Source organism: Chenopodium album, chromosome 20 (genome assembly GCF_948465745.1).
Source record: "Chenopodium album chromosome 20, dcCheAlbu1.1, whole genome shotgun sequence".
Classification (NCBI taxonomy): Eukaryota; Viridiplantae; Streptophyta; class Magnoliopsida; order Caryophyllales; family Amaranthaceae; genus Chenopodium; species Chenopodium album.
Genome location: NC_137853.1, coordinates 31,468,759 through 31,540,847, shown reverse-complemented (window position 1 = coordinate 31,540,847; position 72,089 = coordinate 31,468,759). Strand labels below are relative to the sequence as shown.

General features: G+C 37.0%; 1 protein-coding gene and 1 non-coding gene across 2 annotated transcripts; one reads left to right on the top strand and one right to left on the bottom strand.

The window, feature by feature from the left end:
• The first annotated feature begins 34,297 nt into the window (after positions 1-34,297).
• Positions 34,298-34,403, top strand: LOC145599868 (small nucleolar RNA R71). The gene has a single exon (XR_014104123.1). It is a non-coding gene; the product is annotated as a small nucleolar RNA R71 (small nucleolar RNA).
• A 17,573-nt stretch (positions 34,404-51,976) lies between these two features.
• LOC145597026 (cytochrome P450 CYP72A616-like) lies at positions 51,977-57,408 on the bottom strand. The gene is made up of 8 exons (XM_081653206.1): positions 57,375-57,408; positions 57,195-57,256; positions 56,230-56,275; positions 54,260-54,508; positions 53,656-53,876; positions 53,097-53,341; positions 52,504-52,879; positions 51,977-52,405 (listed from the first exon to the last, which is right to left on the bottom strand). The coding sequence occupies exons 1-8, from the start codon at positions 57,406-57,408 to the stop codon at positions 51,977-51,979; spliced, it is 1,662 nt and encodes a 553-aa protein (XP_081509332.1).
• Positions 57,409-72,089: the final 14,681 nt, after the last annotated feature.

The window sequence follows — 72,089 nt, the reverse complement described above, 5'->3', positions numbered from 1 at the left end:
CATCTTCTTCATGAAATTTTTGCCGCGAGTCCCAAAGAATGTTACATGTGGTGAATAAAGGAACAACAAGAGATTGGCATAGACCAAATTGTCTGGCTACCATTTGAGGATTGTAGGCTTCATAACCAAAGTGTTCTGTCTCTCCTGTAGGTAAATCCTTGGAAGCTAAGATAGAACACCAAAATGGGGAATCCCTCTCAAAGTTCTTCCTCATGCCTACTCTTTTGAGTCATTCTGGGGTTGTATCAAAGACCCAAATACTATTAGGATCCCGGTTATATTTTCGGCTCATGATATACCAACTAACAAGTAGAGGGTCTAACTCCAGTAGACAATGCATAACAAGATTTGGTTTAGGAACTTTTTGGTGGTCAAAATAGTTAAAGCATATCTTTGCATATGAACAACAATCCACTCTCAAAGTTTTCTCCCTACAATCAAGTTTAGATGAGTACAAAGCTGTCTCATCTGCCATCTCTTTCTTGACTTCCTCCTCGGTTTTCTCCATACATAAAGTGGTATAGAGGTGACCCCAACAGGTGACCAACCACAATGGACCACCCACATTTTTTAAGCTTTGACCTTCGTTTAAAGCTTCCTTACATCTTAACAAACATATGTACAATTGTCCTAACAAGACTGGACCTAGCGCTACAAAAGATTTACTATGGGAAATGTTCACTGCAAGTGGTAATAACAGTGTAGAAATGCCTCCAGATTTGCACATCATTAAGCGAGCAAGAGCGAATAAAATAAATAGTATCTCTTCCTCCTGCGATACCCTAGCAGAATATGATGATGATGCAAAGTATGAGATATAGGCATTGAAGCTAACCTTGCTACTCTTGGACGTTGCCAATACATGCTTCAGATGGTTATGAATTCTATTGTATAAAGGTCCAGTGCCTTCAATCAAGCTGAACACTCTGACTTGTTGGCCTTCATCATCATAAGGTGATAGACCAGTAAGGAAGGCCATGTCAGCAAGAGTAACAGTCATTCAACCTTGGCGCAGGATGAAATAGTTTAACAAGGGGTCCCAGAGCGATATAAGAGCACATCTCAGCGATCCGTTGAATGAAATCTTACCATATTTCGCCAGTCTGAGGAAGCCAAAAATTCTCTTTTTTTCCCATAAGGAGTGGAATTTGGAAAGCCGCATAAACCACCCCTGGATGTCAGGTCTTGCACCCAACCTTTAATTGGATTCTGGCTTAAAACCCAATTCCCGTTTGGATGCAATTCATTGAATGCAGCAGGGTGGGGTGAACCTTTACCAAAGATACACTTGGTTAACTTAGACTGAATTTCCTTTCGAAAATCTTGCTGAACATCAGAAGATGAAAGATCAAAGTGAAACACTGGCCCTATTGAGGCTGTGCCTTTCAGGATGCCTTCTTTGGTGGTCGAAGAGGAAATATGTCAAAGGTAGTCAGATCTGACATATAACGATACAAATGGTTTGACAGAGTCTGTAAAAAAGAAATTGATTTTAAATTGGAATTGAGATGCACAACCTTAAACAAAGCGTTTTAGGGCTCGATTTGGCAATTGGGAATCAAGCGATGAAAGCAAGAAATTACTGAATTACCCTTCGACAAGGCCTATCAAATAACACTGTTGATAGCTTTTTATGAGGTAGTTGCTAGGTAATTTCCAAAAATCATATAATCTTTAAAGTGATCAGAACATTTATTTCAACTTATAAATATAGGTTGAGATCATTAATTACTTTTTACTGAAGATACACAAGGTGTATCTTTTCTCTCAACAAAAATCTTTTGTCTGAAAATCTACTTAAAAAATCTTCCTAAAAAAATCTTTCGTTCACCATAGCTATGGAGAGTCCAACTTCTAGCACAGCCGAGTCTCATCCCAAGGGGACAACAAAAGTTGATCTAGACATAGATGAACTATCTATGGAGTTCTCTGAGATAGAGAAGCTTTGTTCGGGAGATGAGGACAGCCAAGAGCTAAAGGTGTTAGCCTTAGAAAAATGTGATGAGATGGAGAAGGATGCTAAGAAGGCAGAGGATGCTGAATTTCATCGCCAAGCTAGATTTGGCAATGCATGTTTTGGCTTTAACCCTGATCTGGTTCTAAGAGATGAGACAGTAAAGAGGAAGAGAAGCCACAGGAGTCGGAGAGACGAAGGTGAACCTGCAAAGAAGAAGCGACAAAGAAAAGCAAAGAGGTCCCCACCAAGAAGCTTGGGGAGGATGGTGATAATAGAGCAAGGAGATAGCTCTAATTTATCCTCTGATATGTTCGAACCAGCACATAAAATCCCCAAAAGCCCCAATCACACTTGGGATTGATTAAAGGCTAGGGTTTACTTGGTTCGATTTCTTTTGTCTAATTAAACTAACTTTTGTTTAAGGAGTTAAGTGCTCAAACATGATGTGTTGCATGTTCTTAGTTCCCTTGAAACTAAGTACTTAAACATGTTTTTGATCATGTCTTTACTCTTTAAAGCTTAATTTCTATATTGTCTGATCTTGGGTTTGTCTAAATTATATATATGTTCAATGCAAGTTATGAATATTTCGTTCATCTGATCAAGCGATGCAATTGATTGATTATAATTGTACCCACACAAATATATTTTTGATTTTTCTAGAAATTAAAATACATGGGTAGTAATTATAATTATTTTCACGACTTACTAAGTGATAGACAACTATATTTATTGACATTTAATTGAAAAGACACTTCTAAATTCCTAATAAAATTAAATGATTAGTAATTTATTAACTTGAAAGTGGAAGTTACCATGTAATTTATGTGACGGTTTATTTCAAATTCATTCCCCTTAATATGATTTTTGGATAAACGACTTTCAAGAATATGGAGAGTTACGTGGTTTCACCACGAAGTATTGAAGTAACGGAGAATTTTAACCGTCAAAGGATGACGCATGAGTGATTATATATACGAATAGTCACTTCACTCAAAATTTTCCTTCTTCATTAAGCCAAATTTATTTATCTCTCTTACTTTCTCTCTCTAGAGGTCTAAACTGTCAGAGTTTGTTCCCTTTCTTGAAATACTCGCATAAAGTACTTCAATGGCGGAAGAAATGATTCCTGAAGAAGTTCTACAAGATAATGAAGAATTACAAAATGAAGATCAAGAGGATCAAAATCAAGCACAAGACGAAGCGATGGCACCATGGCCAGTTTTTGTGCCAAAAAATAGCGTCGAATACATGATGGAGGAATATAGTTCCTTGAAATACCCTGGTGTCTGCCCAAATCATCATTTTGTCGTCAATAGATATGCTAAATGGGTTAAAAATTACAGAAAGAGGAAGAGGGGAGTGCTCAACAGAAGAGCTAACAAGAGATGGGGAGATCGACCATTAATTCTAAGAGACCCTGTAGGCTCTGTTATCGCCAATGCTTTCACTGTTGGTTCAGATGCTGATCTTCTCAAAAATCACATCTTGCCTAAGCTCGTGGAAGACAATGGCAAGGCCAATGCTACATTAGTGTGCAAGGGTTGGGCACGAGAGGTGAGAGCTATTCATCCCCCTACATGTGACAGGTTGATCATGAAAAGGATGATAGCCCATTGTGGTAAACATTACAATGTCGAGGTGACTAGAGGGCCAAAAGGAGAAGCCCATGTACTTAGATATTGGTGTGCTTGCGAACGATGGGATAACTCAATCACCCATCGCAATGTGGTAGATTGGAGCCTGATGAGTCCTGTTGAGGATTGGGATTTCGAAGCTTATCTGAAAGACCCTATCATGAAAAGGGCACTAGCGATGATCCAAGATGACCTAGGATATTAGAGGAATCTCAATAAGTATATCGCTGTATATATTTAGGCTTAAATCCTTTAAAAGGGCATACACAATTCAAAACTTATAAGTTTTGAGATGCACTTCTTTTGTAATTATTTTATCTTTATAAATATTAAGTAATGTTTACATTCTATGTTCTTGATACTTACAGAGTTAGACATACACAATGCTTTATATCTATGCTTGAAATGTCATAATTTGGTTGGTTTCAAACACCGTCAACCACCCAAATCAGGGGGGCATTTGTTACACCCAAAAAAAATAGATTATAGAGTCAGTAAAAGGTCTTTGAGCTGAACTGGTTAAGAAATAAGAGCATCTGGGCCGATTTCACAAAAAGGCCCAATACATAAAGGCCGATTTAGGAGGCTAATGGATGTTTTTAATTTTTGAAGAAGTGTTGTCGCCAAGAAGCATAATCGTACAACAGTTATGGGAGTCAGCCATAACTGCTCCATTTTTCCTATAAATAGAAGTGCAAGGATCAAAGGAAGGACATCAGCAAATCAATCAACAAAAAGCATTTCATTTCTTTTAAGCTTTCTTCTTAGCTTTCGTAGTTTCCCTTGGCATAGTAGCCAAGCGATAGTGTAGTTTAGCACGTAGCATGTATTGAAGATCGTTCGTCTTTTCCAATTGTATGATCATGGAGTTAACCTCTCCTTTAACTTGTACAATTGTAGACCTGACTCTATCCTTTAATTAATGGAATGCATTTGTATCTTTTGTCATATGTTTATCTACTCGTTTCTTTGAGCAATCTAACTCGTTTTACTTCTTTCGGGAAAGCTTCCTTATTGTGTTGTTTTACGTTAGCAAGGTTATCAATCTTTGAAACCGGTAACTTGAGGGGCAGCCCCCTAACACGCTAGAAAAAGATAGAGTATTTAACTTGTTGGTAAATAGCAATATTTACCTCAACACTCGTCAAAGGAATAAGTTGGGGGTACACTTCCATTTTTCATTTTAAAATATTTCTTACCATCTCCTTTTCATTCTTTCTTTGAGTCAAGTATCGAATGATATGTTGAGTGAGCTTATTCTTTTCTTCAATACTTGGTTAAGAAGCAAGGGTATATTAGTTCGAAGAGGTCCTGCACCACCACTACATGAAGCGAGCTTAAACTTCAATATTTCATTTCTTTTTCTTTTTCTTTTGTTTTAACCCCTGACCCCTTAATAGGTCTAGCATAGGATCCCCTTTTGTCCTTTCATTATGTGTTTCTTTTACACTCGATTTCCTTTCACTCTCCATAATTTCATAATATGAGCATTTATTTTCTTGCATATGATCATTTTGTTTCGCAAAAAAAAAAAAAAAAAATTCAGTAAAAGAAAAAAAATTCAAAAAAAATAATAATTGTAGAGCTAAGTGCAAGGTATACTAATGATTTAAGGCAAACTTTGTAGCCCACATTATTTTCCTTAACCCTTCAAACACATATCATCTTTTTTCTTAGCAAATTTTAGCCTCTTCTAACGGTTGGCCTTTCATTTTTTCATCCCACATCTACCTAACCTTGGGATGGAAAGCTGTGCAATTTGTGTAATGTACAAAAAAGCAAGTAATAGTAATAGTAAAAATAAATAAAATAAAAAAAATGTAAAAGAGCAAGTGGTTTAATGTCTTTGATATGAACACGTCTCGAATTGCGTCTCTCATCGAATTCTTGGTACTGTAGACATAAAAAAATGTCTCCTAAAAACCAAACCCGATGATGAACAACCTTTCATCGCCATTATTGGTCGGGTCGAGTATTTAATCTCTGGAGTGCTTAAAATCCATAATTAACCTAACACAATTTACAAATCAGTCCATATTAAAGTCCAAGTATTTAGTCAAGGGTTAACCAATTCTCATTTCAGCCCAAACCATTTTAATCCATTTCATTTATTTATTAATTGAGCCCGATTAATAAATATTAACACTAAACCTAGAATGAGTCCGGAATAGCTGAAACGGCGCCCAATTGTCACGTGCTTTTAAAGAAAATAAGATAATATGAATTTAAAGAATTTTCAAGAAATACAATTGCCGCACCACGGAAGTTTCTGCCATGCCACGACAATTTCTTAAACTCGGTTTTATCTTTTTACGCGTTTTAACCTTCAGAAATGATAAAATTGACTGCCGAGCTACGATACAACTACCGTGCCACGGCAGAAATGCCGTACCAAGGCAGTTTATACCGTGCCACGGCAAATATGCCGTGCAACGACGCTTTATTCTAATGCGGCGCCTGAGTTCTAGGGTTCCGGACCTCACCCCTTGCATTTTCTCTATAAATACGAGGCTGATTTCACAGTTTCTAGGCACCAATAGACATTCTCATCTCTCTCTCTCACATTCTAATTCTTATACCTATTCTTCTAATTACACCAAATAATTCACTTTTTCTCTCTAATGCTCTAGCCTAAATACTTGTCTTCCCTATTCTCACAATTCATCCCCTAACTCCCCGGAGGCCGTACTTTACCCGAAGATCTATACTTAAACCAAGGCGTGAAAGGTAGAACCGATTGAGGGTTTTGACCAAATCAACTCTACTTCTATTTAATTTAATTTCAATTTGATTTATTATTCTTTGAAGTTACTAACACTTTATTCATAATGTAGCAATTTAAAGAAGCGCGGAACGTGAGTAATTCATTCAATTACTTACTCTTATTTTATATTGCTAGTATCATGTTAGGGTTTATTATTATGCTTTTGATGATTTGACTAACGATATTATGGTTAAAATGCTTCCAATGTTATTGTTATTCTATTGTTATTGTTGATCACCATATTGCATGTTAAAGGGAATATGTAATTGAATATAACGCCTAATAAGATAATTTGGACGACTGGTTTAGGATCCTTTTTAATCTTGTTGTTAATTGAAGTGATCACAATATTTAAAATTATATGTTGCATTAACATTCAACTAATTTAGCCTAATATTAGTTTGGAGCAAATTGAATCTTTGTTTACATGCCTATGAGATTGCAGGAAATACTTTTCACTATAAGAATCGAGTAGAGGCCAATACGAGCGAATGTGACTCCATGACTCACTTCGTACCATCATCCTCGATCCTCCTTTCGTAGTTCCGAACCATATGGAGTTAGTATTCTCATGGATTATGAATGGGGTGTAACCTTCACGGGTCAATCGTTGTTGCCTATCGTTGTCCCTTAATCGTGGTTGCCTTTTAATGATCCGTGAACGGTTTACTAGTTCCTTAAAAACTTGTTGGCGGCTCCCTATTTTATTTTTCCCTAATCGTTGTCCCTAATCGTGTATGTCAAATTCTACTTCCTACGAGTGCCAAGCATATTCATAGCATGCTTAGGTAGGCACGCTTCGAATGACGCCTACAGGTGCCTGAGAAACATGAATGCTAAGTGAGTGATGGACCGCATGATCCAGGATTACACACATTGATAAAATTGATATGAAAAAGAAAAATAAACAAAATTCAAAAAATGAGAAATAAATCTTGCAAAGTTCAAAAGCCAAAAGTTTAAAATTCAAAAAACACAATTGCACATCTCGGGGGGCTTATCATGGTCTTGAGACTTTTATCCTTTTTTATTTAACCTTTAGCTAACCATGTTATAACCCTCAAAAGACCTCTTTGAGGTGTACAAACACTTGTGCGGGGTTCGACTAGAGCTACGTCCGGCCTAATTCCTAACGGATACGTAGGCAACCTCACATCGAGGTACGGCCATAATTGTTATCACATTCATATTCATTGCATGCATGATCATATTCAAGGGATTTCAAATGCTCATCCTTTCCATTTAGAGCTACACTTGGGGGTTTAAACCCACATTATTAGCCTACCGAGCATAAAGTGTCATCTTCTTTTGACTCTTCTCAAATCCTTTATTCCATTGCCATTGCTCTTGCAACCTAGCCTTAGTGTCACTTTCACACACATCACAGTTACATACATAGCCAAATCGTCCTTCCTTTAGGAACCTTTTCATGAAATCGTGATTCAACATTGAGCATGCCTCATCATCTTTCAAATCATTATCAGCGAAGTCTTCATCCTAGCATGACGAGCAAGATGTACAATTCGATTCAACTCACTCAGCTCATTCATACTTGGCTCATGTCTTTTTCATTTTCTTTTCTTTTTGGGGAAGCTAAAACTTTTCCTTCTTTTTCATTTTATTTATAGGGAAGTCAAAAAATTTTCCCACTTTTTTTTTATCATCTTATCTTTTTGGAGAAATCCAAAACTTCTTCTACACTTCTTCTATTTTTTACATCTTTCTTTTTTGGGAGAGAGTCGGTATCCTCCACTTTTTACAAAAATAATGAATTTTTTTTGCATTTTCGTTTGTTTTTTGTTCTTGCTTGCACATACACTTTCACATAGCTCAAGTCATACACAGTCTAAGTACACGCTGCACACATAGTCAGTCATGTCAAATACAGTCGGGTTGAGTTGGTCAGTCGAGTCTTGAGTCAACCACAGTCCATTCGAGTCTCTCGGTAGAGCTCTCTTTTACGGCTCTCGGTACATCAATCATTGTCAATATAGTCAAACACACTTGACTTGAAGATATTGTCATCGTCATTCATCATCATTATCTTTGTCATCACTTTCTTCATCATCACCAATGCTTATAAAGTTAGACGCACATGACTTGAAGGTATTGAGCAACACCTATACAGTTAAATACACATGACTTGAAGGTGCCACCACCATTATCATCATCATCACCAATATATATACAGTCATACGCACTTGACATGAAGGTATCAAGCAACGCATATATCGTCAGATACACATGACTTGAAGGTGCCATCATCATCATCCACATCTTCTGTTCGGAGACAATCGAGCACTCTAGTAATGTCCTACTGGCGCAGTGAATTACAACTCATCTCCTGGCTATGTCCTACGGGCATAGTGAATTGTTAGTCGTCATTTCAAGCGATGTCCTATGGGCGTAGTGAATCGTCTTTGTTGCGAGCTTCTCGAGGCGTAGAGGTTCGTGATTGACCATGGCAATGTCCTGCAGGCGCAGTGAATTGTCAATTATTTCTTCGACAATGTCCTTACGGGCGTAATGAATAGTCAATCATCCAACGACGTCCTACGGGCGTAGTGAGTCTTCACTCTTTCTTTTCCGGCAACGTCTTACGGGCGTAATGAGTTGCCATTCATCAAGCGATGTCCTGTGGGCGCAGTGAATCGTTCATCATCTATTTCTTACAATGTCCTACGGGCGTAGTGAATTGTTAATCGTCGGGCGACGTCCTATGGGCGTAACGAGTTGCCCATCATTCATTCATCCGACAATGTCCTGCGGGCGCACTGCATTGTCAACCATCTTTCAACAACGTCCTACGGGCGTAGTGAGTTGTCAATCATTCATCCGACGATGTCCCACGGGCGTAGCGAATCGTCACTCTTCATCATTCGTTCTTCCACATTCAGTGAGTTGCTCGAGGCACAGGAGCTCAGGGTAGATTTCTCGAGGCACATAAAGCTACCAAATGTATTTTATGTCAATGCACTGGTGTCAGATACGCACTTCTATCCCTTTACTCTTTAATCTGTGGAACTAACACTTTTCTGCAGCTATCAGCATATATAGAGTGATATTAAATCGCAGAACATTTTAAATCATTCTCCGTCCCTATCGACTACTTTAACTTTCGTTGTCAACACTTGCGTCTCTACTAACTCAGTCAAAGTGGGGGCTTCTGTAGACTCCTAAAAATGTCTCTCCGACAAAAGCCCGATGATGAAACAACCTTCATTGCCTAGTTTAGTTCAGTTCGCGTAATGGTTTAAAGAATTACTTCAATAGTCGTTTTGTTCTAGCCCATTATCATTTCCTAACCCATTTTAGCCAGTTGAATAGCCTTAACCCTTTTTATTAGCCCAAAATCCATAAACCTTAGCCTAATTTTCTCTTTTCATGATTAAAACCAAAAACCGAGCAAATTTGACTTTCGTGCCTCATAGTTTTTATCCAAATCTTGGATGGTTGGATAGCCCTTGAAATAAGCTTTCCAATGATATGTTATAATCCCAATTCCAATTTGAAACGAAAAACATAGGATCAAAAATACTAAACTCTATGTAAAACAGACAATATTCCACTGTTTCGATCATATCTCAAATTCTACAAAAGATTTTAATCTGATTCCAATTGGGTTGGAAAGTAGACTTATATATCTTTCAAACGATATATTATTTATATTTTTCCAAGTTCTGAATCAAAAATTATGATAAAAATAAAAACCGCAAAACTGCTGTCCCGCGCAACCTGTTTTCTAAATTCTATCTTTACCCGATTTTAAGCCTACAAATATCACCCTAATTTCTAATTTTTAGGAGGCAGAATTTGACATCCCGAAAACTATTTTTTCAATCCCACACGATCCAAAAGGCTTAGACGTAAAGCTTCGACGTACAATTTCTATTGTTCTTAGCTTTATTTCTAATCCTATTTAAGTAATTCAAAGTCTAAAACCAGATCCGAAGGTTCTACCTCTTTAACTAAGGCGTGAAGGTATAATCCTGAGGGTGATATAAATTTCTTTAATTATTTAATTTAATTATTTTGAATTATTATTTTTATTGAAGTTACTAACGATTTATTCATGATATAGAATTCAAAGTTGCACATTCGGACTGAGTATTTAATTCTCTTGATTTTATTTACTCTAATTATTTTAATTCTTTGATTACTAGCATCATGTTTAGGATCGTTATTTTTAATTATTAGTATCATGTTTAGGCGTTATATTTATCTTGTTAGTATCATGCCTAGGTTTACAATTAATACATGCCTAATAATATAATTTGGACAACCAGTTTAGGTTCAAGTGATCACAATAATTAGTTTTATGTGAGCATTAAATATTCAACCGACTTAGATTAATTAATTTAGAACAAATATAATTTTGTTTGTATGTCTTTTAGGTTGCAATTAATACATGTCGCTATTAGAATAGAGTAGAGGCCAATACGGGCGGTATTAAGTTCATGACTTAATCTGTACCACCATCCCTGAATATCCAGTTATGGTTCAGGACCACTATGGAGTTAGTAATCTCATGGATTATGAATGGGGTGTAACCTTCATGGATCAAATCGTTGTTGCCTTCGGTTTTGTCCCTTTTCGTGGTTGCCTTTAATGATCCATGAACGGTTTACAAGTTCCTTAAAAACTTGTTGGTGGCTCCCTACTTTTTTGTCCCAATCGTTATATGTCAAATCCAACTTCCTATGATTGCCAAGCATATTCACCTATGCTCAAAGTAGGCGCACTACGTGCGACACCTACAATTTATCGACTTCACTAGGGAGGATTCTTAATTACTTATCGATTTGAGTGATCGGTATTTAATTGAGATGAATGGATGAGGCTCAAAAGATTCTTGACATGTATTTTTGGAACTTAATTGACATTGTCTCATATGCATTATCCGTATTAGGAGGCATCATTGGAATCGTTCGTGGTCCCCGAAATACGTCAATTTTAGGTTACCTTTTTGCCACACAAGTACGTGTTCTATGTATGTGGTTAGCCATGGGGATTTATGTTTTACCGACCTAAAAATGCTCAGGGCAATACGTGTTCTATCCATTTTTATTTTATCCTCTTCATTTCTCATTCATTCCAATTTTATCATCATCGTTTCTTATTCATTCTAATTTTATTATCTACATTTCATCACCATTTTAATTTTATCCTTCTTGTCTTGGTAGAACCATGAGTCAAAGTCAAATCTTCGTGTTGGGATTTTTAAAGTCCTAATCCCAATGAGTCAATCCCATTTATAAATAAGTGTCTTCTTTAATCCAAGTCCATGTCCACTCCCACGTTAGTTCATTTTTTGAGGCTTTTGAGTCATTTGGTTTCTATGTGTGTCCGTCCATACGTCGCGTCTAGATCTACAGTCATATCACGAGTCTAAATAATTCACTTAATCACTCACGAGTCCATTCAATTCGTCCACACACCTTGTTTGTGTCGATTCGTCCAGACACCGTGTTTGAGTCGAGTCGTCGCACACACTTTTCTTTGAGTCGAGTCCTGCACATTATCTTTTATGACCGTACTAGGATCATGCATGGTTGTCTTTCCGTCGTAAATGGAATAAGTTGGGGGTACACTTCCATTTTTCATTTCAAAATATTTCTTTCCATCTCCTTTTCATTATTTTTTTGTGTCGAGTATCGAATAATATGTTGAGTGAGCTTATTCTTTTCTACAATACTTGGTCAAGAAGCAAGGGTATATTAGTTCGAAGAGGTCCTGCACCACCACTACATGAAGCGAGCTTGTGCTTCAAGATTTCATTTCTCTTTCTTTCTTTTGTTTTAACCCCTTACCTCTTAATAAGTCTAGTATAGGATCCCCTTTTGTCCTTTCATTATGTGTTTCTTTTACACTCGGTTTCCTTTCACTCTCCATAATTCCATAATATGACCATTTATTTCCTTGCATATGATTATTTCATTTCGCAAAAAAAAAAAAAAAAAAAAAAAACAGTAATAGAAATAATAATAATAATAATAATAATAATAATAATAATAATAATAATAATCGTAGAACTAAGCTCAAGGTATACCAATGATTTTAAAAACTTCGCGAGGAAGCCTGTCGAGGCGCGAATTCAACGAGCTAAAACGTTTGGTTTGGAAGACAAAACAAAAACCGAGAAAATGGTCATTTTGACTGACCAGTATCCTCGCGCAACTTTGAGGGTTACACTGGGTGTCACGCAAAATATTAGAAGTTGCGCGCAGTTGTGTCTCGCAACTTTGTGAGTTGCGCGTAGAAGTTAAACAACGAACAATTCTGAAAGAAACATGATCCGCGGCTCGTGCTCTTCTTTGTCATTCTCCATTTTTGATCTCTTTCTCTAAAGCTCCATTTTCGCTGTCGTTTGAAGCTAAGGAAAGTAAATCTTGCTCCTTGTTTATTATACAAAATTTTGAATTGTGTCAACAAAATGGGAAAAATAGAAAGAAGAACCCTAATTTTTGAAATTGGGGGTATTCGATTCGACTTGTTTTCATGAATTTATTAGTTCTATGTTGTTGTGACATGTTTAAGGAATATATTGCAACAAATTTCATGTGAAGTGGTCAAGTTTTGAGTCATGTATGAGCATACACAAGCATATACGTTTTTTTCTTCATTTGATTTCCGAATTCGTGCTTGAACTTATTTCTTTTTTGTTCTTTGCTCACATGGACTATACTTGTCAATTTTAATGTAAATTGAAGTGTTAGAACAACAATTATGCACTAAAATTGGGATCGAAATTTTGAATTTGATAATGGCATGAAATTGCTCTTACGACTCATGTTATTTTTGCCATGCTTAAGTTGCAAAATTGGTTTTATTAATGATAACAATAATCGATAGTTATTATTATTCACTTATAAAATTATGATTTCAAGACTTGCATAAAACTAGTTAGTTTAGGAAATTCTTGAAGACATCATCGAACTGGTGTAATTTGGTTATATTTCGGGCTTTCGAGCCCCCATTTTATATTTTCGAGTGTCGTAGCCCCCAATATTGGGTGGCTTCGATGACTTGTTTGTTTTTAAGAATTAGACCCTTTCATGTTGCTTGAAATGGGTCTAGAAATCCCGTGTTTCGTCTTATTATGATAACAACTAGGATCTTGGAAATAATTAAACGAGTGTGTTTAAATCGTTTTCGACCATTTATAGTTTTAACAAAGGAAACTTGCTAAGTCTAGTAATATTGGTCGTTCGTTAGAACAAGTAAGAGGGAAAATGAAATTTTGTTCAACTTTTTCCTCTATTCTCGCTACTTTCGAATTCTTTCCTTTGAGCTCAAATTTTGTTACTGATTGAAGCTCGAGACAGTTGATATCATCCTCTTTGCAAAATTTTAATGTTTTCATTTTTTTCATTCGTGCAACAATGAAGACCCCTTAATTTTGAACTTAGGAGTCTTTTATTCACGTTTTAACTCATGAAATTGTTTGTCTTATGTTAATGAAGTGTTTCGATACAATTTTCATGATCAATGGTTGAGTATTAAACTTTCGTATGAGAAGGCATGTCGTATGCATTTGAGTTCTTCATTTTTTTTTGATACTCATGATTTTGTTTCTTTTACTCTATACTAGTCATACTCTTTAATCTTTAGAGTAAATTGAAGTATTGAAACCACAATTATGCACTAAGATTAGTTTTTGAAGTTGAACATGAAAATGACTCGAATATGTAGCTTGTTCTATGGCCAAGCTCAGTTGCAAACTTTGTTTTCAAAGGAAAAAAATGATTATTAAATCATTGTGATGCATTTGAAAATTGTAAAGGTTGAGATCTATGTAAACCATTTATAGTTTAGGCGATTCTCAAAAGTAGCTTGAATGGCATGAATATTTCATTTTGTTTGCTATGGATATTGGAGCCCCCATGTGTCGGGTTATGCGCATTCTTGCTATTTCTCAAGTCTTGGAGCCCCCAATTTGGGGTAGTTCGAATGACTTGCTATTGTTTAGGCCATTCATATCATCATGATGTGGGAATGGACCTATGTATCCCATGTTTTGCGTTTTGAGAACATTTTTGGATAATGACATGGCTTACGCATTTTTAGCTAAAGTCATGTTTAAGGAAGCAAGTTAGTTCTTTGCTTGTTTATAAACCAAAAACAATTGTAGTTAAGGTTTAATAATCTTTACCTAATGTAAAAACGTTCGTAAAGATCATTGTGGTGATATTATTCTCAAAGTTGATTTAGAACATCAAATATTTTCTTCGTTCTTATCAATCTTTGATTTTGGTCTTGTAGGTGGTTTGTTTACCATCCCTAAGCCAATATTCGCAGAATGACTAGGCGAGAACAAGTTTGAGTTAAGAAGAAGTCGAATCTTAGTTCATTCCTTTTGGAAATATTTATGTATACGCATGTATTGTCCAAAAGGTTATGGAAAATCTGAAAATTTATTTATTTTGAGAAAATGAAACAAAATTCAGAAAGGGAATTTTGAAGACTATTTTTTGAGAGAGTAGGAAACACGTTATTTCGAACTAGAATTCAAAATTTGGAGAGGGTCCAATAAATTTAATGAAAGTTTGTTTTGAAAATAAGGTGAAGCTACTATTTCTAGTACGCAAAATACATAAACATGTTATTTTCGAAACTGGGCCCAAAATGGAAAGAAAAGCCTAGCTCGTAATTGAGTGTGACTTTTTTTTTTGGTCCAAAATTGATGTAGGCAAGTTGTAATTTGCAACTTATTTCAAAAAAGATATGAAAACGTGAGCAAACTCTTGTATATCTTGTAATCTCTTCTTTTTTAGTGTTTGTCACCATTGTCATATTTTGCTACTTAAAAGTGGAGTTCTTCCAATGCAGCAGGCACCATGGTTTGAAAATGAATATTTATCAAACTTAGGTTTGATGGAGTGTTAGAATAATTTTTAAAATCATTCGAATCACTTTCCAAAATATGGTCTTAATACAAAACAAAAGTTAGAATAGACCAATATTTTTGTAGCCCCCAAGTGTAGACTTAGGTGTCTTTTGCAATTCATGTATACATATGCTAGGGGATGTTTCTCATATTCGAAGCCCCAGGATTTGGGTTTCCAATTTGTGGGATTTTGCATATGTTTATCATGAATTGTTTGATCAAGTAGGAAGTAATGTTCTTCCCTTTGTCATTTAAAGTTATTAAGATGGTTTGTAATAAGCTTTGCATGACATTGATTTTGTAACATAATTAGCGTGTTCAAATCTGTAAATAGAGAGAAGTGGGGATGTCCTGGCTTTTTTTAGCCCCCATTGAGGCAAAGAGCAAAAAATTTTACCATTTTGGAGTTTTTAGTTTCCAATGGGAGGGATCATCCCGACTTACCCCCCCAAAAAGAAATGAACAAAAAAAGACGGATTTGCATAAAAAAGGAAGGGGAATCCAACTTTCCCATAGAAGAATAAAGAAAGAGAATTAGACATGTTTTCGAAAAGCAAGGATTATTGACTTAATAGTTGAATCATCGTGATGACTTGGCAGTGAGGTGTACGTGTAATAGCGATAACGATCATTTTTTCATGTAGCGATCATGTTCAATCAATGTTCCTCGCTTAGAGAGGATGAATATATCCCACGCAGGCGGCCATATAAATTGCTCTAATTGAGATGGCTAATGCTCAAGAAGTGTAAGAGACATCTAAAGTTGACGTCGAGGTTTTCAATATATCAAATCAATTAACTGTATTCACTCGTCTTTTTTCTAGGCAACGTATATAGAACTTGAATATCCCTATTATTAAAAGAAAATAAGATGATTGGTTTGAAAGTGATATTCATCTTAATTTTCTTGGCAAAAGATATAAAAAACATCTAATCAATTTGATTCGATTGCTCTACAAAAATGATGTAATCAAGCCAATGGCTATCAAATCATCCAATTCTTTTTTTTTCGATTTTATAATCATTGCTCAACACTTTATGCACTTTATGTATGGGCATAACTACTCAATAGTAGGTCCACATGTGCAAAGGCCTAAGGTGGGCCATATTTCTGTAGAATGATTACTTTCGTGGTACATGGTTATGGTCTACCTCAAGGAGGCCTTTCCAAGCTTGTAACGTGGTTAGGCTTGGGGTTATGAAGAATGGACAGACTCAAGTATATTCCCTTAATCCCTTACTTTTGATGCTTCTCAAATTAAACCTTCCTACTTTGTACAACAATTCCTACATTAGGTGCCTTCTTCCTTGTCCTCTCTCTTTTTTTTTTCTTTCTTTATTTGACAAGTTTTGTTTTGGGTTTAGAACAATTTTGTGTCCTACTCCTTCCTACTTTAGAACAGTTTTCTTTCTTTTTTTTTTTTTTTTTTTTTTTTTTTTTTTTTTTGCATTGGATCTTTTCTTTTTGGGTTTAGACCAACTTTGTGTCCTACTCTTATGTTTCGTTCCCCCAAATTTTCATTCGTAACACTTTGCACCATTCCCATCCCAAGGTTTGGAATAATGTAGGTTGAATAAATAAGGCTTAATCGACGAGGCTCAAAAGGGCTGCCAAAAAGATGGATTTGTTCTAAGGTTAAAAACATGGGATTATCTTCGTGGAGTTTCAAGTTGCCTCCTGTGTTGGTGTATTCATCATATCCCTTCTTAGTGGGCCAAAAGATGGGCCTCTTTTCATTCGATAAATCTTTTAAGCCAAAACTCATCAAGATTCTTAAAGTCTTGAGTATGTAAGCCTTTTTTTATATTGCCTGTTTGTATGTGTACTTCATTCAATTCGAGCTAATAACAACAAAGTGATTGAAAAGAGAACAAGATAGACGTACTTAAAAATAGATATTTTATTCATTAATTAATGAGAGTACATAATAAGTAGATTTGACAGCATGAATCTCTTAGTCTCTCATAGAGAAAACAAAAAGGAAAGAAACAAAACAAGATCTAGGGTTTTACATCTTGAATTGTTGACAACTTCTTGACATCGCGTCTTCGAGCTTTATCCGATTCCAATGTAGGTGAGATCCTCTCTAAAAATCTAGTCCATCAATATGATTCATGGTTTCATTTATCAAGTCCCTTTCAATTAATGTTCCGACAGTATAGACTTTACGGAATGTGTCTAAACAAGGTATTGTAAATGGCACTTGTATGGTGGAGACATATTGTCTATGAACTTTGGGATAAGTTCATGATCCGGAGTTCTTTGTGAAAGAAGAGCAACCTTTTATCGCCACCTGGAAAAGAAGTCAATGAAGCCTTCTTCTTCCCCTTGCTTGAGTAATTCAAGATCGCGCAAGGTAGTTGTGAGCTCGATGTTATCTCCATATTGGGCTATAAACGCTTTTACAACGTCCTCCCAAGTGGAAGTTTGTTTTGCATCGAGGTTATAAAACAATGATCTAGCAGTTGGGTCCAATGACAGAGGAAGAGTACATGCGTATAAGCTATGCTCAACCCCTTACAATGCCATTATTCCAAGAAAGCTCATTAAGTGAGTCCTAGGATTGTTTGTAACCTTAAAGGTTGGTAAATTCGTAGTTAAGAACTTTTCTGGGATAGTCTTGCCACTAGGTTTTGGTGCAAGCTCATAATTGAAGAACTTAGTCCCTGAGCTAGCTCGAAGGACAAGTTTCTCCAAGGCCTCTAGTCTTTCAGCTCTTTCTTTTTTTCTTGCAGATTTTTTTTTTCTTTCTCTGCTTTTATTTTAACCTTTTCTGATGTTCTATGAGCCTTCATTTGGGCTTCTTCTTCTCGTAAGGCCTTTAGGTTTTGGAGTTCCTCTTTAAGTTTCTCCAATGCTGCTTTTTCACCCATGATTGGACTAGGATGCGAATGTGGAATATGATCTAGTAATGTGTATCACGAGAAATTAAGCGCGTTCACTTAAAACCTTTTCTGCCAAGCATTGAAACAACGAACCAAAGTCAAAATGATTGTTTTTTTTTTTTTTAATTTTTAATCCTTGTAATACGAATTCACTTTAAGCAAGTTTGTTGATGAAGAACGTCAAAATATTCACGAACAATTATTAATGGAATGTCATGATTTGTGTTGACATCAACAAGGTAGTCATCTAAGGATTTTACTTTAGGTGAACTGTTTTCGAAAAAAAGGTAGAAGATTATGAAAAGGGGAGTTGGATTAAAAAACGCTCATTAACTTTTTAGAAATATTAATCAACCCGAATAAACTCCTTAAAATTATCAATATACTAGAATGTGGTATTTGTTGATCATTTAGATTTCAATAGAAATCTTTATTTTTTTTTTATTTTTTTTATTTTTTTTTTTTTAAGATTCTCATATTGCTCATCTTTAAAGGATAATTACTATTGCTTTAAATAGAATGGTTGCCTCCGAACATAAAATCCAAGAAATAATTAAATCATTTTCTCGGATTTATTATTCATTATTCCCTCTAATTTTTTGAATTTTTTTCTTTTTGTATCATACTCTTTTTTAGAAGGGTTTCTCGATCTTTTTTTTTTTTTTTTTTGCTCCCTCCACTCTTTTTTTTTTTTTTTTTTTTTTTTGTGAGGCAATTATCCCAAGTAAGGTTCTCGAAATTTTCTTTTTTAAACCATAGAAGTGTAAAATAAATTATACTCCTAAATCAAGGTTAATTAATTACAACTAAAAGATGATGACCATGAAAAATAGGCACGTTTAGGAGTGGGAATATTGATGACGTCCGATTAGGAGATGCAAACTTCTAATGACAAATTGTATAAGAGGTAATGCCATTAGTTCGATTAAAATGTACGTAAACGAATCATCATGATCGAAAACAGTATCGCGCGCAATTTTCCGTCTTGCGCTAAGGTGGAGAGTGCAACTTTGAAAGTAGCGCCCGCCACATGCTTTTTTTTTTTATTTTTTATTTTTTTTTTTTGCGAAAATTAAGGTTAACGCAATCAAGTTTTTTTGAATTTTGAAAATAAGAGAAAGATAGAAGACATGTTTTTGGAAATTTTTTTTTTCTAAAGAAAGAAAAAAAAAAGGACAATTAAAAGACATGTTTTTTGGAATTTTTTTTTTTTAAAAAAAGAAAAGACGAACAAAGTAAAAGCAACTAAGTTAGACAACATTGTTAGCCAAAGAGATATTATTAGGACCTACTTAACGATAAACGTTGAAGCGGTAATATCGTTTTCTCTGTATAACATTGTTCGTAACGAGTCAAAGTTAACGTTGAACAATGGGCGAGCGCAAGACTCAGAGTTGCGCGGAATAGACGCGCGCAACTTCTGGACTTGCGCTTGGAGGGGGCGCGCAACTTTGACAGTTGCGCGCACCACCTAGCAGGTTCGACTTTTTTTTGGTAAATTGAAATGCAGAATTTTTTTATATTTATTTTTATTTTTTTCTTTTGTCGAACCACTATTTTTTTTTTTTTTTGCAAATTTTTCAATATCTCTAGGTAACAAGTTGGAATTTTATTAAACTAGACACAAGGCATATAAGCACATAATCATGTAGTCACATAGGCACATAAAAGGAACCGTCAAAGCATATAATGTCGTACTAAGGTTAAGGCTTGGGTGTCCAAAGGTACCATATCTTAAGAAACGATGCACGAATCAATCACTCAACGTGTTGACCCATGACATAGTTCTCTCAACATTTTGTTGGCGATATGGGTGAGATGATTGTTATTGATTTTGGGATAGAAGCCTGGTGTTGGCGACCCCTAGTCAATGAGCCAATCCCCAATGGTTAGAAGGTGCTTATGATTTTTCATGATGCAATGTTGCTTGTTTGGCTTTTACTTTTGTGAAGAAGGAACATATTATGCGTTCAAGTCTCGCTCTCTAACTAGAGATTATCCAAGTTAGCCCTTGTTACAACTCATAGGTAACCTAAGTTGGAAACCTTGAACCATAACTAAAAACTAATCTTGTAACCTCTAAGTCCCCAGTGGAGTCGCCACTGTGAGGAGGGTAGCCCGTCGTTGGGGATCCCACTTCCTCTATGCCCATGGTCCTTTAAAAGCCTAGGACTTTACACTTTTGAATGTGTGTTAGGATTTGAATTCCTGACTGTTTGGGGGCCTTGAATTAGAATTGATTCTATCATTACGCTTTTTTGTAAGAAACTAATAGGTAGTCGCCAATGAGTTTTAGGAAAACTCATAAACCTCGTTCATGCCTTTCTCCCAAGTAGAGCTCAAGGGATATTTAGCACAAATCATAAGTTTACCCATGCCCAAATTGGTCTACTTGTACCAGAAATGAGTTCGGGAGCGAGGGTACTAAAATAATGTTCCCATTAGGGGGGAATTGCTATCCTAGCCCAAGTGCGGCCTATACTAGCTCTTCCTTTTTCACAATTTCATCACCAAACAATATATGCAACATGGTACCTAAAACTAAGTTAGTTGATTTTATTTACACGCGTCAATCACATAAAGATTACATTACAACGAATGTCGTTAGTCTTATTTAATTCAAATTCGTGAAAGAACAATAATAAACAATATTCGCCTTGACTTAGGTGATAAAACAACAATTTAATTTGTCTAATTCTAGTCTTTAATTAACGCAAGAATACTATGTGAATAAATTAATTAGTCTTATTTAATGTGACAAAACAACACTAATTATTCAATTAAAGTTATTTAAAAGAAGAAAAGAAAAGTGATTTAACTAAGTGCTCAGGAAACTAACTATTCTCCTTTTTTGCTAGATCTCCGTTTTGGGTGTTTATGGACTTCTCTCCTTCTTAGTACCTCCAAGGACTTCAAAAAAATAGATTAGGGTTGAAGAGTATTCGGGAAGATAGGGAAAAAGTAGTATGATAGCAAGAGAGTATGAGAGATTAGGGATTTCAGAGTTTAGGGTTTTTAATTCTGAATTTTCTGTTGTCTTTAGGGCTAAACGAAGACCCCTATTTATAGGCGTAGGAATCTAGGTTTAGGGTTTTATAGCCGTGGCTTCAGGTGGTGTGCGCAACTCTCAGAGTCACGCTGGAGTACCGAGTGCAACTCTAAGACTTGCGCACGGCAGAAGAGTTGCGCACGGTGCGGTTTGCCTTATACGAAAACGCGTTTTAAAAACTTCCATAACTTTTTATTGCGAAGTCAGATTAATGCAAATAAGATATCATTGGAAATCTATGAATGTCTAATTTCTAATGCCGTTAGAATTAGGTTAAAATCTGTTATGGATCAAAATATATGGCCGTTTGAGTGAAAGGGTGTCGGTTTTAGGGCCCGGTTTAGTATTTTGATGATAACTTCTTCGTTTTAACTCGGAATTGGGCTTATAATATACTGTTGGAAATCTCTTTAAAAGGGCTATCCATCTTTATAATCCATTAATGAATATTGGGTGGTTAAATGTTCTGGTTGTCTCGGTTTTTAACAATGTAAGATCCATTTGATCTAATCATTGCATATAACGCATTTAGGTCCGTTATTAATCAAGACTAAACATGTATGAGCACGTTTTAGGCCTAATTAGTAATCAGACTAGGCTCTAAGATAATTTGGTCTCAAATACGGGTTTTAACTTACTTCATAATGCATTTCAGAGTCCATAAACACTTAAACTTTGATCTAGCATGAAGAACAGATTTTTATAACATCATCGCACTTCTCGTCGGGACAGGAGGCCAAAAAGTAGGTGTCTACAGGTAATCTCACCCTTCCTCACACTAGAATCATAAAGTGCTTGTTGTTGCAAAAGCATACCTTGTTGCATCTCCATGATTCCTTACATGCCAAGTTGCAAGCTTGCCATTTGTGCTTCAAGACTTTGGAAGGCTTGTGGATGAAATTGTTGTTGTTGTTGTTGTTGTCCACCACCACCATCATCATCATCATTCTCACTCTCATCTTCCTCATCATCCTCTCCATCACCTCCCTCAAGACCACCACCCATGTTGTCACCCGAAAAAAGATTGCTATGAATAACAAACCATACATTGGGAGCATCTCTCCCCAAGGAGGTCAAAGTGGAATTAGGGAGGTAGCACCTATGCCTTTGGCGCACCAACCAATCAAACACCTCCTTATCACGAGTCTCGGCGATGAAATTAACCCTCCTAAGTTGTTGAAGATTAAGGTAAATGTCATCCGCCCCACCCACGGGGGTACAAGAAGCTAGGTATCGGGAGTAGCCAAATCGCATAGCCATCCGAGTAATCATACTCCCACAAGTTATCTTTCCCGTCCATCTCCCCCCAATGATGGACTCACAACTCTTCAAAAATAGGTGGCCCATGTTCAACCTCCCTCGCCACTCCTCCCTAGTGGCTAACCAAAGTACCACCAACTCAAGCTTCGTCATTTTTACCAAATCTTTCTTGGGGAAAACCGAATACCCCAAGAGCCTATGCAAAATGCGGAGTGATGGTTGGTACATATCACTAGCGAGGGAAAATCGAGCTCCAAATTCATCTTTACTCGAAATAGTACGCCACCAAGCAAAATCGGCGTACCCTTTAAAGGATTCATGCTCAAGAAAGAAAATGTTGGCGTCGGGGTTGAAATCAAGAGCCTCATTGAATTCACGAAGAGAGAGGTGATGATCACGGTTGAAAAGTTGGAAGGATATTTGAAAGTCGCCTTCTCCAATGGGTGTAGCTTCAAACTAGGCAAAGAATTCTCGAGTGGGTTCAACATAGGTGCGATAGGAAGTGTTTACAAATGAACCCAATCTAAGATTATCAAAAAGAATCCACAAATCCTCATTGATACCTAATTTGATCATATCTCCTCTACGGTAGTGGCGGGAAAGTCTAAGAACTTGTTTCTTGATGGAAGCATAAATGGGGTTATGAGCTCGGTTGTTGAATTTTAGAGTGGGAAGAGGTAGAGGTTCGTTTGAGGTTTCATTTTGTGGCTCTTCTTGAGGTTCCTCAATACGAATTTGGGGTTCCTTTCCCTTTCTCTTTCGGGAGATCAAAGATCTCAACATTTTCGACATGATGGACCACCCAAATAATAACCAACAACCACAATAGCACACCCAACAATCACCACCAAAACCAATACAATCAACCACCACCAAGCAACCACACCAATACCAAATTCAATTACCAACTTTCAACTTCACCAAATACACACAAAAAGTTGATAACAATGCTAAACAAACAACAACAAGCAAATGTTAAGCATCAAAAATCAACAAACAACAAAAATATAATCAATTCAATCATCAAAAATACCCAAAATAATACTACTACTATTCACAAGTATGGAGAAATCAAATTCACATGCAAATTGAGTAAAACAAGTTAAATAATAAGCAAAGAAGATGATTATACCATACAAGGAGCAAGAATGACCACCTTTTAAGCACCAATTCACCAAGAATTAAAAAACCCCAATTTGGTCTTCAATGGAGAATGAGGCTTAAAGAAGAAGAAATAGTGAGTAGTAGTATGAAAATGTTGTAATTTGAGATGAATTAAGAGGGAATTAAGTGATTTGTGAAGGAATTGTATAAGAATGAAGGTATTTTGGCAAGATTTGGGGTTAGGGTTTGAAAGTTTAGAGTGAGAAGGAGAGGAGGGTCGTGGGTTAGAGTATGAGAAATGAAGGAAAAAGAAAGAAAGAAAGATGAAAAACCGAGCTAGAAGGTCTGCGCGACCGCGCTCGACGCTGCGCACCCGCACTATGAGGCTGCGCGCCCGCGCACAGGTCGCGCATTGCTTCTGCCTCGTTTTACTGTCTCGCACGGCCACGCATACAGGGCTCGCGCCCGCGCTCCCCTGTATGTCTCTCGTCCTCATTTCAACTCCCTTTGTAGCCTTCTTAATGCATCAATCTTCGATTTAGGGCTCAAAATCATGCCATATTGAGCCCAAATTCTCACTTCAACCACTCTATGACCCCAAACGATGCATCATGCTCGATTAATGAATCTAAATCTCAAGGAAACCAATCCTAAAAAAACAAACACAAAACCAAGTAAAGAAAAGAGAAAATAGAAGAAAAGAAAAATGAAAAATGAAAGGAGAAAGGTTAGAGGGCCGGGTTGCCTCCCGAGAAGCGATAGTTTAAGGTCCCTAGCTTGACCCTTCCTCCAAGTTATGGAGGGTAAAAGGAAACCACCTTATCCAAAGTGGTTGAGAGGGCAAAGTCATTGCCAAGCTTGGGCAAAATCACATCATGAGAATCATTATCTTGAATCACAAAAACCGGATCAAACTTTTTGTGCTTCAACTTCTCTTTCTTTTTCTTGGGAACTCTCTTTCTCTTCCTTGATTTCTTTTTCCTTGGAGCTAAGAACTCCACATCAACAACACTAGAGGAACCATCCTCACCATCCTTCAAATAAAGTTCAAACCATGAAGGCATTTCAAACTCATCCTCAAGCCTTGAGGACTCCTTGACATCTTCACTAACGATCTTGCTTTCAACATTTTTAGAAATATCACCACAAGCTACAAGAAAATTGTTAGTAGAAGACACAAACATGCAAGCATTGTCATTCAAGGAAAGTGAGTTAACACACATGATTCCTTGCATGTAAGATAATAGAGACTCATGCATTGACTTGAGCTTAAAACTTGCCTTGTCATTACCAACACACAAAGTAATAAGGCCACCCTTCACATCAATCAAGGCACCCGAAGTGGCTAAGAATGGTCTCCCTAGGATGATAGGTATATTGTCATCTTCCGTAATCTCAAGAACAATGAAATCAACGGGAATAGTAAACTCTCCTATCTTGAGGGGAACATCCTCAATCCTGCCCTTGGGAAACTTACTGGAATGATCGGCCAATTGAAGGGTCATGTTGGTAGGAAGTAGCACTCCTAGCTTAAGCTTCTTGAAAAGGGAGTATGGCATGATGCTAACACTAGCACCTAGATCGCAAAGAGCATTTTGGAACAATTTTCCATTGATATTACAAGGGATGGAGAAATTCCCCGGATCTTTCATCGTTGGGGGAAGGTAATTGTGGATGAGAGCACTACAACACTCCCCAAAACTCACCGAGTCAACCACATTGCACTATCTCTTGCCACTGAAAATGTCCTTAAGGAACTTGGAATAGTTTGGAATTTGTTGCAGAGCATCGGTGAATGGAATTGAAAGATGAATCTCCTTAAGCATATCAATGAACTTCCCAAATTGCTCATCCATTTTATGTCTCAAGAATTTTTTGGGGTAAGGAAGTTTAGGTTTGATAACCTCATCTTGCATTCTCTCTTTATCCTAAGCCTTCTCATTCGAACTTGCACTCTTCTTACTAGACTCATCATGCTCAACATCATCAAATGAATCACTCACCCTCTCCTTCTCTTGACTCCTCTTAGAAACACTCTCCTCTAAAACCTTTCCACTCCTAGTGGTGATAGAATAAACCGGTTTCTTAGGGTCAAGTACTTGGGAAGGTAGAGAAAAAGGGCTTGCATTTTCTTTCAAGGTGTTGGCCAATTGAGTGATTTTGTTCTCTAGCATATTACTATGAGTCATCATCTCATTGAACTTCTTATTACTCACATTCATGTAAGTGGTGAGCAATTTTGTTTGATTCTCAACAATCTCCTCAAGATTGAACCTAAGTGTAGTAGAAGGTGCATAGGAATTATCATTTTGGACTTGAGTCTTTGGAACAAATCCGGGAGGCCCTCTTTGGTTGTTGTTTTGAAAATTACCTCGACCTTGATTGTTCCAATTACCCCTTCCTTGGTTATTGTTTTGATTCCCATAACTTTGATTGTGGTTATTTTGGCCACTATAACCACCTTGGTTGTTATAGTTACCACGTAAACCTTAGTTCCATTGGTTTCTATAACCCCCTTGGTTATAGTTGTCATAATTACCACCTTGGTTATGATAATGGACGTAGGGAAAACTAGGTCGTTGACTATTCCTCCCTAGAGCCAAAAAAATTTTATAATCACTTAACAAACCTAAATACAAGTATAGAGGTAAGTCAAGGGTCGAACCACTAGGAACGGTTATGTTCAAGTGCTTTCAATGTGCGCCTAAGCTAGGTCAAAGTCGAAGGTGGAGAATGGAGTAACCAATACTAATCAACTAACAAAACAAAGAATCAAACAAATGAACACTAGGGAATGGGGATCAACATGTAATCATGACAATTGCAACAACTTGGGAAGATCAAGTCAATCAATGGTTGTGAGTACTAATGGTAAAAGCTATCAATGAAATCGAAGGGCTATCCCCTAATCATTAAACTAGGTTTTTTTTCTATGAATAACAAATTAGGAGAATCACAATTCAATTCAATCAACAAAAACAATTCCTAAATCAAGTGGTCATGTCATTAGGAATCACAATGCAATCTAGCATGGAAATCTAGGTTAGCTACTCCTATCAATCCAAAACACATGCACCATTCCATCAATCAATTTAATCTCAACAATCAATCAACATAATTCCCAAATTAATCACAATCAACCAATCATACAAGTTTTACCCAAACCCTAACAAGCAACTACTCCATAACTATCATCATCTAATCCAAACAAGTAATTGTAATCAAGAATCAATCAAATTTAAACAACAACTAATCTAATAAAGATTCAAGCAACAAAACTAAATCAAACGAACATGAATTTAAAGAAAACAATAAGATGAGATAGAGTAAGAAATGCTCATTGATTATTGAGAAAATCTTCAATACAATTGTCACCCTTGCATCTTCAATCTCTCAAATAGCCATTGAAATCACTCACTTTCTCTCTCCAAATCTACTCCTAAAACTAACCCTAAACTAGAGAGACAAAACTCTCAACCTAAGCTAAAATATGAGAGAGTAAATCTAAGCTATTCTAAAAGTTCTCTCAAAAAAAGAAAGAAATGAAGTATATATAGTAAGTAGGAAATCCAGGCTCGGCCACCCAGAGGTGCGCGCGCACAAGGAGGCCTGCACACACGCAACAAGGGGTATGCGCGCATGTGCAGCAGGCACAAAATAGAGCTGTCATGTCATGGTGCCCCATGGCGTTGCGTGGTGGAACTACCGTGACACGGCGCCACTGCCGTGGTGCGGCGTTGCCTGCCGTCGCGCGGTGTCCCTGCCGTCGCGCGGCAGACATCCAGCAGCAGCTTCGACTTGCTCCCTCGGCCATGGCTTAGTCTTTGCGCTCACGAGCATCTTCCTTATCGACGCTCTCAAATGATGCTCACGAGGGGGGCAGCCTTTAAAACTCAGATTTTACTTGTTCATCACCGGAGTATGCGATGAGAGCGTGGACGAGAGCGCAAGGCCTTGAGTAGGAAGTTGCTCCTTAACTTGATCCTTAGGCATCCAAATGATACGAGATCTCGTCCCGAGCATCCAAAAGACTTGGAGAATCTTCTAAGATAAATCTCGAGCCCCGAACAAGACCTACAATAAAAGAAAGTAAAGCGAGTAGAGTAGAAAAGACGAAAATACCCTTAAAAATGCAAGAAATCATAAAATAAGCAAGAATGAAGAAACAAATGAACAAATGAACAAAACTAAGCAAATATTTACAAAGAAAGCTCTAAAAAGAAGGGAAAAACAACCTAAAACACTACCCTATGAGTGCCATAAATGACACTCATCAAATTCTCCCAAGCTAAACTTTTGCTCGTCCTCGAGCAAAATAAAATCAAACCCAAGGGAAAATGATGAACTTATTCAAGCAAAGAAAGAAACAAGAAAACTAGAGAGGATTGGAATATACACTAACTCACTTTCGTAGGAATCACGGTCAATTTTAGCAACTAAAGACAAGCCATTTAAACCCCTAGATCGCCCTAGAGGACGAGTGATGCTCTCGCGAGGGTTTCCCAAGAGGTTAACCCACAACTCTCACAAACCAAACAAACAAGGCAAAACAAGAAAAGGAGATCAAAAGAAGAACAAATGCTCTTGTATGGACTTTTTGCAAATGAACAAGCACAAATGGATGCAATTCTTTCTAAGCAAATAGAGGAGTGCACGTTTCAAGATATCCAAGGTTGATTGTAACATAAAATATGCTAAGCGTAGAGAACTAATAAGACACAATTCACCTTCATCCCAAACAATCTTACCGCGTTCTCCCTACTAGTTTCAAATCCACCTCTAGTGAGCATGTCAATGATTCCTCGAAGGAACCGGAAAAGAAGAGATTTAGGGCTACTCGACATCTTGACTATGCAAACCGCTCCATAAGCTTGACTCCTATCTCCCTCCACCGACTTGTGACTCAACCATAAGGGTCAAAAGGTCTTTGAAGGGTTGTAACGTACGGGCAAAAAGGGTAAAGGTTGGCTAAAATTTAAAATTTGATAGTATACCTAATTTGTGAAGCAAAGGGTGATCAATCCTTAACGCCAAAATCAAGTTATCAGCAAACAAAAACACCAACACCCCCAAGCTTATTCAAAGCAAAATCACAAACATATATACAAAAAGCGTAGACACGCTTCCCCCAAGCTTAAATGGAGCATTGTCCTCAATGCTCTAAACTAGGGAGATAATGACTACATCAAAATATTTTTGTGCTTTTCATTTTTCTTCTCTTTTTTTTTTTTTTTACTTTATTCAAAGCATTTGCTTTTGCTTTGCCTTTTTTTTCTCTTTTTTTTTCATTGCTTTGTCCTCGCCTCTTTTAACTATGGACGGCTTTTTTTCTACTTTGCATTTCCTTTTAAACACAAACTTATACACAATACATACTTGCTATACAAAATGAGCTCATAGCTTCAAACTATTGCACTTAAAATCACCAAACAAACTCATCACCACTAGCTTCACAAAAACCAAAGATGAAAAGAATGAAACAAATGGTATAAAGTCTAGTAATATGGCTAGAAAAGAAGGTATAAGACTCAAATGGTTAGCAAGGAGGCAAATGTGAACCCAAAACCAAAAATATAAAATCGAAACCCAGAAAAGCAAAAATAACCACCTCGAAAAGATGCCTTTGTCCTTCCCAAATGGTTTGGTCGCGATCTCGGGAGATAAAAGTCAAGTTCTAGATAAAGTAAGCGATAATCAAGGATCCATGTGCCACTAATGCAAAATAGGTAGAAGGCTAGAGAAATAAAACCTCCCATGGTTGTAGCAAAAACTCACTATTGGCTTCAAATACACTATAGGAAGCAACACCTTCTTACCACAAACAAGTAGATTAGGGCTTCAAGGTCCCAAAAGTTCTAAACACACTACCTTAGCATACTCTATCCTAGAATCAATCGAGCATACTCTCAAAACGTGCAAACCACTACCATTTAGGAAAAAAAGCATTCAAGAATACAAGTCCAAAAGTATTATGTCCAAAGCAAGAACAAAACAAAAACACAATGCAAATTTGCCTTGATAGAAACATAAAATCTTTTTGGAGTTTTCAAAAGCATGAAAAACATGGAAATGCATATACTCATGAGCATGGCATATATGAATAAACATCCCACCAAACATGATAGAATGCCCTCTCCCAAGCTTGAATGAGACAATACACTCAAATCATAAATCAAAGAATTCATAGGTGGGGAAAATAAAGAAATCAATCCAACAAACCAACACATGTCCAACAAGTCACCAACAATTAGAGGAAGAGCAAGGAAAGATATTACCGGATATAGGTGGGTGTAAATACCCGCAAATGACCCAATTAAACCTTTCAAAGCCAATTTCCTCTAGAATTGAATCTTGTTTTCCATATGCTAGCAAAAATAGGAGTCAGACTTCCTTGATTCTTGATTCAAACCAATGCACCAAAGTATATCAAGTTATGTACCTAGCAAGAGGCCCACAAACATTTCCATGAGAGAAAATCTATTCTAAAAAAAAAAGAAAATGAAAGTAATAAAGCACGGGTTACTTCCCGAGAAAGGCTTGCTTAAGGTCCAAGCTAGACTACTCTAGTAAATAGTATTGCAACAAACGCAAGAGCTTGTCAAATGTACTACTACACATCTCGTAAGATAGTAGGTATGCACATGACGAAATGAGGGCATGCAACAAGCTTAGTGCACACCTATGAGGTTGAGAAAAGTGATGACAAGAACAGGAAGGAGAAAAGGGGAAAACAAGAATAGAAGAAAAAGGAAGAGAAATAAAAGAAAAAGAAGAAGGCATTCTCTTCTCAACAAAATATTTTTGGGTGGCAAAATCACCCTTTTCCTCAATAAAAGACGAATGAGGGGCATGTAAATCATCATAGACAAGGGGGTCCCCAATAAGCTCATTGACAAAAGAAGGGAGGGACATAGGATAGGAGGGGATTTGGTTAAATTTCCTTAAAAATGGGACATGAGAGGAGGGAATAGGGGCAAAGGTCTCACAAATGAACTCTTCCTCACCACCATGCCTCAAATCACCAATAAGAGCATGAAAATCAATCGTAGAATCCTCAAAAGAAGAACACTCATGATCTCCATCTCCCTCAAACATCCAACTTCCAAAACAAATTACATCATCCTCTCCATCACAACAATGAACAACAACTCCCTTAATATCCTTAAAGCCCAAAGTCTCAAAACCATGCATGAACGGATGTAAATTCACTTCAAACTCATCTCTCTCCCATGAAGCTTTCTCAATGAACTCACTCAAAAGGCTATGATTTTTCATTTGAACCTCTAAGAACATTTTGGACATAACCTCAAACGAGTCCAAATACTCATGGAAAGAAGAATCACAATCATGCACTTGAGACTCCTCAAGATGGGATAGGGGGTTAGGATTGTAAAAATTAACACTCTCTTCATTCTCAACTCCTTCACCATCACTCAAATGCTCACTAATGGGATCCTCACACACCCTAGGTTGCTCAAAATCATCATCATCATCATCCTCAACACAAACATTGGATATGGAATTTTCACAAACAAGCATCAAAGATGACAATTGACTTTCTAATTCTTCTTTTCTCCTCAATTCTTCCTTAAAAAGCTCCTCACGCTCTCTAATCATCTCCAATTTCCTCCTCAAAGTTTCCATCATTTGTCTCTCAAAGGGCCCAAGATTAGTATTCATCTCCAACTCCCTCAAAGATTCAATTAATTTGGCTATATGGGACTAGAGACTCGTCATAAGAGTTTGGAGAATAAAAAGGTGAAGAGGGTTGAGGATCAAGGGTAAAAGAGGAGTCACAACCAAGGGTAGGATCATCAGCAATATAAACATGAGCATTTTCATCAAATTGGGGAGAGGGGGCATAATTAAACACATGAGATTCGTCATTGGGGAAACAAAGCACATCACAAAAAGGCATGCTAAATAATGAAGAATATTGAAATACACCATTAACTTGAGCATGTACCTCATCATCATGAACAATAGGGGAAATAGAGTTAAAATCATTTGTTCTAGGTCCACTAATAGGATCACAAGACTAATTATGGGGGTTCATGCTACTAATAGAAATATTATTACATTGAGAATCATAATTAGCAACATTACAAGCCCTATTGCGTACATCCCTAGCAAACCACACATAGAACTTCCAAGCATCACCAATTGTTAATGCTAGAAATTCGCCATTAAACATGCTTTCAACTTCATTCCTCGTTTGTTCATTCATACCATAATAACAAATCTCACAAGCTTCCAAAAGATTACAACAATTATAGTTCAAAAACCTCACAAGTCTATGGAAATATTCACAAAAAGGGTCATTGTCATATTGAGGAAATGAGAGACATGCCATTTTTTCTATTTTTTTTTCACTAAACAAACAAAAATCAAATTAAAGGAATGTATATACAAAGACCTAGAATCAAGAAATCAAAAACACTCAAACATAGACACCGTTCCCCGGCAACGGCGCCATTTTGACGTAGGGAAAACTAGGTCGTTGACTAATCCTCCCTAGAGCCAAACAAAATTTATAATCACTTAACAAACCTAAATACAAGTATAGAGGTAAGTCAAGGGTCGAACCACTAGGAACGGTTATGTTCAAGTGCTTTCAATGTGCGCCTAAGCAAGGTCGAAGTCAAAGGTGGAGAATAGAGTAACCAATACTAATCAACTAACAAAACAAGGAATCAAACAAATGAAACACTAGGGAATGGGGATCAACATGTAATCATGACAATTGCAACAACTTGGGAAGATCAAGTCAATCAATGGTTATGAGGACTAATGGTAAAAGCTATCAATGGAATTAAAGGGCTATCGCCTAATCGTTAAACTAGGTTTCCTCTATGATTAACAAATTAGGAGAATCAAAATTCAATTCAATCAACAAAATAAATTCCTAAATCAAGTGGTCATGTCATTAGGAATCACAATGCAATCTAGCATGGAAATCTAGGTTAGCTACTCCTATCAATCCAAAACACATGCACCATTTCATCAATCAATTTAATTTCAACAATCAATCAACATAATTCCCAAATTAATCACAATCAACCAATCATACAAGTTTTACCCAAACCCTAGCAAGCAACTACTCCATAACTATCATCATCTAATCCAAACAAGTAATTGTAATCAAGAATCAATCAAATTTCAACAACAACTAATCTAATCAAGATTCCAGCAACAAAACTAAATCAAACAAACGTGAATTTAAAGAAAACAATAAGATGAGATAGAGTAAGAAATGCTCATTGATTATTGAGAAGATCTTCAATACAATTGTCACCCTTGCATCTTCAATCTCTCAAATCGCCATTGAAATCACTCACTTTCTCTTACTAAATCTACTCCTAAAACTAACCCTAAACTAGAGAGAGAAACTCTCAACCTAAGCTAAAATATGAGAGAGTAAATCTAAGCTATTCTAAAAGTTCTCTCAAAAATAGGATGAAATGAAGTATATATAGTAAGTAGGAAATCCAGGCTCGGCCACCCAGAGGTGCGCGCTCACAAGGAGGTCTGCACGCACGCAATAGGGGGTATGCGCGCACGAGCAGCAGGCACAAAATAGAGCTGCCGTGTCACGATGCCCCCTGGCGTTGCGCGGTGGACCTACCGTGACACGGCGCCACTGCCGTGGTGCGTCGTTGCCTGCCGTGGCGCGGTGTGGCTTGTCGTGGCACGGCAGACATCCAACAGTAGCTTCGACTTGCTCCCTCGGCTATGGCTTGGTCTTTGCGCTCATGAGCATCTTCCTCATCCTCATCGACGCTCTCACATGATGCTCACGAGGGGGGCAGCCTTCAAACCTCAGATTTTACTTGTTCATAACCGGAGTATGCGATGAGAGCGTGGACGAGAGCGCAAGGCCTTGAGTAGGAACTTTCTCCTTAACTTGATCCTTAGGCATACGAATGGTATGAGATCTCGTCCCGAACATCCAAAAGACTTGGAGAATCTCTAAGATAAATCCCGAGCCCCGAACAAGACCTACAATAAAAGAAAGTAAAGCAAGTAGAGTAGAAAAGACGAAAATACCCTTAAAATGCAAGAAATCTAAGCAAGAATGAAGAAAAAAATGAACAAAACTAAGCAATTATTAAGAAAGAAAGCTCTAAAAAGAAGGGAAAAACAACCTAAAACACTACCCTATGATGCCATAAATGACACTCATCAATAATTCCTATTACCTTGGTTCTTTTGATTATCAAAACGAGGTCCATGATCATTAGAAACAAAATTCACTTGCTCATTCTCACAAGCATCAAAGTCATTGCATGCATCATTGAAAGCATTAGGACATCAAGATGAATCATGGTCATAAGACCTACACACATCACAAAATAAACATCCATTAGGCATGTTATTGGAAGAAGAAGGAGGAGTAGGGTTAGAAGATGTACCTCTCCCCTTAATTTGGAAGGAAAGAATAGGTGCTTGTGAAGAAGCACTCTCCAACTTGGCCTTGATGGAAGTCATCTCTTTCCCTAGTTTTGAGATTTGTGATGACAAATTGTTGATGGCGTTTAGATGATCAACATAATAAACCATGGAGCTACTCTTTCTTGTGGACTCTCTCTCACCATCTTGCCAATCCATATAGTGTCTCACCACATCTTCGATAATGTCAACCACCTCTTCTTCCGTTCAATTCATGAGGGGGCCTCCGGCGCCCGCATCGAGGCATGACTTGCCTTGAGGACTCAAACCTCCATAGAAAATTTGAATGACCTGATAAGTTAGGATTCCATGATGAGGGCACTCTCTTTGATACTCCTTGTACCTCTCCCAAGCCTCATAAAGGTTATCACTAGGCTTTTGCTTGAAACCTTGAATAAGAGCTCTAGCTTTCGCCATCTTCTTTTGAGAGTAAAACCTAGACAAGAACTCCTTAGTAACCTCATCCCATGTTCTCTATGAATTTGGCTTCACCTCCTAATCCAACCACTCCAAAGCTCTTCCTATGAGAGAAAAGGGAAAAAGCTTAAATCGGATGAATTCTTGACTCACACCATTGACTTTGATCGTGTTACAATACTTCTCAAACTCCTTGAGATGATTTGGAGGGCTTTCATGTTTAGCTCCACTAAATTGCCTTTTCTCGATCAATGTGATCATGGCCGGTCGGATCTCAAAGTCATTGGCGAGAGTTGTTGGTGGAGCTATGCCACTTTCAAACTTATAAGCACCCGGAATACCCAACTCCTTCAAAGCAACTCTTGGATTATCACCCATGTTTGCTTGTTCAAATTCTTGTTGCACCGCTTCTATCAATGGAGTAGGACTCAATGAACGTCTTGCAACTCTTCTTTTAGAAATTTTCCTCTCTATCTCCGGATCAAAAGGCACAAGAGAACGATCACGAGTACTATGCATGCAAAGCTCAAAGAAAATATTAGTAGCACGGCTACAAATGTAGACTAAAGAGAAAAATCTTTTTGTATTTTTCAAATAAAAATGAAGTAGACTCAACAAACTATAGCAAACAAACTACGCCATTCCCCGACAACGGCGCCATTTTGACGTAGAGGTTTTGGACACGTCGTTAAATGCTCAAAACTTCTAAGTCAACAATATTTGTAAACACTCAACCACCCTAAGCATGAGCATAGAGGTAAGTCAAGGGTCTATCCACGAGGAATGGGAGTTAAAAACTATAACCTATGGTCAAGCTACTTCGAAACTTAGGTAAGGGTGTAGTTGTGTGAGCTATACTACCAAACAAGCTAAGATCACTAGATTAGAAGCAATATCACAAGCACTAGGGATTAGGATCCACACACAATCATGATAGAGATGCTAATAGGGGAAATCAAATCAACCAAACATTGCAAGGACTAATAGTAATCGCAATTGAAAGAATTCAAAAGGTTATCTCCTAGAAGTCAAGCTAGGTTTCCTCTATGAATGACTAATCAAGGAGAATCACAATTCACAATCAATCAATAAATGTAATCCCTAAATCAAGTTGTCATGTCATTAGGAACTACAATGCAATCTAGTTTGGAAATCTTGGTTAGCTACTCCTATCAAGCCAAACACATGCACAATTCTATCAATCAATTTAATCACAACATTCAATCGATCAAAATCCCCTAATTGGCAATCCTCCATCATTCATGCATGCTTCACCATCACCCTAGCAAAGAATCTACTCACTCAGCATAATGGATTGAAGGAAGAAAACTAAGCTAATCATCATCAACATCATCATAATTGCAATACAAACTAATCAAAATCAAACAATTAAGGTAACTTGAAATTGCAACAATCAACAAAATCAAAATGCAAAGAAATTGAACTAAGAAGTAGAAGAATCTTACAAACTTGATTGATCAAAGGAAATTGTGCTTGAATTCAATGTAAATGAAGATCAACATTGTAATCAACAAATTCTCTCTCAAGTTTTTCTCTCTAAAATCTAGTACAAAATTATGGAAATTCAAGTCTAATTCTCAGTTCTACAATGAAAAATAAGAGGAAAAAACTATTTATAGTATAACTAACTAGAAGGAAATAATGTATAGGTCCAAAAATAGACCCTGCCGGGCGCGCCCTCTCTCAAGCTTGCGCGCCCGCGAAGATCATTGTACGGAACAAAACACCAGGTGGCGCGCCCGCGAAGGAAGGATGCGCGCCCGCGTAGGTGGCTTGCGTGCCCGCGCACATGTGGTGCGCGCCCGCGCTAGTGAGTAGGGCATCTTCCTAAATTTATTGCTTATTTTCTCACTTTACCAATTATCTCACATGGAAAGATTATTGTGGGAAATGGGAATGCTTTGCCTATAAATACCAACCTTGGGAGTTGGGAATTTAGACACTTTGAGTAGAACTCAAAAAGGCATCTCCCATAAGCATGAGAAAACCTTAGAGTTCGTAAACCTCCAAAGTTTGGTTTGCTCTCGTCTAAGCTATGAGATAGGAACCTTGTTCGGGCACGTGGATGTGCGACGTAGGAGGATCTCAGGCTTGCGGATCTAAGGTTTTTCGAGGGTCGTGCTCATGTTTGGGTGAATCACTCTTCAAGGGTAATATGGTCTTTTCTCCTCTCTCTCTCTCTGATGTGTTTATCACTTTATTAATTATATGCATGTTTAGTTTAGTCGTATTAATTTATGCATGTGGTCCGAGGCGGGTTTTGGTTCCGCATGGTGCTCGGGCACTTAAAACCCAACAAAGTTCAGTGAAGTATAAATTCAACTTAGCAAGATATCAAAACGTTTAGATTAGATCGAGCGATGTTTGTTTGAGCCAAGATTGATCATCCCAAGGTTATGAAATTGGAATTTCATAATCAGCTCCACAAAAAATATAGTATTTCTTAACGGAGACCTCGAAGGCATTTGGAAATGACTCGAACGATGATGGATCAAATCCCTTCCTATAAAGTTCTTAAGGATATGCACCAATGACTAATGTTACACTAAACAAAATTGTCGAAGCTAAGAAAAGACACCATATTCAATTATGAATAGAAATAGTTTCTAACGTCTTTTCAAGTATATGTCTAGGGCTCTTAGCCTTAGTAGGAACTTATTGGTTCACTAGGAGCTAAGTGGCTTAATAAGGGCTAAAGTAGCAAGATCAGAGATAACTGTTTGTTTCGCAACGAACTTTTACCCAAAGACAATATACATGTCTCTTTGTAAGAATTCAAGTGAGACTAGGGGCATTACTTCCACAACTAAATTGGGAACATAGTACTTGTTGCTCTAAGTGGTGTCCTTCTGGAAAAGCAACACATTTCCAAAACGACAAGTGGGAGAAAAATGAACTCGATGACTATCGAGACGAGAAACAAACGAAATCTGAATCTGGAAAGACTTTAGAAGGGCTTCATGAGAATGATTGATCAAGAATACTTTACTTACAAAACTTTAGAAGTGTTGGAGTAAGGTCAAAATAATCAAAGGGCTTTGGAAGCGCCTTGAAACGCAGTGTTTGATGCAATTACCTCATATAGGTATAGAATTCTCCAAAGGTTTGGATTGAATCCTGTAAAGTTTCTATTAAGTTAGAAATGAACCTGAAACTTGCAAGCATATTATTTACTATTGGATAGTAAGGGAATAGTGTCTTGTAAGATAGCTACGACAAATCCGAATTCCGAAAAATGGTTAGAGGCCATAAAATCTTAAATAGACTCCATGTTTGAAAATCAGGTTTGGAACTTGATTAAAATTAGAAATATAGTAGAATAACAATAACATTAGAAGCAATTTAACCATGCATAATAAATCTAACAATTAATACATGACAAACATAATAAAAATCGTTAGAAATATAATAAGAACAAAAAGAACATGATTCCTTACTTTGATTGCGTTTGCTTGCAACTATAAAACAATAAACACGTTAGTAACTTCAAGGAAAATAAATAATAAAATGGAAATTAATTCAAATGAGAATAAAGTTGATTTGGGGCAAAACCCTCAAACAGTTCTACCTTTCACGCCTTGGTTAAAGTATAGAACTTCAGGTAAAGTACGGACTCTGGGGAGTGCTTAAGGAATGAATTGTGAAATAGGGAAGGAAAGTAGTTAGGCTAGAGCATAAGAGAAAAAGAGAGTATTAATTGGTCCCTGAGACTGTGAAATCAGCCTCGTATTTATAGAGGAAATGTGAGGGGTGAGGTCCGAAACCCTAGAAATGAGGCACCGCAGAAGAATAGAGCGTCGCGGCACGGCATTTCTGCCATGGCACGGTATAGTCTGTCGTGTGACGGCATTTCTGTCGTGGCACGGTATTTGTATCGTAGCTCAACAGTCAATTTTATCAAATCTGAAGGTCAAAACGCGTAAAAAGATAAAACCAGGTCAAGAAATTGTCGTGGCACGACAGTTTATTTTTCTGGAAATCCGTTTAAAATTCATTTTTATCTTATATTTCACATTAAGTACGGGATAATTAGGCGCCGTTTAAGTTATTTCGGACACATTTCAGGTTAGGGTTTTAATATTTATTAATCGGGCTCAATTAATAAATAAATGAAATGGATTAAAATGGCTTGGGCTAAAATGAGGATTGGACAATGCTTGACTAAACACTTAGACTGAAAATGTGGACTGATTTGTAAACTGTGTTTGATTGAAAATGGATTTTAAGCACTCCCGAGATTAAATACTCGACCCGACCAATAATGTCGGTGAAAGGTTGTTCATCATCGGGTTTGGTTTTGGGGAGACATTTTTAGATGTCTACAGAAGCCCCCATTTTTACTAAGTTTGTAGAAACATAAGTTTCGAAAACGATAGTCAAAGTAGTCGATTGGGACGGAGAATGATTTCAGACGTTCTGCGATCCTAAATCACTCTGTATACGCCGATACCTACAGAAAACGTTAGTTCCACAGATAAAAGAGTAAAGGGATAGAATGCATATCTGACATTAGTGCGTTGGTAGTAAATACGTTTGTTATCTTTCTACGCCTCGAGAAATCTACCGGATGTTTGAATGATAGTCTTCCGCGCCTCGAGAATCCTATCGTGAATCACTGCGCCTCGAGCGATCCACTAGATGAAAGATGACAAGTCTACGCCCCTCGGGAAATATGATGTAGACTCCTGCGCCTTGAGCATTCTACTAAATGATGATCTTCCTCGCCTCGGGAAGAATGATGAATGATAGTATTCCGCGCCTCGGGAATCCTATCGTGAACTCCTACACCACGAGTAGCTCATAAGTGAAATTCCGCGCCTCGGGAATTACACAAAAAAAAGGTGGTCCGCGCCTCGAGAAGTATGCAATGATTGACCATTTTCCGCGCCTCGGGAAAACGTGTTTGATCAATAAAGATTACAAGCCTCTACGCCTCGAGAAGCTTGCAATGTGAGTAACCGTCCGCGCCTCGGGATGATCACTGAGTGTTGATAAATGTGCCTTCGATTGCCTCCGAAGAGAAGGGATGTTCGATTGTCTCCCAACAGAAACTGTGGATGATGAGAATAGCGCCTTAAAGTCATGTGCATCTGACTGTATGGGCATTAGTGATGATGATGCAATATCGATGGTTGCACCTTCAAGTCATGTGTATTTGACTGTATAGGTGTTACTCGATACCTTCAAGCCATGTGCATCCGGCTATATAGGTATTGGTGGAGAAGAGGGTACGACATTGTTCGATTGTCCCCGAACATAGGTTGTTTGCTCGATTGTCCCCAAACAGAGGCTGGTAATATGATTGTCCGATTGTCCCCGAACAGAGGCTGATAAAATGATTGTTCGATTTTCCCCGAACAGAGGCTGATAAAATGATTGTTCGATTGTCCCCGAACAGAGGTTGTACCTGAGACCTGCAAAATGGAATTTGCCAAAGGACTCGTAAACTCGCCCAAGCTGACTTGACATGACGTGTGTATGACTTGTGATTGTATGTGTATGTGTAAAAATTAAGTGTGTGCGTGCAGACACAAGCAACTGAAAATGCAAAAACTTTCCGTCGTTTTTGTTGTCATGAGTAGAGGGTACCGACTTTCTCATGAAAAAGAAAGACGTGAAAAATGAACTTTTCAAACTTCCCCAAAAGAAAAATTTTAGAAAAGTTTTTAGACTTCCCCAAAAGAAAAAAGATGAAAAATGGGAAGAAGTTTTGAGCTTCCTCGTCAAATATGATAGAGCGAAGTGAGGTGAGGCGCGTGGATTTTCTCCTTGTCGAATTGATTCGCTCGTCTTGAAAATAATGTATGCATGATGAATGTTCTTAGGCCAAGAGGCTAAGGACATTTACATCATGTGACACGATCAATTAATGAATGTACTTAGGCCGGGAGGCTTAGCTTGTTATCGATGTATGCTGCTTAGATCAGGAAGCTAAGCATCATATATAGGATATGAAAAACAAATCTTGATGAACGTTGTTTAGGTCTGGAAGCTAAGCAAGTATGTAAATTATGCAACAATGAATCTTGGTGATTGCTTAGGTTAGGAAGCTAAGCAAATATACAATGATGATTGTTGAATGTTGTATTTCAAGATAATGAAGCATGCGCGTTGATGAAACAAGATTTCATGATAAGGGATTCCTAAGGGAAGGATGATATCGCCATGTATGTGTGAATGAAGTGTGTGACAGTGATACTAAAGTTAGGTTACAAAGGTTGTGGTTGTGAAAAAGATGTGAGAAGAGTCGAGATGGTGACTCTTTAGGCTAGGTAGGTTAATGATGTGGGTTCAAGCCCCCAAGTCTAGCTCTACATCGATAGGGATGAGCATTGGAGATCTTTATACGCGATCATGCATTAATATGAATGTGAATGTAGCCGCACCTCGATATGAGGTTGCCTACGTATCTGTTAGGAATCAGGCCGAGCGTAGCTCTATCTGAACTTTCCACGAGTGAATGTACACCACAAAAAGGTCTTTGAGGGTTGTAACGTGGTTAAGGTGATGGTTAAAGAAGAAGGGATGAAAGGCTCAAGACCCGAGGGAAGCCCCCTAAGATGTGCAATTGTATATTTGAAAATTTAATTTTGCAAGTTTATTTTTTCATATATTTTTTTTCTTTTTCATTCCTTTGAATCAATGTGGGCAATCTCAACATCATGCGGTCCATCACTCACTTGGCATTCATGTTTCTAAGGCACGGTACCGAGCACTCGATGAAAGATGAAATTCGAGACGTGTTCATATCAAAGACATTGGAACAATTGCCCTTAGCCATCGTTTTATTTTTATTCTTTTTCATTTTTCTTTTGAACTTGCTTTTGAATGTTACACAAATTACACACCTTCCCATCCCAAGGTTTGGTGTATGTGGGTTGAATAAATAAAGGTTGATCGTTAGACGAGGCTCAAAATGGTTAATGAAAGAATAGAATATGTGTTTGAATAATTCACGGGGAGATAAAGGGGTTGCAAAGGGTGCCTCGAATCATTGGTGTACAATGTGTTTGGTTCGGCGATTGAATTTTTTTTTTTTTTTTTTTTTTTTTTTTTTGCGAATGAAAAGAGATATGATCAAGATGTAAAGGAAAAAAGCTCATTTTATTAATGGAAAAAGTGAACGAAACATATGAAACACATAGAAATCGAGAATGGGAAACCTACGCTAGACAAAATAGGGAAACTAGGAGTGAAAAAAGAGATAAATCATGAAATCTCGCGTGAGGGCCTCGCCTTGTGCCTTGTCTTCATTGATGTTTATTTACTTCTTGCCGCCTGGAGGGACAGGAAGTTTGTTTGCATCAATCAAATCTTGAATAGCATCTTTCAGATTCCATCACTGTTTAGTAGAGTGACCTCTTCCTTAATAGAACTTACAGTGAGCATTGGGATTCCACTTGGCACTCTTTTCTTCAGGTTTCGGCTCTGGAAATGGTCTAATAGGTGTAATTAAGCCTTGATCGTAAAGGCAATCAAAGGCGGCATCATAAGTCATTCCCAAAGGATTATATGTTCTCCTTTTCTTTGGCAATGGAGCATCAAGAGCAAGCACTTTATTGAGATCGTACTGGCTTACATTACTGGTAGTATTTTCGGGCTTAGAAGACGAAGAAGAGAAAAGGTCGTTCTTCTTGTTTTTCCAAGTGTTATTATTGTTATTATTACTAGCAGTCTTTATTAGCTCGTCCTCAATACTAATGCCAATATCGTATACAACTTCAAAAGTGTTCAATGGCAGGAATTTGAGATGTTGCCTATACTTGTGAGTCAAAGTTTGGATAAAGAGACGAACCATCTCCTTTTCCTTTGGTGGATCAACCATTTGCGCAGCTGTTACTCTCCACCTACTCAGATAGGCAGTGAACCCTTCATTTTCTTTCTGCTTAAGGATAGAGAGTTCACGTTCGGAAGTCTTGGTTTGAATATTGTATTTGTAATGATTCATGAAACTTTCAGTGACATCCTGCCAAGTTGTAGTGTATTTGGCATCTAGAGAATAGAACCATTGTTGGCAAGCATGCTCCAAAGAGAGAGGAAACACTGTAGGGAAGAGTGCCACCTCTATTCCTTTGAGAGCCATGGTTGCAGAGAAAACCTTCAAGTGGAACATCGGAATATCAGTAGGTTTGAACTTTGGTATGTCAGAAGTAGAGAACTTTTTGAGGAAGCTTCTCCTTCACAGTTAATGCGGTGGATTCTTTTTCTACGTAGGTGACTTCTTCCATTATCTTGCTCACCTTCACTCTCAATTTCTGGACTGATTCAACAGACGCATTGTTTTCTTCCATGGCCTTGACCATCGTGGAAAGGTCTTGCATCATGGTTGTGAGTGCATCAATGGACTTTTGAATGTTCTCAATATCTTCTTTAGTGGCCATTGAAATAAATTGAAAATAATTCGAAGGTGACAGCTGATGTGGGGATGGTGGAGTTTTTTTTTAACGCCTCTTAGGTCTAATAGGTGGTTGTAGTTGTGAACCGAGCCGTATTAATCTGCCCTTGTTCCTTAACCAAGTACTGTGAAATAAAACAAATTCACTTAATGGTTTGACTCACTGCTTAAGATAGGATAGAAAGGGGAAATGCAGAATTTTGAAAACAGGTGAGAAAAACTCCACTTATTTTTTTTGTGACGGAAAAGAGGACATATGCATGAACCTAGTATACGATCATAAACAGCATGGTGCATGACTCGAGTAAAAAATAAAGTGTGTGGGCTATGCTTGACTCATGAGTGATTAAGTGATGTTATAATACTCGTGGTATGATAGCATGGCTAGACATGTAAACAGTATAAAAAACAACTTACGCGAGGACCAAAATAGCATGGAAGACCAAAACAGGACTGACCGGACTAAAAACTGTGTACTGTGGCATGGTAATAACTGGCGTGGCACGACAATCCGTACCGTGGTGCGGTATAGACTGCCGTGGCAAGGTACTTAGCTCCTAGGTCTGTTTGAGTTTATTTCCAGTTTTTCGTAAATTTTAGGGTTTGCGCTAATTACTAAGTGAGTACGGTCCGTTGGCGTTCGTTAGTCATAAATCAAACAAATTAAACCAACATCATAAACGAAGAACGATCGTTAAGGTTAGGATTAAATTAATCAAAGACACACGTAGGGCACGTAGACACAATGATGCAATGAAGTTTGCAACCTAAGGTCAAGTTCTATGTTCCACTATGGTCAAGTTTACTTGGGTGTCAAAAGGGTACCATGGTTAAGAGTTTGGACGTGTTAGCAAGGTAGCCTCTCTTGACAGTGTATGCTAACGGGCGGCTCTGCGAGTTCGTGATGAAATCGAATTCGACTCCATGGTTTAGGTGGATTTAAAAACTCGGATGAACCCTTATTGTCATGAACGTTTTCGGGTTGATAGAGCCTAAATCCCCCGGGGCTAAAACATATGTAGAACACATAAGGTTTTCAAGAAAAACGAAGGAAGATAATTACGAGAAAAAGGCAGAACCACTAAAGTAATTTGAGGAGTGTCGTGCCACGGTACAGAATGCCACGCCACGGTATTCTGCGCCGTGCCACGGCAATTCTGCCGTTGCGCGACACTCAAAAAATTAAAGCAGTTCCTCTGGTTTTCGTTCGCGATCAGGTTATTCGATTTTTCCTACGAGGCGAACCAAAATACGACGTTAAAAAGTCAATGCATATGCAACAATGCCAAATTAATCACCAGAATACGATTCAAGAATCTTTCAAGTCTCATCCACTCATCTCAATTAAATACCGATCACTCAAATTGATAAATAACCAAAAATCCTCCCCAGTGGAGTCGCCAAATTGTAGGCGTCATTCGAAGGCGCCTACCTAAGCATGTGTGAATATGATTGGCAATCATAGGAAGTGGGATTTCACATTATACGATTAGGGACAAGGAAAGTAGCCGCCAACAAGTTTTTACGGAACTTGTAAACCGTTTACGGATCATTTAAAGGCAACCATGATTAAGGGACAATGATAGGCAACTATGATTTACCCGTGAAGGTTACACTCCATTCATAATCCATGAGATTGCTAACTCCATATGGTTCGCAACCACGAAAGGAGGATTGGGGATGATGGTACGAAGTGAGTCATGGAGTCACATTCGCACGTATTGGCCTTTACTCGATTCTTATAGCGAAAAGTATTTCCTGTGACCTCAAAGGCACACAATAAAAAGATTCAATTTGCTCCAAACTAGATTAGGCTAAATTGGTTGAATGTTAACTCACACATAATTCTAAATATTAGTGATCACTTGAATTAAACAGATTAAAAAGGATCCTAACCGGTCGTCCAAATTATCTTATTAGGCGTTATATTACATTACATATTCCCTTTAACATGCAATAGGTGATCAATAAATATAGTAGAATAACAATAACATTGGAAGCAATTTAACCATAATAAATCTAACAATTAATACATGACAAACATAATAAAAAATCGTTAGAAATATAATAGGAACAAAAGGAACATGATTCCTTACTTTGATTGCATTTTCTTACAACTATAAAAAAATAAACACGTTATTAACTTTAAGGAAAATAAATAATAAAATGGGAATTAATTCAAATGAGAGTAAAGTTGATTTGGGGCCTAACCCTCAAACAATTCTACCTTTCACGCCTTGGTTTAAGTATAGAATTTCGGGTAAAGTACGGACTCCGGGGATTGCTTGAGGACTGAATTGTGAAATAGGGAAGGCAAGTATTTAGGCTAGAGAATCTGAGAGAAAGAGAGTATTAATTCGTCCCCGAGACTGTGAAATTAGCCTCGTAATTATAGAGGAAATGTGAGGGGTGAGGTCCGAAACCCTAGAAATGAGGCGCCGTAGAAGAATAGAGCGCCGCGGCACGGGATTTTTGCCGTGGCACAGGTATAGTCTGACGTGTGACGGCATTTCTTAAGGTCAAAACGCGTAAAAAGATAAAACTGGGTTAATGAAATTGTCGTGGCGCGACAGTTTATTTTGCTAGAAATCCGTTTAAAATTCGTTTTTATCTTATACTTCACATAAAGTACATATTATTCTGGAATCATTTTAGGTTTAGGGTTTTAATATTTATTAATCGGGCTCAATTAATAAATAAATGAAATGGATTTAAATGTTTTGGGCTAAAATGAGGATTGGACAATGCTTGACTTAACACTTAGACTGAAAATGTGGTCTAATTTGTAAACTGTGTTTGATTGAAAATGGATTTGAAGCACTCCCGAGATTAAATACTCGACCCGAACAATAATGGCGGTGAAAGGTTGTTCATCATCGGGTTTGGTTTTAGGGAGACATTTTTTGATGTCTACAGAACCCGAGACTGTTGATGCTCAACCTTTCGCTCCGCGTAGGTCGAAAAGGCAAAGATCTCAATCAGACAGATACCTTGGTGTCTTGTTAATCGAGAATCACGAAATCCTAGTGTTGGATAGTGATGAACCTGCGACGTACAAGCAAGCTATGATGAGCCACGATTCTACAAAATGGTTACATGCCATGAAATCTGAGATAGACTCCATGTTTGAAAATCAAGTCTGGGACTTAGTTGATTTGCCTGAAGGTTACACACCTATCGGTTGCAAATGGATTTTTAAGATGAAACCGATAAAGATGGAAATGTATATGTATACAAATCTCACGGCGTTCATTATGATGAAACCTTTTCACCACTTGCAATGCTTAAGTTTGTCCGGATAATTCTAGCGATTGTTGCATATTACGATTACGAAATATGGCAAATGGATGTAAAAACCGCCTTCATTAATGGGATTTTGGAAGAGACTGTGTATATAACATAGTCTGAGGGTTTTGTAGATCTAAACAACGCTAGGAAGGTATACAAGCTTATGAAATCCATCTATGGATTAAAGCAAGCAAGCAGGATTTGGAATCTGCAATTTGATGATGCAGTGAGCAAGTTTGGCTTCATCAAGAATCCGGATGAGTCTTATGTTATATGTCGATGACATATTGCTCATTGGAAACAACATTCCAATGTAGGAGTCCGTAAAGACTTGGCTTGGAAAAAGTTTTTCGATGAAAGACTTGGGAGAGGCACAGTATATTTTGGGCATCAAGATCTATCAGGATAGATCTAAGAGGATGATTGGACTGAGTCAAAGTACTTATATCGATAAGGTACTGGCACGATTCCAGATTGAGGGCGCCAAGAGGGGCCACCTAACCATGTCTCATGGTGTAACTCTCAGCAAGACTTAGTGTCCAAAGACACCTGTTGAGCGAGAGAGAATGAATCAGATCCCACATGCTTCGCTAATAGGATCGATCATGTACGCCATAATATGTACAAGGCCGGATGTGTCGTACGCCTTGAGCACAAAAAGGCGATATCAATCAGACCTAGGAGAGGCGCATTGGACTGTGACCAAAAATATCCTAAAGTACCTGGAAAGGAACAACGATAAATTCCTGATCTATGGTGGGAGTAAGACCTGGTTATTGAAGTTTATACCGACACGAGCTTCCAGACCGACAGACACGACTTCAGATCGCAGTATGGATAAATATTCTATCAGAATGGAGGAGCATTAAGTTGGAAGAATGCCAAGCAGAGCACAATTGTGGATTCTACAACTGAAGCCGAATACTTAAGAGCTTCGGAAGCAGCTAAGGAGGCAGTTTGGATTCGAAAGTTCATTGATGAACTTGGTGTAGTCCCCTCAATCAAGGGACCAATAGACCTATATTATGATAATAATGGGGCTATTGCTCAAGCCAAGGAGCCAAGGAGTCACCAGAAGGTCAAACATGTCATGCGGCGATTTCACCTATTAAGGGAGTGGATCTCCGGAGGTGAAGTCAAGATTTGAAAAGTTGGAACGGACGACAATGTAGCCGATCCACTAGCTAAACCTTTGCCCTAAGTGAAGCACAACAAGCATGTTGAGGCAATGGGAATTAGGCACATTGGAGAATGGCTCTAATTTCCTATTTTATGTGTTTTAATTAAGTTTTGGATATCTTGATGTAAAACACTAAGTTAACCATTCACATATGGAGTAATTTTTAATTTTGCAAAATTATTATTCCATAACTATTTAATTGTGGTTTAGAATTAAATAATGAGTCCATTCGATTTGATGATATTCAAGATAGGGTATCAAGACAATGTCTTGGATAAAGAAACACCTATTAAGTGAACATTGAATGTCATATCAAAATTATTCCTAATCGAGGTCATTTAAAAGTTGGACAACTAATGACCATGTGATATTAGTGTGTAGTATGATTTATAGCACTGTTTTTTTTTTTTTTTTTTTTTTTTTGATACGAGGACATAAATGTCATAAATCATTTGCACAGGTATTAGTTTAGAACTATACTAGATTGACCTATGAGAATACTTTAAGAGATTTAAAATCGTCATAAGTATATATCTCATTAAGGCTATCGGTACCATTTACTCAACCATGAGTGTTGTAAGTTCGCTTGTTTTAGTACTAGTGTGTTTTGATGTTGTCAAACGTCTACTGAAAAGGGGATTATAAAGGTGACACTCGGACAGCTAGATCTCTTAGTAAGAGAAGCTTGACAATACAAGATTGGGAATGTCCTCCTATTAACAATAGGAAATATGTCTTTTTTGTTTACAAGGCCCCTAGAAGAGCGAGACTGTGAAAATGCATGGCCGTGCTTAGATGGATTTTGGATAATCACCTGTACTTAACAATTGAACTCGGAATTTTGAGAAACACTTCTGGACGTAATAAGGATGACGATAAATCTTACCTTATAGTTCATGAAGAGGCATTAAGCGATATGGGAAAGGGCAATACACATACTACACGCTTGTACGGAAGGACAAGTGGGAGATTGAAAGGAATGGTGTCATTCGATTAAGTGTATTATTCCGATACAGGGTTCAGAATTAATTACGGAGTTAATTATTCAGTGAAGTCAAGTGATCGGAAAGTCGGGCTATCGCTTTCCTTTGACTGAACCTAACGGGTCACACCCAAACGTTCAACCAAACTAAGGCGATGAAGTAAGCTGAACGTTTTAATGCGTCGATTAAGATAATTCGTACTCAAACGTTGGATTCCAAGCTTAGAGCGTCGGAATCGAGCGTCAAACATTAAGTCAATTCTTGGAATTAACTAAACGATAAAAATAGCCAAACGACAAATTATACTAGGTTGGTGGTCCTCCCACCTAATCCCCTTATTTTGCACCACTTGTCGTTTGCTAATTGTTTAATTAGTTATTTAATTTTATTTAGAATTAAATTAAATTTTATAAATTCACTTTTATTGAAAGTCCCACATTGAAAGATTTCATGGGGATTGGAGATGCCAAGTCTATAAATACCCAACTTAGTTTTGGGGATTGATGCAAGAGTCAGACTCAAAAAAGGCATCTCCGCATAAAAGTGAGAAAACCATTGGAGTAAGTAATTCTCTTGAGTCGTGTCGGGTATTAGTCTAGCCACTAATCTCGTCTAAGTTTGGGCGCGTTAGTGTATACCGCTGGAGGAGCCGCAAGTGAGGTTCTTTCTCCGTAGCCGTCGCCAAGGTGTCTAAGGTTCTTGCTCGTGAGTAGTTCAAGCACGCGTCAAGGGTATGATTGCTTATCTCCTTATGTGTTTAATGCTTTATTTATTATATGCAATTAGTCGTATTAATTATGCATGTCGTCCGGGGGGGGGTTTTGGTTTCTGCACGGTATTTAGAATACTGAAAAACCCAACATCTTGAACATGTAAATTAATCCAACGATCAAATATCTTTGTAAAAAATGGACATTTAGTACAAATATTTGCGTAATTAGTTTGAAAATTATGCACATTTATTTTCCAAATTTATATCATATTTTTCACTTTTATTCCTCCTCCACCACATCTCTCTTCTTTCATTCTATTATCTCTCTTTCTCTCTCCTAAAAATTATGCGCATTTAACTCAAAAATTATGCACATTCATTTTTCACTTTCATATTCCCATTGTTTTTCCTCTTCGTTGTGATGAACTCTCTCTCTCCTCTATTAAACCTTATTCAAATATCTAACTTTAGTTTTAGAGATGAGAAAGTAATAGTGGTCAAGAACAACTTGTAAGCCATCTAATAAGGATTAATCGGTCAAAGATGTCTTCTAGAGAATGTTCCTCAATATGCACATATAATGAAACAAATTTGCACCTTTAGTACATTCAACTCAATAAATATGCACATATCAGATAAAAAGTGTGCACAAATTTTTACAAGACTAATGCATATTTAGTTTAAAAATTAAGTATATATAATGTTTAATTTTACTTGATTCCCCTCAGTAGTATATTAGAGTATCTTCTAAACTCAAAGAGAAAAAAATGGGGAAGAGAGGTGAACAGGGAAGAGAGAAAGGGAGATAAATGGGGAAACTAGAAAGGGAAGTAGCGAAAGGGTTATTTACATTTTTATCATTAATGAAACATGTAATGAGGGCCATTCGATAATTTTATTAGAACACACTAGCTTGATTACTTCTCATCCTTCTCATTATAAGACCCTTCTCATTTGACCCTATATGCATATATATAACCGTTGCATTAAATTTCATTTAAAATGAGACATATACCATTATGTTAGCCTTTTCCGTTGCATTAGGCCTCACTTTCATAATGATTTTTAAGTCATACTCTAATGCAACGCATAAATGATGCGGTTGCATTACGTTCCAAATGCCGTTGCATTAGGCCTAATGTAACGCCAGCAGAAGGCATGGTATAGGGGCGTTGCATTAGGCCTAATAAAAGGGATTTCGACGTATAATTAGCACTGTCAAATTTCAAACGGAAACCATTTAACTGCCCGAAACCAATCGATCTAAATAAGAACCGAACCGATTAAAAACCGATTGATTGAAACCGAAAACCAGCCCTAACCGTATTTTAGTAAACCTGAAACCGAACCGATTCGAATAATATTAAACCGTATAAGAACCGAACCTGTTAATGAACCGAACCTGTTCTAAACCGAACTGAAATAAAACCGAACCGAAAACGAAACGAACCGTTTCTAACCCAAAACCATTGGCAACCCAAAACCGTTTAAATCGGGATAAAAATCGTTTTCACGGAACCGTTAAAAAACCGCAACCCGTTTGCACCAAAACGTGTACAAACCGAACCGTTTATAAACCGAACCACCTACAAACCGAACCGTTCATGAACCGAAACCGCTTATAAATCAAACCGTTTACAAACCGCTTACTATAAAAGGAAGATTAAAATCACATTAAAAGGAATTTTAAATGAAATCTAATTATACACACATGTTTATTACGGAGTACAATATTATTTTCCTTAACTTTTCTATGTAATTATGGATTAAGCAAAAATAATCTTCAACTTCTCTTAAACGACATCATCAAAAAGCTTCATAATTTGCTCAGAATTATATTGGACCAAAGCTAGCCTAGTCGAATTCTTATGATGTATTATTGTAATTCTCGAAATTTTCAGAATGAGATGATTGCATCCTTTAATTTGATCTTTCAAAAACAAATTAAAGTCAGTACAAAAATTATAATAAAGAATATTTTTAATCAATTTATCAATTGAAAAAGAAACTCGAAAAATTCTAGCTTGAAAAATTATAATAAAGAATATATTTTGAAACCGAAAACCGACTCGAACCGTATTCTAGTAAACCCGAAACCGAACCGATCCTAATAATGATAAACCGTATAAGAACCGAACCCGTTAATGAACCGAACCCATTCTAAACCGAACCGAAATAAAACCGAACCGCAAAAGAACCGAACCGTTTCTACCCCGAACCGTTTGAATCAGGATAAAAACCGTTTACACCGAACCGTTAACAAACCGCAACCCGTTTGCACCGAACCATTTACTACCCGAACCGTTTACAAGCCGAACCGAATTAAAGCCGCTTAAGAATAAACGAAACCGAACCGAACCGATATTAATTTGAACCGAACCGAAATCGACCCATAAGGCACTTGAACCGATTTTAAACCGACCCGTTTTCAAACCGAACCGGTTTCAAACCGAAACGAAACCGAATTGTCAAACCGTTTTGACAATGCTACGTATAATACAACGGATTTAGGGGTTACAATAGATCAAAATTGTAGTTGTGTGTAGGAAGGATATGAAGCATATGAATTTGCATGAGAATGAGGTATTTGATCGGAAAGGATGGAGGAGGAAGATTTTTGTGGATGCCTATTCGGAATAATCACTTTTGGTTCATGAAACCGACTCTACTTATGGGATTAAGGCTTTGATTGATTGATTGATTATATACAAACTAAATGTATCATTATATTAAATATTTCGTAAAATCTATGAGTGTTCAAGATATATAGAGTAATACCAAATTTTAAAGGTTGAGATTGAAATATTGTCCCGGAAACATAATTTAATAATATTTGAGTTGCAAAACTCATTGCTCTTACAAAAGAAAGTTTGCCAGCCTAGTGAAAATCTCTTATCTTCACAGTACAACACTACAAACTAAAGAACAACAACAATAACCCAAAACATCAGCAATGGACGGAACGAGATCGAAATAATTAAGCTTGATTAGAGCCTACGAATAATGACTGGCGCCCCGTGAAAGGGTTGGAGGGTCAACATAAAGTACGGCGCATGAGTATAAGAAGGCGAAAGCTCGAAGGTGTAGCGTTGGAGCAACATAGACAGAGCTATCTTAGCTTCTAACATGGATAAGTTTTGCCCAATGCAAACCCTTGGACCCCATCCAAATGGGAAATACGGGGCTGAATCTTTATCGGATGCCTTCGAAACGCCCTCAGAGAACCTACTAGGGTTGAACTCAAGCACGTCTTTCCCCCACACTTCTTGATCTCGATGAACACATGGTGTTGGGATGAAAACATGGGCACCACCAGGAAGTTGTTTATCTCCTAGTTTTGCTCCTTTTTGACCCGTGGTCCGGATTATGCTCGAAGGTGGATATAGCCTTAATGTTTCTTGCAAAACCATGGTCACCTACAATACACAACAATTAAAACAAGGACACAACGAATTGCTATTTTAAATTTTTTTTTTTTCTTGCAAAGTCAAATACTCAAGCACTAATAACTTACAGTTTTGAGACGGCCTAGGTCGTCGAAGGTAGGTGTATGTTCACGGCCTACTTGTTTAAACACTTCATCTCTTGCCTTTTCTTGCCAGTCTTGGTGCATGCTCAGAGCTACAATAGCCCAAGTGAGCGAATTCGCAGTTGTCTCATGCCCTGCAAAGTAGAATAGCTTGCATTCATCGATAAGCTCTTGTAATGTCATTCCTTTACCCTCTAGCTGGCTGTTGAGATTTGATTGTAGCATCAATCCCAACAAATCATCCTTGACAATACCATCCTTTTTCATGATTCTCTGGCGCTTTTGAATTATATCCTTCAATGCACTTGTGACTTCTTTTTGGATGTATTTCATCCTTGCATTTGTTTTCGTTGGCAAATGCCTACATTGAGGTTCATTTGTATGTTAGTAAAACAATCTCTCTTACCCACCACATGTACAAGTATACATTTAAATATAGATGTACTCTATATAATGTTTGCACAAGATTTGTTAGGTTTAATTGATTCCATTGATTAAGGTACGTGTGGCTTCATCTTTTTTTGAAGATCACTATTGAACGATCCTATTCAAAATAATGTCTTACAAAAAGTGGTTACCTTAAGAATGGAAATGCGGCCATATAGTATACTTTATTAAGTAACTTAGATTGCTCATTCATGAGCTGAAATACTTTACTTCCTTCTTCATAATTGCTGCCAAAGGCCACATTTGATATAATATCTGCTGTTAATTTTTGAAACTCAGTGAAAACATCAATTTCACATGAATCCTTTGCTCCTAGAATTCCCTCCCATGTCGAAATCATTCCTTGTGTGCACTTTAGTATAGATGGCACCATTCCCTGGCAGAAATCGTGACAGCTTATTATTACATACATGAAAGTAATTGGTATATATATATTGCTACATAGAGTAGTTTAAATGCCGGAAATGGAGATTTAGTTACGAACACCACTAATTTTAATTGAAAGTGCAGTGGGATAAGTAATATAATCGTGTCGATCCTCGTATAATTTTACACAACCAGGGGTAATAAACACGTTCAGATAGAGTAGAATTTTGCACATGTTATATATTGACAGTTTGTACAATTACTGTTATCCAAATATCCTAGTAAAAAAGAACAAAAAAGAGAGAGCGTAGCATAAAACTAAACCTGTAACTTGGCCATATGGAAGGCTGGATTTAGCAACTTTCTGTGCATTGCCCATTTATCTCCATTCAAAGATGAGACACCAGCAACAAAGAGTCTGGTGAAACCATTGATAGCTGGTTTTTGAAATTCTCCGGATTTATTCGTTAACATTTCTCTAATCAACTTTGGTTCCATCAACACTATTCTAGGCACGGTCCCCGTCCAATAGAAGAACATTTTACCTATTTCACATAGATATTGCACTTTATTTCAGTCTACAAAATTATGAATTTTTTTTTTTTCAAAGTAAAATTAATTCTTAAGTTAAACACATTAATACATAACTATGGACTACGTAAAAATAAAAATTTTAAATTCTAATTACATTTGAAGTTCATCATATACATTTGATTTCGTTCCATAATTTATTAATATTTTTTTTTTTGACTCGATCTTCTTCTGCTTATTTTGTTGCTTCACTTTAAGATCTGGAAATTATACAACAACTATATCTTACAAATCAATTACAAGGGCGGTAACAAGAGATAATCAATCAATAGCAACTAAATATGCTGCTTCGTATAATATATAAACTTGTTCAAGTAACAAAAGTTGACAAACGTACCATATTTCTTCATTAAATGGGACTCAATAGGATTGGAGCAAGATAAAATATCGTGGGATGAAGTTTTGGGCATGGAAGAAGTGCCATTAATCTTTAATTGACTGAGCCTAGCTCGTTCACCACCCCATAACTGGAAAGTAGTGCCATTAATTCCTTGCTTCCTTAACACACTTTCTTGCCATTTAGGCTTCAGTACAATAGCATTTACCATTTTCACTATAAAAGCTACCACAAACAGTCCTAAAACTGCTAAAATGGCCGCTACAACACTCATTGTAAAATTATTGCAAGTGTTCTCTTCACTTCTCTTTATTACTATTTTTAGTGTTATTAAACCAGAGTTGCCATCGATCTATTTATATACTTGTCCAAATCTAGTTAATTATTAATTAATACACCTTCCGTTTCCTAATGTTAGTCACATTTAAAATATTTTGACTATTTAAGAGAATCTTATAAATTTCTCTTTGTATAAAAACAAAAATAGTCGTATGAGATCTAGTTTTATTCGTCTTGATAATTAATTTATTAATATCTAATATTTATAATTTTTTGCTAGCGTGATATTAAAGATATTTGCGATCAGAGATTTGCATCGATATATGATATATGTAAATGAGACTAACATTAAGAAATTAAAGGAGTACAATTTTTTTCTACAATGTATAAAGTTTATTTTAGCGTAAGGCTTTGTTAACTAATAAATTTGGTTGGTGAGATTTGAAATCACATCTCAAATCTTGCTTTGTCTACATATACCACGGAATAAATAAATAATGAAAAATACTAGTAATAATTAATTACTTCATTTGGTATAACTACTTCATTATATTAATTGATATAATGACCTTATATTGCGCTAACAAGAGTTGACTCAAGTCGTTAGCAGTTTGATGTCGCTTAAGAGAGTTCACGATTTTGAGCCTCTCCGAATGCAAAAAAACTCTTGTTGGGAAACTCACCTATCATAAGCCGAGGTGTGCAACCTAGGTCGGATTTGGATGTAGTCGGAGCTAAGCTTCCGGTGAATCGGGTGCGGCAAACTTAAAAAAAAAAACGTAGTAAAAGTAACCGAAAATCGAATTTTGGTTGTAATTCAAAATGTTTGGTGACTTTTTAGGTTGTAATTTGCAAAATTAAATTTGATTGTTATAACCCGCAAAATGGGTACTTTTACTGGTTATAATTGACAAATTTTCGTCACAATTATAATAAATCAATAGACCTCTCCTAGTCTCCTCGAAAGTTTGTAAAAAGTCAAACGTGTAAGCAATATTATTCACAGTTATAACAAATTAATAATCCTTAGATACCTATGATTATATATTAGCAAAAAAATAAAAAAAGTTGATCCTATTAAGAAAGTTTATATTAATACCTATATAGCCATATATTTCATGATAATATTTATTTTCTATATGGTCGATATTAATATTTCATACATAAACAGTGAAAAAAGTCAAAAGTTTCGATTATTTAGAAGTGAAGAGAGTATAATATTTTATACGCAGTACTTAATTATATATGTGTGATAGATAAAATTAATATCTTTTAAAAAGCATCGCGTGCGGTGCTAGATTAGAAATTAATTGAAATATTATATCCTTAATTCATGTTTAAAAGGCAATTAGAGCATTGGCTTCCAAGATTTTTAAATGTTTTTTTGGCAATGGTAACGAGCACCTCGAGGAGAATAAAAAATACTTTTGTTAACAATGGCAATAAATGACATAGTTTTAAGGAGTAAATTGTTTACTTTTCATATTTCTTTCAAATTAATATATTTCTTTCAAATTAATTATGGCCCACAATAAAAATTACCCTTCCCAGCACCCAAAAAACAAAAAAAAAAAAAAAAAAAAAAAAAAAAAAAAAAAAAAAAATCACCTTTCCAAAAAATTTCCTTCTTTTACAGTAAATTTGTTTTAATAAAAATAAAAAAAAAAAAAATTCTACGTACCCCTTTTCACTCCCCACCATTGTTAAAGACCATACTACATTTCGAGTACCTCCAACCTTTTTCCATGCATATTGGTTCAGTAATTATTGTAGCTTTTCCAACATGAAAATTCTAAAGCATTATATTACTTTATTTTTGATATAAAATATTATTATCAACTTTTTTTTAATTTATTAATATTTTAATTTTATTTATGTAATTTTTATTCTTATTTTATAGTTTTTGACTTTTCCCCTATTTTCAAACCTTTCATTTAGGGTTTTCAATTTCGACGATCGTTGTCATGTTCAACGGATTGCCGGTAAAATTATCTTTCGTTCCAATATGGCGGTACTACCATGCTAAGAGGGAATCAGTCCGTTAAATGGTTGTGCCGTTGTGACTATGACTATGAGGTGTCGTGGCAAGGGTTGTGGAGGGAATGGGTGGTGGTGTACTGGTGGGTGTTACTGTTAGGAGATGGCTGAACAGGTAGGCGTCGATCGAGTGCTTCTTGGAATTAGGATGAGCACGATTAAAGCAGTAGTTGTTATATTGAAGCTTGAATACAATTACTTTCTTTTGTTTTTTTGCGAAAGTAAATTGTTAATCAAAGTTTGATGGAAGAGAGAAAAGTAAAATACTTCCTCGGTTTTTCTTTTATTGCAACTTTTACACTATTTACATAACTTAATTTGACCATCTTTTATGATATATCCGTAAAAAAAAATATAATCATATGGTATCTACTTAAAATCGTCTCAAAATCTACTTTTCAATATCAACTTTTTATAATTTTTATAAAAATATAATTAAATATATTAATAGCAAAACTAATGTATTGGCAAGTGTGAAATCACTCATAGAGCAATAAAAAAAAACGGAGGAAATAAATTAAATAAGGTTATTCAACCCTTTATTATCTGAATTTTAGGTTTTAATTTGCATCTAACGCCTATTTTTTTGGCAATACCAAGATGCTCACGATATTTTCACGTGTGACGAGTAAAGTATAAGATTACGTGGCATGTAGATGAAAATGCACTCAGTCTTAATTACTGTATTGTTTAAGAAACAATATAGTATCATTAGAATACTCAAAATAAGCTACAGACTGAAATAATTGAAGTACAGTGCCTAATTAAATCGCTCTGGTTCATTGGGAATACCAAGCACATGTAGTGAGTTCTTTGCCTTCATCTTGGGCCATCGTGGATCATGCACGTCGAGCGTATCAATATACTATACTATAAGATAAGCGAATCAATGTGAGGATGACAAATGTTACTCTCTCATTCGCTTGTCTTATATTATGATACTACTTCTGTTTTTATTTAGGGTTTGTTCACTTCAGCTTAATTTCAGTTCAGTTCAATTCAGTTCAGTTCAGTTCAGCTCCAATCAGTTCAGTTCAGTTCAGTTCAGCTCCAATCAGTTCAGTTCAGTTCAGTTCAGTTCAGCTCCTAATTTCCTTCTCTCATAAAATATTCATTTCAGCTCTATTCAGTTCAGTTCAGTTCAGTTCAGCTCCAATCAGTTCAGTTCAGTTCAGTTCAGCTCCAATCAGTTCAGTTCAGTTCAGTTCAGTTCAGCTCAGTTCAGTAAATGTGAACAGAACCTTAGTTGACACATTTCTTTTATCACGCATATTAGCAACATACTATTTTAACGATTAATATCTCTAATTCTCGACATTGAAAAATTATGAAAAGTGGATATTAATAAAATATATATTGAGACGATTAAACAAGATCCCATTTGACTATGTTTTATCGTAGCTGTAAATCACAAAAGCTAGTCAAAACATAGTTTGTGCATAGTGTAAAAGTCAAATGGTGTCAACTAAAAAAACGGAGAAAGAATATTTCTTTTTGCACAAACTTTTATATGTGACTGGTCATACCGTGTAGCCAACCACTATGGGAGCTACTTTGTTAGTGCTATAAGGGTACTCACTCGGTCAGGGGTTATTAAGTTAGTCAGGGGTTACTTGATCGGTTAGGGGTTACTCGGTCAGGGGTTACTAATCGTAAGTTGGCCAGGGGTTACTCGGTCAGAGGTTACTCACTCGATTAGGGGTTACTAAGTCGGTCAAAATTTACTCGGTCAGAGGTTACTCGATCGCTCAGGGATTACTCCTCGGTTAGGAGTTACTTGGTGTGTGTCAGCTGGCCACACAGTGTGGCCTTATATTTTGATACTTATTATTTTATATTTATTTTACATGCATCCTAAGGTAGGTTTAAGGATAAAAATTTATGTAATATACTCTCGAAATAGAGGAAGGAGAAAATATATATCATAATCAAATTACCATAAAAACGAAAATATCATAATCAACATAGTGTGAAAATATGTATAAAATATATCATGGACTATTATTAATATTCAACTTTAAAAAGGAAACACAAAATACTATATAAACATATCTTAAAAAATTATTTTAAGTATTATCTTTTATATACTACGTACAATGTTAAGTAAATAAAAGTTTAAAAAATATGTACAATACTCTTTGGAATAGAGGAAGGTTGAAAATATCATAATCAAAATACAATAAGAACGAAAATATCATAGTCGTAATCAACTTTGCGTGCAAATACAATAAAATATCCTATAATATTATTAATATTCCACTAAAAACATATTTTAATTACATAAACATATGGTGTATATTAGAAAATGAGTTCATATTTGTCATCAACATGCTAAGTGATTAGCATACATATCTATTGAAATTTATATGAAGAATTTTATCATTTCTATAACCATTAAATTTTCATATTTCTCTACTAATATAATGATCATATTTTAATAAATATAACTCATATATAATACGTATATGTTGCCTCAAACAAAAAAAAAAAAAAAAAAAAAAAAAAAAAAAAAAAAAAAAGTATATGTTATGATTTTTATGTCATTTAAGAACACATGTCCATAAAAAAAAAAATTAAAAAATTTACATACATGGTTAGTTAATTATGTCGTTTATTTATATAAATCTTAATAAAAGTATCTTTTATTCCTTTAAAATTTATTAATATCTCAGCCTATATATTTGTGCTATATATTCAATCGGTTATTGGTTGTATGACTTATGTGATAGGTATTTTCGGGCACAATGCTTAGGAAAATATATATTGGTAAATAAGATATAAGGTTATTGTTACATATAGTTTTCGTGAATGTGACGGGTAAAACAGGTATTAGTTTGTACAACTATTGAAGCGGGTGGTATGACAAGAAAAATTTAGTTTTTATTCCCCCTATGGAAAAAGGATATGAATTAGTCCACTTCATTCTCTTTTATAGAGTAATATTTGTTCATTTTTCAACTAATAAATAACGATATAAAAATAAAAGAGAATAAAATAAAAGAAATGCAAATGACATAAAATACTATCTTGATCACATTCATTGATATTTTATTGGCCATTATTGTGAGTTAATAGCAGTTTATTAATTAATTTTGTCAATGCAAATGAACCTACTATTATTATAGTAATTGAATCACCTTTGTTTCTTTTTTTAAATTACGGAAGTTATAGTTTGATTTATAAACTGTGCATCGCACAGACACTATACTAGTTTTATACACTAGTAGAATAAAGCAAATCGGCAGCTACAAATGAGAAGCGGTTAATGAAATCCGCTTCCCAAAATCCCACCTTAGGTAAAAAAGAAAAATATTGATAAAATGGCAAGCGGTTTGAACCGAAAACCGCTGGTCATTATGTTTGATGTTATTATATTTTCTCATCTCTCTCGTAGTCTCATTCACTCTCTTGTCTCCTCATACCTCAGTTCTCTCTCCTCTCTCTCTCCCTCTCCTCAAAGACGAAGGCAACCATCTCCGCAGCCGCAGCCGCATCCACAACCACCGCAACTCACAAATTCTCTCTCTTTCTTCTCCCTCCTCATTCAGTGATGGTCACGGTGGTCACGAGCGATAACGACGGTGCGGTTCGATTTTTAGGGTTTTGATTGGTGTTCATGGTATGAGCTTCTTTAAACTTTCCCCTCTAAATTTCAAAGTTAGGGTTCCTTTGCATAATTACTGGTTCAAATCTTTGATTTTTTTTCGATTTCTAGGGTTTCGATTTGTAACTGTTGGCGGTGGTGGAGAGCAGCGATGGTGAGTTTCGATTTGTAATTGATGGCGGTGGTTGACAGTTGCTGAAACTATCGACGCTCAAACTCCAGCTTCGTGCCCTGATCTTCGAGTAAGCCTTCTCTCTTTATCTGTCCTTTTTCTTCTTTCTCGCTCCTCTCTAATTCATCTCTTCTGCATTCATCAGGAAATAGAAAAATCTGCCAAAAAAACAAGTCCATGTTTAGGTTTTGATTTATATGATTTCAGATTTATGTCTAATTTTGGGAATTTACGAGTCTAATAATGAACTATTGTTGCCAAGTTGTGTGATTTTCTATGTATTTTGAGTTATCAGATGTTTTCTATGTATTGTAACAATGAGAATTTGTCTGATTAGGTTAATTAGGGTTTAATTATAAGTATTGATTTATATGTATTGTTCAGTTGATTGTATAATTAGGGCTTAATTATTTAGGTTCTGAGTTGATTGCTTAATTAGTCAAATGTATGGTTTGTAAACAGGTGGAATTTTTTTTCTCATGGGTGGAATTTTTTTACTATATTGGTGGCAGTGTTGGTTGGTTGTGTGGCTGTTTCTTGTGCTGTAAATACAAATATATGGTTGTGTGATGTGGGAAAAAACGGGTTTAAATCCGAATTCTGTTATCGAGGCCTTTGGGGATAAATGTCGCAAATAAAAAAACTCTAAAGTCTAAACATCTCCAGTTATTTGTTAACCGTTGTAGAAATAATGTCATTCGAATTTTGTTGTGGATCTGTTGGAGAAATACTGGCATCTGATTACTGAAGGTTTAACATTAGTAACAATGCTTTTTTTATATCATAAACTCTTGAGCCTAGTTTATCCAGAAACATATAGAACATGATAGTGCGCACTCTTTCTGTGCTGGTTTATCTGATTCTTCTGTCAGTACTCCTGCTCCCACTCATGTTCAGTACATGTGCATCTTTATTTTTGTGGTTTGAGATTATCATAACAGTATTGCGGTGGAGAGTATATAGCTTGAGCAATTATGATCAGTCATAAACTGTTGGTTTTTGATCCTTTCATGAGCAAATCATCTGGAAAATGTTGTTCTAAGATATTGCTGATTCATACTTCTTATCAAAGAATGATGAACTGTTCCTTTTACTAAAGAAGTTACCTGATTGGTAAAAGAATTCAAGGTCCAGCAAGATAGCTGGTGTGATGCTCACTTATTTAGTAGTCTAATGAAGGGGATGCGGTAGTTTAGGAATGTCAATATAAGCTGGGAAATGTTGAAGGAGGCAGCAAATTAGTTAGCAAAGGGAGAAACTAGTAGAATAGATATGAGAAAGAGAGGGTTCTTAATGAAATTGTGAGCGATTTACTTTGTATATTGTTAGCTTTGGGGTGTCAAGTTACTTGTTTACTTGGCAACTTAACCCTTATATTGCTTCAACTTTCCTGTTTATTAATGAAAGGTTACAGGGTTTGGGAGGATCTAACAACCAGTTACCACTGTGCCTTTACCTGCAACTCAACAAGCTTTAACACCTATCATAGAAGACAATGATATAGTCAAGCAACCTAAGAGGACTAAAGTAGAGATGAATGTGTGGAAGCTACTAGCCTCATCCCATGAGCATAGAGTTCCAGTGATGGATGCTCTAGCAAAAGTAGGAGTAGATTCCGAAACTACTCTAGAAGGGCTGGCCAACTTTCTCACAAGTGACCTCCCTAGTCCAAATAATTTGATCACCTTCTCTGACAAGGACTTACCACCGGAAGGTGACAAACACAATAAAGCTTTACACCTCACGGTGGTGTGCAAAAGAATGAATGTGCCAATGACACTTGTAAACAATGGTTCAACTATTAATGTGTGCCCACTTCGCACTGCTAGAATTTCGGGAATAAGGGACGAAGACTTAACCCCATCCACACAAGGCATAAGGGCTTATGACAACACTCGTCGCCAAGCTCTTGGAACTTACTCCATGAATGTCACTGCGGGAGTCATTGAACACAGCACCACCTTTCAAGTAGTGGACATTAAGGCTTCGTTCAACTTATTGTTGGGACGACCTTGGCTCCATGACCTAAAGGTCGTTCCTTCATCCTTCCACTAACAAGTAAAGACTATAGTTTGAGGAATTCCTCTTACAATTGATGCCTCCCCAATGAGAATCAAAGCGGTTGACAAACCAATCATTCATGTGGAGCACGATGAGCATGATGAAGATTTGTGGGGCTTTAACGCCGAAGAGGTCTCTTTTATCGACGAAGATGAAAAGATCCCTCTTGACTATAACCCTCACTCAAATCTCGTCGTCAATGCTATCCTTAAAAGACAAGGACACTTGCTCGGAATGACTCTAGGAAAGAAGAACGAAATAGCCAAGCGCATGGGACTACCTAGCCTCCTTAAGAGGGATACTTTTAGGCTTGGATTTGAGCCAACTCCATAAGACCTTAAGCGAGCCTTGGACAAGTCCAATGCAAGAAGAAAAGCTTGTAACTAGAAGGATGCAATACAAATGGATCCATATCCTCTCACTTTGAATGGGCAATTTATAAAAGAAGGAGAAGATTACCCATGCCATGAATTCCCTGAACCACTTGTCAGGAATGGAATACGCCAGCCTGGGTTCGATATCTTCTTGGATTGCAACTTTCTAGATGAGATTCCCAATCCTACTTATAAGGAACGCACATCCCCATGCTTTGACTTCAATGTCATGGGTCTCCTCTTTGGGTACGAGAAAAACAAGCCTAAGTATATCGACGACAACTCCACACTTATACAAACTGTCTTACAAAGCGAGGACTTTAACCCCTCAAAGCTCATCATTCCAGCAGAAAGGGATGGCGTAAGACCGTTAAAGTAACCACACCTAGCGGAAGGAAGATAGCCATAACTACGGGAGAAGGCCCTATGTTTGATGAGTCTAAGTCGTCTGGTTCCGGGTCTGAGTCTGAGTCCAAGACTTCTTTAGAGTCTTCTATTCTTGAGTCCTCCAAATCTCTTGTTGTTACACCCCCTACTATCAATCCTAGCTTAGAGTTTACCCCTAGAATATGTAACATCCAGGTCCCCACAGACCTTTCTCTTTTTGATGTAATGGTTTAAGAGTTTAATAATACGACTTCTTCCGCTTACTCTTCGTGTTATTCCTTTACCAATGATGACGAGTATTGCTTTGCTAATAATGAAAATGACAAAGAAATAATTAAAGCAATGGAAGCACTTGAGAATAAAACACCAGTAATTTAAGAAACTGAGACTGTTAACATCTCAAAAGATCCCACCATTAAAAGAGAAGTTAAAATTGGATTAACTCTAAGTCAAGATGAAAGAGCTTAATTAATATATCTACTTGTTGAGTATATCGATGTCTTTGCTTGGTCACATGAAGACATTCCAGGTATAAGCTAAGAAATAGCTCAACATACTATACCACTAATTCCGGGAATGAAACCTGTAAAACAAAAGTAACGTCGAATGAAACCCGACGTAGCACTTAAAATAAAAGAAGAAATCCAAAAACAAATAACGACAGGTTTTATCAAGGTATCCAAGTATCCAGAATGGGTCGCTAACGTGGTACCGGTTCCCAAGAAGGATGGTAGAGTAAGAATGTGTGTCGATTACAGGGACCTCAACATGGCTAGCCCAAAGGACGATTTCCCTCTACCTCACATCAACATTCTAGTAGACAATACAGCAAATCACGCACTTCTCTCGTTTATGGACTGGTACGTAGACTACAATCAGATTCTCATGGCAGAAGAAGATATGGAAAAGACTACCTTCATAACACCATGGGGCACTTACTGCTACACGGTGATGCCATTCGGGTTGAAAAACGCGGGTGCCACATACCAAAGAGCAGCAACTGTCTTACTTCATGACATGATGCATAAAGAAGTCGAGGTGTACGTAGACGATATAATTGTAAAATCTAAAGATCGCTCTGGTCACCAGATTGCCTTGAGAAAATTCTTCGAAAGACTTCGAAAGTACAACATGAGGCTAAATCCAGCTAAGTGTGCATTCGGGGTTACCTTAGAAAAACTTCTAGGCTATGTCATTAGCTCTAGAGGAATTGAAATAGACCCCACTTAAATTAAGGCTATCGTGTCCATGCCGCAACCCAAGACAGAGAAACAAATTCGAGGATTCATTGGCAGGTTGCAATACATAAGCAGGTTCATATCAAAACTCACCACAGTATGTGAACCAATATTCAAGAAACTCAAGAAGAACGTACTAGTAGTAGTGGGACGATGAATGTCAAGAAGCCTTTGATAGGATCAAAGCCTATCTTGCGAATCCTCCTGTACTGGCACCAGCACTACCAGACATTCCTCTTCGTCTATACCTGACAGTCTCCAAGGAAACAATGGGGGCTATGCTCACACAAGAAGTAGAAGGTAAAGAAAACGCCATCTACTTTCTAAGCAAGAAGATGCTTGAATATGAAGTTTGCTATACACCACTTGAAAACTTGTGCCTCGCACTTGTGTAGGCCACAAAAAAACTAAGGAATTACATGCTTGTTCACACAGTCCATGTGGTGTCTCGAATGGATCCTCTCAAGTATCTATTCGAAAAATCCACACTTAATGGCAAGATATCAAGATGGATAGTCACCTTGGCTCAATTTGACCTAAGGTTTGTGCCTTAAAAGTCTTTCAAAGGATCCGCAGTTTCTGACTTCTTGGAAGACTTTCCACTTGAAGACTCTACACCAGTGCAAGAAAATGAGTTTCCGGATGAAGAATCAATGGTCACCGAGGATGACACTTGGATATTATACTTTGACGGGTCATCCAATCAAAAGGGATGTGGCGTAGGAGTCTTACTAGTGTCACCTAATGAAGAGCACATCCCAATCTTAATAAAACTTAACTTTGATGTAACCAACAATGTTGCAGAATACGAAGCATGTGTGGTAGGCCTCGAAACATCACTAGCATTTGGAGTCAAAAAGCTTCGAATATTCGGAGACTCATCCCTTATCATCAACCAGATTTCCAAAAGACAGAAGGTGAGGAGTAAGAGTCTAGCTCCATACCAAACTTACTTGGAAACTCTCACCGATCAACTCGAAAAGGTAGAGTACACATACCAACCAAGAGAAGAAAACCAATTCGCCGATGCCTTAGCAAGACTAGCCTCGATGGTTAGAATTCCTAAGGAGATAGAGTAAATGCCTCTAACCATAGAGAAAAGGCATAAGCCCACCTATGTCCAAGCCCTTGAGGATGAAGAAGAAGTCCAAGAGGCGAGGAAGAACCATGGTACATAGACATCCTCAATTATGTCACTAAAGGGGAATATCCACCTAATACTGACAAAAGAGCAAAACGTGCTTTGAGACTCTTAGCCTCACAGTACGTACTTATAGATGGTGAACTCCATAAAAGAGTACCTAAAGGAAGAGCTCTCCTATGTGTAGGCAAAAAGGAGGCACAAAAGGCAATGAGAATCATCCACGAAGGAGCATGTGGAACACACTTGAATGGTAAAATGCTAGTTCAGAAAGTCATGCGCTAAGGCTATTATTGGACTACCATGAAAAGATATTGCCATTAATATGTGAAAAGATGTGCAAAATGCCAAATATATGCCAATTTGCAACATGTTCCACCTTCCCTCCTTTACACTTACACATCTCCATGGCCCTTCTCAACATGGGGAATAAATATCATTGGAAAAATCACTCCATCTTGATTAGGAGGCCATGAATATATCCTCGTTGCCATTGATTATTTCACCAAGTGGTTTGAAGTGGCATCCTACGCAAAACTCACTGCAAAACATGTGGCACTCTTCATAGAAAGAAATATCATATGTCGATATGGAGTCCCACATGAAATGATAAGTGACAATGGTACTCACTTTCAAGCAGAGTGTGAAGACCTACTCAAAAAGTATGGTATTCAACATCACCACTCTTCTCCATATAGACCTCAGGCAAATGGCACAGTAGAGGCAGCCAATAAAAATCTAAAGACAATTATCGAGAAGATGACGGAAAATTACAAGGATTGGCTTGCTAAACTCCATTTCGCTCTTTGGGGTTATCGCACGTCAATCCGCTCATCCACAGAAACTACGTCGTTCTCCCTAGTCTATGAAATGGACGTCGTACAACCTGTAGAGCTAGAAATACCTTCCTTGCGCATAGCATTGGAAAGTAAACTCCATGAGGTTGAATGGACAAGAGCACGATATGAAGAGCTAATTCTACTCGATGAAAAACGACTAGAAGCCTTGAATTATATCCAATGCTACCAAAATCGTATGGCTAGACATTTCAACAAAAGGTTAAGACAAGAAACATCAAGGAAGGAGACTTGGTATTGAAAGCTCTTAGAAAGAATGTTCTAGATTCAAGAGGCAAGTCTAGGCCTAATTTGTTTGGACCATACATCGTAAAAGTTATACTGTCTGGAGGCGCAGCCAAGTTAACATATTTGGACGGCAATGAATTTTCAAATATGACAGTCCTTGACCAACTCAAGAAGTTCTACCCATGATCTAATGAGTTCCATACTCAAGAGAGCTACGTTTGGCCTGATTCCTTAATACTAAGGATACGTAGGCAACCCTTCTGTAGGGTGCGACCACTTTAAATATTTAAAATCTTGCCTCTGGAAACAATAAGTCAATACAAAAATCGCAAAAATGGACGCTTCAGTATCACATCACATCAAGTATCATCGCGCCGCGACAGGACCAATACGCCGCAATGGACACCATCGCGCCGCGATAAAAATCTCGGTTTTGCTGATTAACTGCGAACAATTGCGATTTATTTTGCATTCGAATTGGTTCGAAAATTTTCCGACTTCAGTACTCGGATTATTTTTTAATCACCCAAGTTTTTTTTAATTGCTCCCAACTTCCGTACTTGGGAAATTATTTCTATTAAGATTATATTGGGAATAAATTTATATTTTATTAAAAGCTGAATTGCATTAATAATTAAAAAAGAATTGAAATTACATTATTGATGACATTAAGGTTAAAAATGAAATTAACTTTGGATTGAAATTGTCCAATGAATTAAAATCAAAGCAATACTCTAAATCTACTCTTCCTTTTCCTTGCGAGCCCTTTTCCAGTTCTTATCTGTGTCTTCATCATCTGATAATTCCTTTACCAATAGTGAACCCTTAGATGAGCGAACTGAAACCTTTGAGGAAGAAGTCTCTCCTTTAGCAATGACCCCTACTTGTTTCTCAAAACTTTCTTGTCTTTCTCTATAGGAAAAGCTTTTCTTTTCCCTTTATCTTCTATAGCACATTTCTTTTTAGGCATGATAGGAGTCTTGAATTCAATTATTTAACCCAGATGATATTTAGGTGGAGCCTTTTGTCCCATAAGTGGTCTTTTAGGTTACTCTTTTTACACCCTTAGAGTTTGTATTTTCGAGCTTTGTTCTTGTAGACACCTGTTTGTGTCTCCCCAAAAACCAAACCCGGTGATGAGTACCTTTCACGTCTTTGATTATCGAGTTAAGTGAAGAGTTGAAGAGTCTTGTGAAGTTTCCTTAGCCTTTATCATATTTCTAACCTTTCTTAGAATGTTTTAAACCAAAATCATTCATTTCGTGTCCAACTCATAAAACATCCCAACCATATTATTTTGGTCCATAATCCTGGTCCAATTATTTTTTAGTTGGATGGGGCTTGAAAATATCTTTCCAACGTTATATTATAAGCCCAGATCCGACTTATAACGAAGAAGTTATGGCCAAAATACTAAAACGAGCCCGAACCAAGTCTTACCTACGTCCCAATGATCATGAGGAGGGTCCAAATGGCTTAATCCCATTCCTAAGCCAATTAGGATTTATTACAAGCTTCTAGAATCTTCTAGAAGGTTGTTTTCAATCCTAAATCCATTAGGATTTACTATGAACTTCTAGAATCCTCTAAAAGGTTCTAATTTATCTTGTTTTCGAAAGACAAAGATTTAAGAGTTTGATTTTGAATAAAACATCTCTTTTTTGATGATCCTAATCCCGGTCGAAATAGAATACGTACGGATATTTGGTTAACCCAATTCGATTGGGAATCAAACTCCGTACGGATTCTTATCTTTCCGAAACCATCGCGTCGCGATGGACCTGTTACGCCGCGATAAAGCTGTCGCGCCGCGATGAGACTTGTTTTAGTCCGATTTGATTTCTACTCTTTTCTGATCCTCCGACCTTCTTTTTTCCTTATAAATAGAGGTCGTATCACCCCGTTTTCAATCACCAACAATCATCATCAATACCCTTTCTACTATTCTCTCTCTCTCTTGATTTTTCATGTTCTTAGCCTAGTCTAAACACATCCTTGATACTTTCCCCAATAAAACACCATACCTTCCCTTCATGAGATTCAAATACTCCTTGCCCTCCTCGACGTTGCCCTCGACCTTGACGGGAATGGTTGATAGTTCTGAGGGTTTGGTCCCGAATCTATATTTCAATTGATATTTGATTTATTTACTTTATTGATTTAATCTTTCTTGAAGTTACTAACGTGTTTAATGTTTTAATATCAAGAAGGGAGGAACATCAACGTAAGTAATTCAATCACTTTATCTCTGATTTTTAAGTAGAAATCATGTTTAGCATATTATTTTAATTCCTAGTATCATGTTAGGATGTTTTTATGATTTCTAGTATCATGCTAGGATGTTGATTTTGATTGATAGTATCATGTTTAGGATAACACTTTCATTATGATTTTTATTAGTGACATGCTAGGATTTGTTATTAATCTTTTTAGTATCATGCGTAGGATCTTACTAATGATGTTTTGATGATATTATTATGATGATGATTGTTGTGTCAATTAATCATATGTTGCTTGATTATTCATGATTGATTGGTATTTCTTGATCACGCCTTTTTTTGCAGGTTTAAAGGGAATTTGTACTTGAAATCACGCCTAATAAGATAATTAATAATTTGATTTAGGGTTAATATGATTTTAATTCAAGTGATCGTCAATAATAGATTTGATTGTGCATTAATAATTAACCAACGTAGATCAAACAGGTTTAGGGCTAACTTGATGTATGTATGTTGATTGAAAAGCGCACATGAATATCATAAGAATTAAGTAGAGGCCGATTTAGGGAGGGTTCAATCTCTTTTAGGTTGGATTCGTACCATCATCCCCGAATATCTAGTCATGGTTCCAGACCACTATGGAGTTAGCGATCTCCGTGATCGTGAATGGGGTGTAACCTTCGCACCTGTGAACGGTTTACGAGTTCCTTAAACTTGTTAGCGACTCTTCTATCTCTAGCTTTCTTCCCTTGGAGCGCCGCCATACCTAAAAGCATGAACACAGTGGGGCTCAAAAGGTTTAGTTTGAAAAATTCCCTACAGTTCTTGTCCTTTTGATTTCGAGAAAGTAACCATTGCTTGTATTCCCGAGACAATGGAGGAGGAGCTCTATCAGATACAACAGTCCATAATAGTCTCGCGTACCAATAATCATCGAACCTCTCAACATTCTTTAATACAAAATATTCATGAGGACGACGATCGTCACCAGAGAGGATGGTTTGTGCAAGTCCATACTGCCTCATCACTCTAGAAAGGAAATAAAAAGTAACCTTTGATAAGCTTGGAATGCGACAGAAGGGTTGAGTATTGACTCCATTCATCTTGTCAATCTTCCACCATGGAACAACCCACTTGATGGAGAAATCGCGAGTTTCAAATATTTTGCTCCACTCCCGATAGCCCATCTTTATGGAAAAGTGTTTCTTCCTTCTTACAAGACAATTTGGAGCGTACTTTTCAACATCATCAGGAGGATTAATCAATCCCAGTCGCTCCATTAGCCAAATCTGCAAGCATAGATACTAAATTATTATTACATTACAAAATTAAATATTTTTTATTTATGTAAATAAAATTACTGATTTTATACCTGTAATAATATAGGATATCCTCGAATTGGTGCCTTGGGATCCTTTTTCAATTCATCTAAACTCATCATTGTTTCTCCAACAATTGCAAGCATATGATTTCTTCCGGCATCAACTTGTTACATAATTGATACTAATATGGCTTGACCCGTATGGTTACTACCATTAGTGAGCAAAAGTTGACTAAAATTGCAAAATAAAAAGACCCTTCTTCTACATATGTGAAAAAAACTAGACTTAAGTCTATTAAAGAAAAAAGATGCAAATTTTCTTAGATTCACTTCTTTTCCATGAACTATAGAATTTAAATCGGCTTCCCTAAGATTATAAAAAGCTCAAAATCCTTATAATAATACTCACATATTGTAGGGATTACGGCAAGATGCCTAGGAAGAAAGCAAAAAATAGCTCCAAATTCCTCTTGCAGGGGGCTAATTTCATTGTTTCCTAGCCTAAAACAATGAGTGTTGGGGTCCCAATATTCTATTGCAGCATGAATGAAATCACTATAAAATTCTACACTCCTAAGACCCAATAGGCCATTCATATTGAAATATTCATGCTCTTTTCGCTCACTATTGGTCAAAGACCGACACCACTCACGAGTAATCTCACTAAAATTTGATCTCACTCCTAGAGACTCGAATTATGCTGGATGTGATGTATTCGGGGGCTTTTTATAACCAAAATCGACGCGCAAGTTGAATTTGATTTGGAGTCCGATTTCTCGAAACCCGAGCGCCGTGATAGGATCATCGCGCCGCAATAATGCCATCGCGCCGCGATAAGGCTGTCGTGCCGCGATGCAACTGTCGCGTCTAATTGCTCTTTGATTATCTGATTTTCGATCCAAATTATTCTCACCTTTCCCACCTTAATCCAAAAATTGTTCACCTTTTCCTATGACAATTCAACCTCTTTGGTTTAATCCTTAGATGATTTGGAATTTCTTTTCTAGGAATTTCAACTTAATTATTTACACACTTATTTTCCCTCATTTTCCTTTTTTTCATTTTTCTTTTTGGGAAGAAAGTCGGATACCCTCCAATGATAATAAAAATGACGGAATTTTTTCGCAAAATTTATCATAAAATCACAGACTCTCACATGGCACACTCATAGCACACACTCATATCACACATAAAACAAGTGTAAAAATAAACAGAATCAATAGTTATATACATAAGAGGCTGAATGAATGTACATAAATGTCATAAGTGTCAATAAAGTGTACAAACATCAAGCAAAGTCCAAATAGTCCGAAAGATAAAATGCAGGTACAACTATGAATCTGGCGGACGAGGCTCCCGAGAACAAAGACCCATGAACACGTTAAACTCCTGAGTCTAGGGAGTCACCTCCTGACTGGAGCTGGCAACACCTGTCGCGGGGATCACGATCGTAGGACCGCTCCATTGTGTGAACTGTGGACCGCCTTGGAAACCGTACTAATAGAAGCTCTCGCCAGCGAAGGGAGGAGGAACAGGTTGCTGCGACGATGACCCAACCTCGTACGTCCCACCAGTGAACTAAGGAGGAGGCATGGCATGTTGAGATGATGGACCAGCCTCGAATGAATCAGGAACAACATGCGGTCGCACCACCGAGGGACCAAAACCTGGTGGAAACACCTCGGTCGAGGAGGACTCACGACCCGAGCTATCACCATCACTGCCCTCTGCCTGTACAGCAGTCTCCTGTCTGCCCGGGATCTCCAAAGAGGTACGGCGACGCCTCGCTCCTTCCTCCCTCTAGCCGCCCTGCCTCAAGCGAGTGCGTGATCGAGGACACGGCTGGATTAAAGACAAAGAAATGCAAGTCAGTCAAAAGCAAATAGATGGAACAAATGTGCATAAATAAGGA

Excerpts from the sequence above, each read along its gene's own strand:
- LOC145597026 (XM_081653206.1), bottom strand. The coding sequence starts at position 57,408 with ATGGCCCAAGATGAAGGCAAAGAACTCACTACAT. Across the intron at positions 57,257-57,374 it reads AGGCAAAGAACTCACTACAT|TAATTAAGACTGAGTGCATT; the intron begins GTGCTTGGTATT and ends TAAACAATACAG. Across the intron at positions 53,877-54,259 it reads CCATTTAATGAAGAAATATG|GTAAAATGTTCTTCTATTGG; the intron begins GTACGTTTGTCA and ends TATGTGAAATAG.